The 57,549-nt window shown below is 44.2% G+C and overlaps 1 protein-coding gene across 2 annotated transcripts; it reads left to right on the forward strand.

Annotated features, from left to right (window-relative positions):
* Window positions 1-3,555: 3,555 nt before the first annotated feature.
* POU2AF1 (POU class 2 homeobox associating factor 1) lies at window positions 3,556-46,232 on the forward strand. Of its 2 annotated transcripts, none has more exons than XM_029573913.1 (5): window positions 3,556-3,683; window positions 40,533-40,660; window positions 41,553-41,595; window positions 41,704-41,975; window positions 44,306-46,232. In XM_029573913.1, exons 1-5 carry the CDS (start codon window positions 3,668-3,670, stop codon window positions 44,618-44,620), a joined length of 774 nt encoding a protein of 257 aa, XP_029429773.1. In that variant the 5' UTR covers window positions 3,556-3,667; the 3' UTR covers window positions 44,621-46,232. The 2 variants fall into 2 exon arrangements, with proteins under 2 accessions (XP_029429773.1, XP_029429774.1); XM_029573914.1 differs by having other exon boundaries at window positions 44,309-46,232.
* The last annotated feature ends 11,317 nt before the right edge of the window (window positions 46,233-57,549 follow it).

Here is a 57,549-nt window from a genome sequence, read left to right on the forward strand (position 1 = left end):
TGGCTTTTAGATCACTCTCCATTGCTCGGTAGGCATTCACGATTCTGTTTTAGTTAACCCTATATAATTTTCTTTGACTTTGCCAGGTCCCTTTTTATCCCCTCCTTTTTATTTTCTATGTTTTATGGTATGTCTTTTTACATTATTTTAAGTATGTATATTAACAGATGTAAACCATTTTGACCGACATTTGTTGTAAAAGCGGTATATAAACCCTTTTAAATAAATAAATATTTCTTGACTAGCTTTTGAAGGAAATGTATTGTTAGTCCAATAAAAAAGTATCACATATATTTATATATTTTTTTGTTTTGTTTTTATTTTCTATCCTTTTATTTCTATACATTCAAGTGGACTGACAAGGCAGCCAAACTACTTCATCTAAAAAATCTAAGTAATGGGTAATACCAATAAATAATGAATTCTAAAATCATTACTCTCAGGAATTTGCAATATTTTTTCCAGAAAATTCTGTACTCATGTTGCATCTCTAATTGCATGAGACGTTGGGTTAACATTCTGATTTCTAAAGGAAAGGTCCTGTGAGGTCTGGAAAGCTCATGTTGATGCAGTAAAGGCATATCCCCGTCTACATAGATTCCAGTTCACTCCAGGCTCAATGCAGCTAGTATGGACAGGGACCCTTCTGTTCAGTATAAAATAATGAACACTTTCTACCATGTCACCCACAACTGATTGAGATTTTTGTTACTTCCAGTAGTCACAATCAGACAATCCTGATACACAAAGAATGAAGCTGTTGAAGAGATGAGTAACAAAATGAATTGTCTACCTATTAGGATATCACTCTAGCAATGAGAATGAGGTGCAAGAGACAGCAATGTGTCAGCGTGATGTAGGTAGTATTAAAGGCTTTTTTTTTTAACCAGCTGAAGGCTAGAAGACCAAGTTTTAAAATTTTGGTTAGCATATTTCTTACAAATAATGTTTATATAGTATAATAAGTGTACATAGCACTGTACAAGATACATTTTATACTGCACCTGGCCAAAAAATGTCTTCTGAGTCAATTTGAGATTGAGCTAAGGATTGTTAAGTAACTAATTGAAGGACACAAGGAGTGGTGGAGATGAGACTGGAACCAGGATCCCAGTGGTGTTCAAAAGGGAAGCAAAATGGGGGAATCCTACTTGAAGGGCTGGTATGAGCAGATGTTAAGTTCATAAAATTTGTGCCTATGGACAGTTCTCAGTGGGAAAACCCGTGCCTACTTTCCCTTTGAAAATCAAGTACAAGATCCATGGGTGGACTCAGCATTTAGGAGAGCAGTTTGAAAATTGCCCATTGATATTTGTAAGCTATTCTAGGTCAAAGTACTATTGAGAATTACTCAGCAGTGCAAACTCAGTTAAATGGCCAGAAGAAGCAAAGTAGGACATGAAATGCAAGCTATTGCATAGGAAAGAGAGGAGCTTTGTGAATGTGGCAGATATGTAAGGAGACCAGGCAAATTCATGTCAGAAGAGACAGATTGAGCAGGTTCTTTGCCCCATTGAATCTATGGAGTCTTAGTCCCATTTAATTTTAATTTTAATTTTTACAGGAAAGCAGGAAACCAGAGGTCCACAGATATAATGGCGTAAAACCAGGATTGACACAGTCTACGCAGGGCTGGTGCATCCCATTAGGCGAACTAGGCAGTCACCTAGGGCGCCAACTATTAGGGGCCATGAGCAGAGCCTATCCCACTCATGGCTGAGAGGAGTAGAGACTCGGCAGGCTGTGAGTGGCACCCATCCTGCTCGTGGCCGAGAAAAGCAAACATTCGGAGGGCCACAAGCAGCGTCTCAGTGAATGAGGTCGGGACCAGAGGGAGGGGGCAGGTGCAAGGCAGAAGGTTTGCCTAGGGTGCCTAACACTCTTGCACCAGCTCTGGGTCTATGACCTAGTAACATAGTAAATGATGGCAAATAAAGAAGAAGATCAATTGGTCCATCCAGTCTGCCTAGTTCTTCTTGTCCCATATTGCTAAGGATAAATTCCAGTTACCAGCGATAGAAGCTTGATCATTTATAGGATACATTTCCTTATCAAATCAGTTGTCTAGTCACCTTATGGGTTTGGGTCTTTAAGCCTCACCCCATTCTCCCTAACCACTAGAGTAGAGAAGGCCAAGTTAGGTTCCCAAGAGCCCACAAGTTATGCATCAAGTTAGACCCAGTCGGGGAGGGGGAGGGGCAATGTTCAAACTGTCCACACTGGGGCAAAGCCTGAGGGTACTTTATACTCATGGACTTTGCATCAAGTTTCCAGGGGAGAGCGTGCACACATGTTGCCTTTGAAACTTGCCACGGGTACAAAATATCCTCAGACTTTGCACCTGTATTTTATTTTCATTTTAGAAGAAATATAACGCATCTTGACTTGAAAGTACAACCTAAGAATATTATTTTCCTTTCCCACCCAAAAAAAAAATGTGATCTTGGAAACGCCTCCCCCAGATGCAGCTAAAAGTGCGTGCATTGTAGAACATTGTGTGTACTTTTAGCTTCATTGAAAGAAGGTGATTTTCAGACTTTTGGTTGCTTTTAAAAATTTAAATACCACTTTTTTTGGGGGGTGGGGAGGGGTAGCCCATGCAATGCAGTGCTGAGTGCAACTATTGTAAAAAAAAAAAACAAACACCAGAATTTACAATCTCTTTTTTACCCACATAAAGGTGCCTCATGTGCATGCATTGCAGAAGTTCTGGAGACAAAGATTGTTTGTGGACCCTGGAAACCAGCATCCTTCAAACCTGATCTAGGACGCAAGCCATGGCCTACAACTGAATTCAATCTGATGGTAGTCCGTGTCTTGAACAGCGCATTTCAACCGGAACCAAACAGAAATTTGTCGAAAAAAGGATGTAGTCATTTAATGAAGAATGAAGTTCTCACAGGTGTTTCCTAAACTGTGCAGATGGAGTGACCCCCCCTAGAGAGTTATGGTTTCTTGTAAGGCATGAGCAAACATACAAAATTTGCTGTTCTGCTCCAAAGCTGTTGGATGGGACCACAAACAAAAGAGAAAAACATAATCTTAAGAAGTGTGTTTACAGTTTCTCTTAAGTATAAATTAAATCCCATACTCCTTGCAAACTTCTCACAATTAACATGAGAGCACACTTGACCCTCCTCCTACAAGGGCATTATGAGTTCATGTAAGCCCATGCCCTCATGGAATACCCCTGCAAGCCATCTGATGTTGACAATTTAAAAAATACATTAAAAATCTACCTTGAGGCATTCCCCTGCCGCTGTTTTTGGAGTATTTCAAAAGCCTTTTGGTTTCAGCCTTAGCTGCAAAGATTGGTAGGATGTGAGAATGCAGTAGGGCATTGTTTCCGAACACCTTCAGCCATGGATGAGACTTGTCTAACGTGAAGACGTGCAGCATGTGATTGAAGAGGGGGGTGGGGGGGAGAGAAAAAAAGCAAAACAGAGCTGCTTGTTGTGGTCAGAGGGCGTGATGACATGCAACTCTGCAGCGGGAACCTGGGCCTTTTAAAAGAGCTGAAGGCAACATCCTCTTAAATCAGTTGTCAGGGTCAGAACACATGCAAAGAAGCCGGCTCCTAGATATACCACAGAACTGACGCCGTGAAACACCCAAGCGCACCAAGCTGTCTGCTTCAAAGAGGAAAGACTGCGGCCTCTCCCAGAACATGCACTGGCAAAGATGTAAGTGACGTCTCCTCGTTTTCCAGCTTAGCACCAGGGATGCAGAAATATAGGGTGGCTTGTGACCACAGCTACAGGGTAGAGCTGGCAGTGAATTGTGCATCAGAATATCAGCAAATCCAAATAAAATCAAGATGAAGGCAATGCTAAAGTGCAACTATAACACATTTCTTCTAGCACTTGAGGAACACAGCTTAAATATGTTGGAACTCTCCACACATACTCTTAATTCTGTCTGCATTCACAATAAGCCTAAATGGTGGGCCAGTCTGGAATACTTGTTAACATACTCAGTAAAAGTCGCAGTACTAGCATTTCACGATTATTTTTTCAGAAGGTCTGGCTGTATTGTTGTATTTGACAATCCAGGGCAACTCTAAGCTATGGTTTTCTACAAAAGGATTCCGTTTGTTGCACTGGTCCCAGGAAAGATAGGGTACTTTGGAGGTTGTGACATCTTTTAAATGACCAACCAAAAAAGAAATTAGACAGAAATATTATTCTCTAATAACCATCGGGGGTCTCCCAGGATGGATACAGACACCCCGATGGGGCAACGGATATTTTAGCGATATAATAATAGTAGTGTGTTGCAGTGTTGACGCTAACCTACAGAGGCCAAGACGGTTCACGGGCAGACGGCGTTCTTAGTATTATTCACCAAAAAGTTAAGTATCAGTTAGTGAGTCACAAAGGAAAGTGACAGGACAGATGAACTACAAAGTGTTATGTATGGAGCGAAACCTACAAAGCTCTGAGTTCTGGAAGTAACGGTCGCTGCTCGAGTTGGTGGTTTTTATGTTCCTCTGCTTTTATCCTAATTCATGCAGTTATTTTGCACAATCTCACTGTGATCTAAGAACGTTTCGGCAGCCATATGTGCATTGGAATACTTGAACTTCACGATGTGCATTTGTCCTTCGGCCTGATCCTTCCTGGAGCTGAGCAGTTTTAGCCTGGCTGGAAATGGAGTGCCATTTAACTATCTGGCATTGATTTTCCTCACATGGAAATGAGATGAGTCTTATTTTCCACTCTGGCAAATGATCATAATTGGCTGTGATCAAAGCATTGCTATTGAGTAAAAGTGCACATTTTCTTCAGGTTACAGATTTATATTCTGTAATACATTTGGTACATTCATTTCTCCTTTTGAAAACATTTGCATTCTTTGGATTATTTAAGGACCTATACAATTAAGCTCAACATTCATGTTCATGTGTCCCTGGCAGTGAGGCCTTAACATGCACTTTAAGACAGTCCCCCATCGCGGTAATATGTAAGCGCTAATATTAGTGCTTAGCCTTATGTAAATGAGGGAGCATCATATGCAAATTAAGCTGTATCAGGCCCAGTGGCAAAAGTGTGGTAAGCTCTCCGCACACGATATTTTTCATGTAAAGCCGGAAAATTTAACTCCTGCCTAAGACCTGTTGTTACATTCTCATTGGGCCCAGAAAATCCTGAAATCCCCCTAACAAACCTGGCCGCTCTCTTCCCCCAAGACAAATTACCCAATAACCAGCCGGAGACCTACCTTTCTCCCACTCTGCCCCTTCTCCCACTAAAGAGACTCTTCTTCCTTCCATCACCCCCCACCAAAGAAGAAAAACCTGATGGCCCACTGGAGTCCGGGCCCTTCCACTTTGGTTGAGAGGGGGGGGGGGGAATGAAAGGGGGATGTCTTTCGGTAGGCCACCTGGCTCTCTCTCTTTGGTAGGGCCGGAATGGATGGGGAGAATTTGCCCAGGGAAAACGGGGGAGGGGGGAAGGGGAGGGGAATAAAATCCTCCCTGCCAGCTGAACTTTTCGCTTTAAGATAGTTTGAATGGCGATTTTGTGCTACGGTTAGCACTGACAATCTTTTTTTGGGTTAGCATCCATACCGTCGTGCTATTCATGGCAATTTTTACCTTGCCCTCAGTTCAGTTTTTCCATAGCATGTTAAGTCCTGCTTTAAAATGCACATAAACATTTTACTGAGTTGTATGGTAAACCCTTTTAGCACAGGTTTTATTCCCCGGGCCCCAAAATGCTATTTTTCAAAGCTGGCAAGCAAGGAAGAAGGTTTTATCTGAAGAGGCCCGGGATTCCATCTTGGAGATTCCTGCTCTTTGTATAATCACTTTTCATGCTGTGCACCATGATGACAAGAACCAAAAACTTGTTCCTTCTGGCTAATGCATTTGAAGCTCCAAACTCCTTTGTAAGAACTTGTAAAACTGGAGCCTAATTTATTGTCAGACTTTTGGAACACCAGTCTCTTTCAGGCTCTAAGTTTTATTTAAACCCATTAGGGATGCGCATTCAGATAATCCAAATTTGATACGGCCTCCAGAACTGAACACAGTATTCCAGGTGAGGCCTTGCCCCTTGCTGGTGACCCATATAGAGGCATTCTCACCTCCTTTTTTTTTTCTACTGATTTTGTCTCTCTTGATGCATCTCTCTGGCTCTAGCCACTGCCTCATCACATGGTTTCGCCAAGGTCTCTCTTCTGATCAGTGTACACCAGCAACTCCCCCTTGCAGTTGTACACAGCTCCTTTGGGTTTTTGCACCCCCAAATACACGAACCTGTATTTCTTTGCATTGAATTTAGCTACCAAGCCTTTGACCAGACTTTTTTAGGTCACTTTGCCTTCTGTCTACTCCCTCAGGTGTGTTCGCTGTATTGCCTATTGTGTCATCTGCAGAAAGACAAACAGATATTGAAGAGAACTGGCCACAAGACCAATCCCTGAGGCAGCCCACTAATGACCTCGCCCTCCCCTGAGAGGTAAATGGAATTTATCAGGGGAGGACGTGGTGATTACTTTCAGTTGATTTTTTTGTCAGTATTTTGTGAAACCGAAGTCTGATTTGGCTTGGATGTTCTTATCAGCCTCATAAGTTTTAGACAAAGTAATACAAGAATAAAAAGAAAATGATCCTACTTTATCTGAAATATGGAAGTCATTTCTAAATTGGGGGGGAGAGAGGCAGTGGGTGGGTGATGGCTGGGGAAACAAACATGGAAAGATGAGTGTGACTCCGGTCATGAGATTTCTGTCTGCATGAGTAGAATATTGTGATTTTGGAATTTTTTGTTTTGTGGGTTAGAAGCTTTTCATATATTTTTGGAATGTTTTCTTCTTATTTGAAAGAAAAATTTCTTCCCGATATTTTTGTGTTTGTGTGTGTTGGGGAGGGTGGGGGTGGGGGGGAAAGGGACAGTGTTTTGGTGTTAATCGGAAACTGTATTGAGCCACACAGTTATTTCAAACTTTTCCATTTGTGGACTTCATGTTCAAAACTATTTGTGTGCATAAAACCCAGTTTTGAATGGGAAGATTATTGAATTGAGATAGCCCTGGTTTTGCATGTACTTTTATGTAAACTGGCAAGAGGTGTTCCTGGGGGGTGAGGGGGATTTGGAGCAAGGCTCAGACTAATGTGCATACTTTTTGATTTTCAAAAGCATTTACAAATTTAAAAGTGGGTTTTACATGTGTAAATGCACTTTACCCATGTAAGTGGGCTTTTGAAAATTGCTACAATATATGCCATTGGATTGTCAATAGGTTTTACCCTCATTAATGCACTAAATGTGGGTAAGTGGCTTTTAACATTTAATACAATTGTATATTTCATTTACATACATAACCCTAAGTTACACCCATACAAGTTACACCCTCAGCAGAGAAAGGTCAGATGTATCTTTTTGTGCCGGTGCATGTCCCATGGTACTTACTTGCAAATTTTCAAAGTGAATGTATGTGCACAAGACAATTTCACTTAGAAAATTTGGGTAAACTCTGGGGTCAATATTCAGAATCTAGCCTGTTATCAAATGGATAGACATATCTGGCTAACTTACGGGCCGATACAGTACAGTGCGCTCCGTTGGAGCGCACTGTTAACCCTCTATTGGACGCACGTTTTCGACGCGCTAGCGTTACCCCTTATTCAGTAAGGGGCCGAAAACGCGCATCCAACCCCCCGAACCTAATAGCGCCCGCAACATGCAAATGCATGTTGATGGTCCTATTAGGTATTCCCGCGCGATTCAGAAAACAAAATGTGCAGCCAAGCCGCACATTTTGCTTTCAGAAATTAGCGCCTACCCAAAGGAAGGTGTTAATTTCTTCAGGCACTGGGAAAGTGCACAGAAAAGCAGTAAAAACTGCTTTTCTGTGTACCCTTCGACTTAATATCATGGCAATATTAAGTCGGAAGTCCCGAAAGTTTCCAAAAGTAAAAAAAAATAAATAAATTTGAAGTCAGCCCGCGGCTATAGGGTCGAAAACCGGACGCTCAGTTTTGCCGGCATCCGGTTTCCGAGCCCATGGCTGTCAGCGGGCTCGAGAACTGACGCTGGCAAAATTGAGCGTTGGCTGTCAAACCCGCTGACAGCCGCTGCTTCGGTCCAGAAGGAAGCGCTAGGGCCGCGCTAGTGTCCCTAGCGCCTCCTTTTGCCTGTTTTTACCGCCGGGCCTAATTTGAATAGTGAATCGTGCGCACAGGAGAGTGGCCTGTGCGCACGCCGGGAGATCGGGCATTCGCCCGCTCTCCTGCGGACTTTACTGTATCGACCCGAAAGTGCCTATGAATACCAAACTGTGATTTCTTTTTTAAAGTGATGTGGACATGTAAATAAGTTAATTGTAGATATGTTTCCAGATTTAGTCTGTATTATAGAAATGTGGTTCACTGATTCTGATGGGCTTTCATTGGCACAGTTGCTTCCTGATAGATGCAGCATTTGCTATCAGCCTCACAGGGTCATTCATCAAATTGTGATGGGCTGTTATCGCGTCGCAGTTTATACATTTAAATTAGAGAAAGGAGAGGAGTTTGGGTGGGGTTTAGGGAAATTAAGGGCCTGCAGCGCTGCGGGCAATAATGTATCACACGTTATCTCCCACAGTTGCATCAGAAAGAAATAGCTATGAGGGGGATCTATTTTTACAATCACAGTCAACACACAAATAATTGTTGTTCCAAGGAAAATCTTTAACTCAAGCATAAAAGTCAATGGGGATAATATGACAATAAGTACATTTTGCACATGTAGCATCCATACTTCCCACGGTTCACAATAAATCTTCAGAAACAGTAACTTCTGATACAGAGAGGAACGTACACATTCAAACAGGGGTGAACAGCGTCACTGGCTCTTCCTTTCTCCACCCTCTGCTGCTGACCTGGAGCAGCTGGGTGAATTTATTTGTCTCTATGGGAAAAATAAAAGCACTGAGATTGAGATTTAAAAGTACTTAAATGTAGGTGTCTTAAACCACAAGGCTCCTAAATTAAGATTCCTAAAAAGTGAGTGGGTACAGGGCAGGAAAATGAATTTAGGTGCTGAGCGCCTAAATAAGGTGCCTTAATTTAAGTCTTCCCAACACCTGTACTTATTGTAGGGCTCTCAAATGAAGGCTCCTTAATTAATCTCCTAATTAAGGCACTTTAAAATCAGTATAACATTCCTGCTAGGGCTCACCTTTGATATTCCATCCATAAAAGAAATGAGGAAAAAGACCTTCTCATATGTAGGTCCAAGCCTATGGAATAATGTCCCTAAAGAACTGAGATTCATGGGGAATTATTTGAGTTTGAGAAGGCATAGTAATTTAAAGCCGGGCTTTTTAGTATGGCTTTTAATTAATGATGTTTGAGTGTTCTGTTTGTTTTTACGATTCACACCAGGCCTCTGCTAGTTTAGGTTGGTTGTTGTATTTGAGTTATTAATGACTACATGCTGTTGTTTAGATACATTTATTATTTATAGGGTTATACTGTTTATTATTTTATGTTAATTGTTTTTTATTGCGTTTTTTATTGTCACTACTTAATTAATCGTCTTTTTATTATTTGTTTTTAAAGATTGCATTTCATTGTTGTTTGCTGTACTTCACTCTGAACCTGAATGAATGAATGAATGAATGACTGCAAGAGAAATCAAGCAAATAAATAACTAAATATACTTTCAGGTGCTCCACTGTCACGTACTATATGCTTTGCTTCATTTCCCATTGCACCCTGAGCAGCTAGTTCAAAAAATCTCAACGCCTAGAGATCCTCATTCCTATGCATCTTGGCCTGCAGGCCTACAGATAAGAATCTTCTCTTCCTTTTTCCTTCTACAGACATCCCTTGCTTTAATAGTCTTCAGGAGACCTCTGGAGACAAAAGCCTCCGGAACTCTCCAAAAACTAGGAGAGTTCCACTTCTTATGCTCCCGTTGGGGTAATATTCTCATGCCTTCTCTGCTCAGAGTAGTAAATGTTCTGTTTCCAGAAAGCTTACTAAATGTTCATTCCATTCATGCACCACTGGCAGGGGTGCATATTTCAGGGACTAAAATATCCTTGAGCTAAGGCCTGAAAATATAATGCTAAGTATCCAAGGGGACCCTACATGTATAAAACGATTCACCAGGAAAGAATGATAAATTCCTGTATAGTTTATAAGAACATAAGAATTGCAAGCTGGGTCAGACCAAGGTCCACTGAACTCAGCTTCCTGTCTCTGTCAGTGGCCAATCCAGGCGCAAGTACCTGGGAGATCCCATAAAGTAGATCTAATTCCTATTTCTCACTCCCAAGTATAGCAATGGCTTTCTGTGGTCTACCTGGGTAGTAATGATTTACGAGCTTTTCCTCCAGGAACTTGTCCTCTTTTAAACCTCGCTATGCTAGTCACCTTGATCATATCCTCACCTCACCAAATTTACCTATTACAGTTGTGTTTGTTCCTGGATAGTAAATTACACATTATTCTCTCTGTTAAGTCTCAGTAAATGATTTGAGGAGATATTTTGTTATATGTGCACTAGTATAAAGAAAGTGATGGAACAGATTGCAGTTATCTGTTGTAGTTCTGTTGTAGTTCTACCAATAGTTGCTAAGGGATTTAATTGAAAACAATTTTTTAAAGAAAAAAAAAAGCATCCTGCTAGTAGTAATACCCTTGAAATTAGTGGTGTATGCACTCCCTTTGCAGTAGTCTTAAAGCTATCTTGGGGATGTTGAGGGGTGAATTGCGAGAGGATAATGAGCAAAGGGATTTACAGATGGGAAGGGAAGCTCCAAGGGGTAAAGGGGTACAAAACAAGGGGGGAGAAAATGTAAGAGGAAGTGATGTAAAGTGTTTGTGAACAGCAGTTTACTTGTTCTATGTACCTGTTGCCACTGAGGTACCTTCAGTTGTGTTGTTATGGAACATATTGTATATGTCTCTTGCGTTCACTTCAATAACATTTTTTATAAAAGAAAGCTTTAAAAACATCCCTGTTTAGTTGATCTAGTTAACTTTTCCAGCATAATGCCTGTGGCTGCTCAGGATCTGTATATGTATATGCTACTTTTATATTCTGTTCGAGATTTTCTGTGAATGCTTTTATTGTACTCCCCCTGAACTATGGAAGGGCGGGGAACAAATATTTTTTTTTCAGTTCAGATATTTTTATTGAATACCAAACAATGTAAAGAGTAACAAAAAGAAAAGAAAATATAACTCTATCACGCAATAGGCAGCAGAATGCAAAACATTAGAAACGCAATGCATACGTCAGTGTAAAGACTGTGTCCAAGAGTACATTTATTTATTTATTTTTATTTATTTGTATTTTTCTATACCGGCATTCACGGAGTTCGTATCATGTCGGTTTACATAAAACAAGGGGTGAGAAATACATTATAACGTAAATAACTAATAACATAAGAGTATACATTAAAAAGTAAAACAAGTGCATGGAAGAAAAAAGTTACAATAAAACGGGGGTCATTCTAACTGGGATTAGAGTTAGAGGAAAGATAAACAGTTTAACGAGAAGTAAAACATTGTAATGATTGGTAGATAGAGACTGTTTCAGTTTAATAGGAAATGATCAGCAATGCTGCATTTGATGGTAGTGAATCTTTAAGGGTCCGGAAATGCTTTCATGAACAGCCATGTTTTCAGTCTTTTCCTGAAGGTTTGAAGACATGGTTCCTGTCTTAGTTCTAGGGGGATGGAGTTCCACAGTGGGGGACCTGCTGTGGAGAAGGCCCGATCTCTCAATGTTATATGTTGGGTGGTATTGTTGTGTGGTACCTGTAGATATTCTCTATATGCTTCTCTGATGGGTCTGTTGGAGGAGTGTTTTTTAAGAGCTATTTGTAGATGGAGTGGAGCCAGTCCATGAATATTCTTGTAGATTGTGGTGAGGGATTTATGAATTATTCTGTAGTGGATTGGTAACCAGTGTAGGTCTTTAAGGACTGGTGTAATGTGATCTCTTCTTCTTTTGTTTGTTAGAATTCTTGCTGCGGTGTTCTGTATCATTTGGAGCGGTTTAGTATGTGATGATGGGATGCCTAGTAGGATGGAGTTGCAGTAATCAATTTTCGCAAATATTATTGCTTGGAGCACTGTTCTATAATCATGGAAGTGAAATAGGGGTTTTATTCTTTTTAATACGTGCAGTTTGTGGAAGCAGTCTTTGGTTGTTTGGTTGATAAACGATTTCAAATTTAGCCTGTTGTCTATGGAGACTCCTAAATCTCTTACTTTTGAGGTTTGCAAGTTGGCTGGCGGATTTGTAGTGATTTTGCAGTTATCTGGAGAGATTAGAATGAATTCACTTTTTGATTGGTTTAGGATTAGATTTAAGCTGGATAAGAGCATTTACAGGCATTTACAGGCATTTAAAGAGCATTTACAGGCATAGAGCATTTACAGGCATAGAGTCCTTAAATATTGATCAAGTGGCCTACACACCACGGACCACTGGGCCAGTCTATGAAACTTAATAGCAATGGCCTTCTCATATTTATAGTACATGCAGACTGAGCTCCACCGGAAGTGATTGTGCCACTATTCTTCCTGTTTGAGGGAATCATTTTGATGGCTATTGCCAATAGGAAGTCAAGAAATTTCTTACTGGGGGATGGAAGTTAAGATGGGAAAAGCTGTTGCTTGCAATGTTACAATGTGATGTGTAATGGGGCAATCAGTCTCAAGAATATGTGATACTGCACAGCATACTGATTTCCTAAAGGGGCATAAGAATAACATATGAGACAACAATGCTTTGGGGGCAGCAGAAGACCAGCAGTGGTGATCCTTTAATAGACCAGCTGTAAACAAACAATGCATAAGAAAAAAATAAAGATTGAGTAATACTGGAAGGAAGTGAAATACGAACTGAAGAGTTCCAAAGATAAGGCAAATCGACATTAGTGTTATTACAGTCCAGTTCCGAGATCCAGGTGGTGTACAGTCCAATATAAACAGGAAATGTAATGACTTTTATTGTTTTATATAAATGATAAGCAAGATAACCAAGCGGGCCATAATCAAGATAAAAACAAGCTAGGTAAGGAAAACATGTTAAGGAGATAAGAGTAATAAATCTCATGTTATGTTTAAGTTGAAACCAGTGAAAGTGCTGGGATGGGGATAAAATAAACCATACAACCAAAGTATCAGATTATAACAGTTGAGCCTCATCGATGATCTGCTCCAGAAACCATAGACCACTCTTTTGCTATGTCTTCCAGTTTAAGCATTTATTGGAAAGCTTAATTTGGGGATGGTACCAAGGAGAAGAAAGTTTAGAAAATTTCCATTTAGGGAGGAAGGAGGCATTCAATCGATCACATTCCAAATATGCTTTATGAGTTGAATGAATTAAAAGATTATTAGCCAGAAAAGAAGGGCATATCATACCAGGTAAAGCTGCAAGTGTAAAGGGACTTGATAAATGACAGTCAATATTTAATCATCCATTGTACCTGAAGACTGGAGGGTGGCCAATGTAACCCCAATATTTAAAAAAGGCTCCAGGGGCAATCCGGGTAACTATAGACCAGTGAGCCTGACTTCAGTGCCGGGAAAAATAGTGGAAACTATTCTCAAGATCAAAATCGTAGAGCATATAGAAAGACATGGTTTAATGGAACACAGTCAACATGGATTTACCCAAGGGAAGTCTTGCCTAACAAATCTGCTTCATTTTTTTGAAGGGGTTAATAAACATGTGGATAAAGGTGAACTGGTAGATGTAGTGTATTTGGATTTTCAGAAGGCATTTGACAAATTCCCTCATGAGAGGCTTCTAAGAAAACTAAAAAGTCATGGGACAGGAGGCGATGTCCTTTCATGGGTTACAAACTGGTTAAAAGACAGGAAACAGAGAGTAGGATTATATGGTCAATTTTCTCAGTGGAAAAGGGTGAACAGTGGAGTGCCTCAGGGATCTGTACTTGGACCAGTGCTTTTCAATATATATATAAATGATCTGGAAAGGAATACGATGAGTAAGGTTATCAGATTTGCGGATGATACAAAATTATTCAGAGTAGTTAAATCACAAGTGGATTGTGATACATTACAGGAGGACCTTGCAAGACTGGAAGATTGGGCATCCAAATGGCAGATGAAATTTAATGTGGACAAGTGCAAGGTGTTGCATATAGGGAAAAATAACCCTTGCTGTAGTTACACGTTGTTAGGTTCCATATTAGGAGCTACCACCCAGGAAAAATATCTAGGCATCATAGTGGATAATACTTTAAAATCGTCGGCTCAGTGTGCTGCAGCAGTCAAAAAAGCAAACAATGTTAGGAATTATTAGGAAGAAAATGGATAATAAAACGGAAAATGTCATAATGCCTCTATATCACTCCATGGTGAGACTGCACCTGGAATACTGTGTACAATTCTGGTCCCCGCATCTCAAAAAAGATATAGTTGCGATGGAGAATGTAGAGAGAAGGGCAACCAAAATGATAAATGGGATGGAACAGCTCCCCTATGAGGAAAGGCTGAAGAGGTTAGGGCTGTTCAGCTTGGAAAAGAGACGGCTGAGGGGAGATATGATAGAGGTCTTTAAGATCATGAGAGGTCTTGAACGAGTAGATGTGAATCGGTTATTTACACTTTTGAATACTAGAAGGGCTAGGGGGCATTCCATGAAGTTAGCAAGTAGCACATTTAAGACTAATCGGAGGAAATTCTTTTTCACTCAATGCACAATAAAGCTCTGGCATTTGTTGCCAGAGGATGTGGATTGTGCAGTTAGTGTAGCTGGGTTCAAAAAAGGTTTGGATAAGTTCTTGGAGGAGAAGTCCATTAACGGCTATTAATCAATTTTACTTAGGGAATAGCCACTGCTATTAATTGCATAAGTAGCATGGGATCTTCTTAGTTTTTGGGTAATTGCCAGGTTCTTGTGGCCTGGCTTGGCATCTGTTGGAAACAGGATGCTGGGCTTGATGGACCCTTGGTCTGACCCAGCATGGCAATTTCTTGTGTTCTTAACCATTTATATTTAGGGTGGCATGCAACCAATGATAGCTTTGTTGTAAGATAAAGGAAAACAACAAGAGTGGTACACAAAAAACAAAAAGATAATAAATAGATAATAAATAATATAAAATAAATAAGTATTCAGAAACACATAGGGGTTGATTTTAAAACGAATGCGCGTACGCCCTTACATGAGCATATCGGCATTCAAGCGAGGATATGCTGTAATTTTTAATTGTGCACACACTTGCACGCGAATATTTTCGAATGCACCAACTGCACATAGGTGTGCTCCTTATTTTAAGAGGTTACTCGAGCACAGCTGGCACGCGTGTCTTCCATAAGATCTTGTCGGCTTTTACATGTGTATGTCAGCGAATTTTAAAACATGCTCATGTGAAACACATTCCCACTTTTGCAATTAGTCCACCAGTTTGTCCAGTTAATTGTCCAGTTAATTGTGAGGTCTTTCAGACCTCTCTGGTTCTTCATCCTACTCCCCCCCCCTCCCCACTCACCCAGTTGACCCAGACCCCTCATCCTGTCCTATAAGTCCTAAAGATCCTCAGACCTGCTCCTCATTAGGAGCAATAGTAAAATTATGCGAATATCTAACATATGCACACTGTGGGCTTCATGCTTAAAATTTGGAGTTATGTATGTAAGCCTTTGCCCTGCTCCTTTCCCACCCTCTTATTCTTTACACGTGCACGGGTACAAATACACATATATTATGCAGTTTTAAAAAAATCCTCGTTGCGCATACGTGGACATTTTTTGTGCGAGCAACACTTTTAAAATCCCATTTATCTGCATAGTTCACCCACCTCTCTTTTTGTCTTTCTGGGTTCAAGAAGGGAGTCAAGCAGATGGTGAAGTGGACCCAGCTAGAGGCAGTGGGGTAGGTTTCTTTGTCTTAGACTAGTCAGGGAGCTATACAATACTCTCTCCTCCATGAAGCCTGTCCCTCTTTAGCATATTAGATTCACAAAATTCACTCCATTCCAGGGCCAATCAAATACTCAACTTTATTTTCTGGAATGTTCAGCCAGAAACTATGTGCACATCTTATAGAGGGCAAGCAGAGCATACTGAATTACATCAGAGTTCATGGGATTTATTTATTTATAAAACCTTATATTCCACAACTTCCAAAAATGTTTCTGTCCACCACGGAATACAAAAATATACAACCATAATAAACCAAATAATAAACATAAAACAAACATACATATAAAAATAATAAAAGTCCATTAAAATCTTCACCTCCAATCATTTAAAAGCTTCAGTAAAATGTAAAGTTTTCACTTGCTTTTGAAGTGATTTAAGTTCCTTTTCCTCACAAATCTCTGCAGGAATTACATACCACAGAGTAGGCCCAATAAACGAATAAACGTATTCTCTTATAGATTACAACTTTAACTTATAGTTCTTGTAAGATGGAATAATAAGTAAGTTCATTCCAGAAGAGCATAAAGGCATAGTTGGGACATAATGCAGTAACTTGTTTGCCAAAGAACAGGTTGGTTCAGCATAAAGGAGTTTATGTATTAGTACCAGCATTTTAAATTGAGCTCTCCATCTCATCAGTAACCAATGGAGATTTTTCAGTACAGAAGTGATATGTTCAAACTGTAAGTTCTCTGCCCAGGTCCTTGGAAATAATTACTTTGTTTCTGTTAATAACCTAACCACAGAATTTTGTATCAGCTGTAAAACTTGAGTATAGTTTTTACACTTTAAATCTTTCTTCTTCCATGGTGGGGATAGTGCAGCAGATGATGCGAAGATTTCAGAAAACGTGTTTCTGAAAGCATCATATGATGATTCTGAGAGCTGAAACTAACATATGTTTGCCTTTCGTGAGTTTTGGTATTGATGAAATGCTCTCTGGGAAGAAGGAAGACAGCAATCATAAAAGGAAATTATTCTGAAACCCAGAGTCATGGTCATGATACATTACCAGTCACCACATCAGTCACCGTGAGGGACAACCAGCTTTCAAATTCTGCTTTCAAGAATGTTTTATATGTTAGTGGGACTGAAAGGTGTAAAAAAAAAACCAAAACAAAACAATGAAATACATCAAAGTGAATTTGTGCTTTTTGCGGGGCACAGCGTTAATCAAGAATGTGGACCTGCCTCTCCAGATGCAAAACATCAGCGTATCATATCACAGTGAGATTGGTCTATTGCAGGCGATTTGTATTATGGGGACCTGGTTAGTGCTGCGCAAAAAAAATTCAAGATTGAACTTGAACCAGGCGGCTACCAGAAAGTGTACCCGCCTGGTTTAAGATATAGGGAAAAAAATGTTTAAAAGCCCAAAAGACCACAAAGTGATCCATTGATTTGAGAAGTCTGAAGCAGATCCAAACAAATTTGCTTCAGAAGAACCAAGCCAGTTTTTCCAGGTTCAATGTAGGTACTTTGAAGATTTTCGCCTACTCTTGATATAGTCCTGCTAATATCAGGTCACCTTGCATCATTCTCCAAGTATTCAATGCCCTGCAGTCCTTTTCTGTCTTAAAGTTCCTGAAACTGAAGTCATATCACATAGGACAATTTCTCTACAAACACTGTATTCATAAGAACACAAGATTTGCCATACTGGGTCAAACAAAGGCCTATCAAGCCCAGTATCCTGTTTTTAACAGTGGCCAATCCAGGTCACAAATACCTAGCAGGATCTCAAAAGGTCAATAGATTCCATGCTGCTTATCCCAGGGGTAAGCAGTAGAGTTCCCCAAGTCCACCTTAATAATGATTTATGGACCTTTCCTCCAGAAAATTGTCCAAAACACTTAGAAACCCAGCTATACTAACAACTTTCACCACATCCTCTAGCAATGAACTATGCATTGAGTAAAAATTATTTTCTCCTATTTATTTTAAATGTATCATCTTGTAACTTCATTGAATGTTCCCTAGTCTTTGTACTTTTTGAAAGAGTAAGCAATCGATTTGCAGGGCCCCATATGGTAACCTAAATACAACTATTAGCCAATCAGTTGGCTATATGTCATACAATTTTATCCTTTCCTCTTTTTCATTTTATTTCTTGAAGAGGGGCCTACCTCTGCTTCTCTACATTGTGAAGTGATGTCACTGCAGCGACAAACATCAGGAAGTATCAGACAGAGCTATGGTTACCTCCAAGCCAAAAGCATTCACCTTCCTTCCAGTGCATTATCCTGTGGTATTCTACTAAAGCAAACTTTTGAGAGTAAAATTCAGCCGCAATGCAGCTTGGAAAGTTAGCCAGAGGAGCCACTGAATCTACCCAGCTATTCTAAAGTTAGCCAAGTACGTTTATCTGGCTAATGATAGGACAACCCTGTAGCTCAACCAGACTTAGGGGGGTCATTCATCAAAATGCGATAAGGCGTTTTTGCATGTGTAAAGCCCCGTTAACACATGCGATCGCACCATATTGTATGGTGCAATGCAAATTCAGAAAATAGGAGGAGTTAGGGGCAGAGAGTGGGCTGGGTTAGCCTGTCTGTGAAGAGCTATTGCACAGCTGATTTTAACTACACCTCTTTGAATTGTGTTAGGCTGTGTGATAGCTGCTGTGACTGTGCAGTAAGGTTTCATTGCCCTTTGTGATGTCTCCTGTAAGGCCTATTTCAGGTGAATTGAAGGGATGAGAGAGAGAGAGAGAGAGAGAGAGAGAGAGAGAGAGAGAGAGAGAGAGAGAGAGAGAGAGAGAGAGAGAGAGACTGGCTGTAATGTCATGGCCCATAGGTAGGTATTTGTATCCCTATGGTAGGCCCACCTAGTAACTCGAGGTGGGGATTAGGTAAGAGTGTAGTGGGTTAGGGGCCACTTTGACATTGTACATGACACCTACGAAAAGAACAGTGGTCTCATGAAGATTTGATGACCTTTGGTGTGAGGAACTCACTCCAAGATGAGATTTGGGCAAGGTTCTCTCAACCTAGCTTGATGGACTCTTTCCTGGGTAACATCAAGCTAGGTTGAGAGAACCTTGCCCAAATCTCATCTTGGAGTGAGTTTCCTCACTCCAAAGGCCATCAAATCTTCAAGAGACCACTGTTCTGTTCGTAGGTGTCACGTAGAATGTCAAAGTGGCCCCTAACCCCCTACACTCTTACCTAATCCCCACCTCGAGTTACTAGGTGGGCCTACCATAGGGATTCAAATACCTACCTATGGGCCATGACATTATGGCCAGTCTCTCTCTCTCTCCCTCTCCCCCTCTCTCTCTCTCTCTCTCTCTCTCTCTCTCTCTCTCTCTCATATGTCTGGGACCATTAACAATGGTCCCCCAGTGGTTGAATGCAGGAAATACAACAGGTCAGCACTTATTGCAGAATCTGAAAAGGGTATTGCAATTTGCACTAACTTAGCTCTTCACACAGGTAATTAGCATAAAACACACCCCTTTTGCTATCGCATGCAGTACTTACCACATTTTGATAAATCCAGGCCTTAGCCAGATAAGTTATACGGCTAATTCTGAGATTCTGTCTTGGCCAGATAACCCATTCGGCTAAGTTGGCTCCTCCCCAGAATGCTCTGGCCCCACCCACCGCTCAGCCTGCTAACTATTGAGCCAGATAGCTAGTTACCCGGATACGTGGCAGCTGCTCAGCAGGGCTGGCTGTTCAGTTGCCACCACTTAGCCTGAGGGATATTTTCCCTTTGAGATCTGATGCAAGTTACCCGTGGATTTTGCACCCAGGTGGATGAGTTTGAATGTTACCCCCCTCAAGGCAGCCGAACTGCTCTCTCTCCTCTCGGTTCCCTCACGCACATCCCTTGGAGTTACAAACCCAGCAGGTGGCTGATGCCGTGGTTTCGGTTTCTCAGAAACCTGCTGGTACCTCAGCTTCTCGCTTCCTCTGCTATCGTGGCAGAATTTGTACTCAGAATGAAAACAAGCAGGCACTGAGAGCTTCCTGAGAGATGCAGCTTAGTTTCAAAAAAAGATTAAAAAAAAAAAAAAAGCTTAATGTTCTCTGATTACTGGGGTTTGTTTTTCACCTGCGGGTGACTTTTTCACACTTTTTTTTTATACAGGGTGTGGTTTAGTTCTTCAGTTACAAGCCTCAGGTGTGCAGTGGCCCAGGTAAGTGTCCAAAACCTAGGTGGCTTTGTCCAGGGGATGCTTTGCACTGGATCAACATAAGAATAATCCAAAGATGGTGATTTCAAGAGCCAGAGCCCCCTGTGCTCTCGAAAGCACTTATAGGAGGCACCGCTCTCTTTGTGTTGGCTATATCTGAAAAAAAACAAGGGCAGCCACAATCTCCAAAATCATGATGAATTCAAAAGGAGGGGAGCGATAAATGCAAGGGCAAGAAATCTACCCTGCTTCCAAAGAAAGTTCTGTCTGGTGAGGGTGGAAACCCCCACTGTGGGCAGCGGGTGGCGGACACTCGGGGCTCAGCTGTATTGGGGATCCTGCTGTGCCCATTGGCATCCGTCACCTAAACCATCCAACCAACCCCCCATTATGACGATGTGCACTATTTTTAAGGGTTTATAAAAAGAAAACTAATGCAGTGTATAAAACGTGTACAGTGTGGTGGGCTGTTGCACCACGTTTTTTTGTTTTGTACACTGCATATTAAAAACAAAACACTCACAAAAGCAGTGCACATCGCTATATATGGGGTTAAATGAGTGGAATCCCCTCCCTCCTATACACACACCAGAACCCCTCCTCCCCACAGGCACCCGCAAGCCACCTACACACACAGGCACACCCGGTTTATATTTATATGATTGCTTTACTTATTTATTTGCCTCGCTTGGAGGCCTATGGGGTAATTTTTAAAAAGGATGTACATGCAGACACCAGGTTTAGGCACGTAAATTGCTTCTGAAAATCAACCGGGGGGGGGGGGGAGGGGGCAGAGCTTGTAAGAGTACGCTCATGACACGATTATGCACTCACAAGAGGCATTACACACTTTCAATTTTCGGAGGTATAGGAATAAGTCTACAGCAGGGCTCCCCAAACTTATCATGTGTAACCCCCCCACCCTCCAGACTGGGCACTTAAAAATGTTGTGAGGGTCCAACACCTGTGTAGGCCGAGTGCCAGTCTGTTGGCTTCAAGGTTCAGCAATGTGAGTGAAGCAGACGGTGTACTTCAGGGGCGCTCAAACCGGTCCTCGGCCCCCACCCCACCCCCCACTCCCACTCCCAGCCAGTTGAGTTTTCAGGATATCCCTAATGAATATGCATAATTAACATTTGCATACATAGGAGGTAGTGCATGCAAATAAATCTCATACCACACCCTCACCCAACACACCAATGCAACCTCCACACTTATACCCCATACTCCATGCATCACCACGCTCACTTTCTCTACACAAACTCCCCATAGCACACACATCTCACACACACACATCTCACACACACACACACACCCTTCTTTATACACACTCTTACAACCAGAACCCCCACATCTCTTACACACATTGACTACTGTTATATCCTCCATACCCACATGCACATATCCCCTTACACACAGACACCACATCCTCCACACAATCCCTTATTGCAATCATTTTTTCATACCTGTAAAATCGTGCTTGCTAAAAAAAATGTAAAGTCACATTCGTAATGCAGAGGCATTGACAATAATGAACAGCTAGACATAGAGATTCCATGCTACAGTTAAGATATAAGATTTTCTCCTTCCCGGTGCAATCTCTGGCAATATTCAAATGTTTCTTTTAAAGAAAGGCCACTAGAATCAACCAGGAAAATTAAATTTTAGAAAAGCAGGGAAAACATGCAGAGGCTTGGCTTTGGAAATGTTTTTCAAGTTAAGCCGTGCTTCACTGTAGTATTACGTTTTGTGAGAGAAGGAGAGGGCTTTTAAGAGGACCATATCCCTTGTTCAGCAGAGACGGGGGTTAGGAAACTGGGAGAAATTGCAATTCCTGTGCTGGGTCAGTAGGGTTTGAGGTATGAAGGAGGAAAGGGTTGTCCTGAGCAGGCCCTTCTACAAACCTATGCCGGAAAGCCCCGTCTCTGCATGCTTTCCCTACTCGTAATGCTTCCCAGCATAAGGAATGTTGGAAAGGATTATGGAAAAAGGATCCATGTCTGTCTGTTCTATCTGTCTGCCTGTCTGTAGGCAGTAACACAGAACCTCCAAAAAAGGGACAAAGTCACAACATTTAGCATGCAGGAAGAAGTTTGAAAACTGAAAACATCAGGTCAATATTTCTGGAGAATCAAGTATCCCCTAAAGTTTCATTCACTCTCTATGGGAAACCGTTACAGACTGCAGAATATTGACCAGTGCGTCAATTTTAAAACCTTCCCCCACATATGCCCCCTTCAGCAGCGAGGCACAGGGCAACACAGGCAGGTAGGCATGGAACATGGTGAAAAATGCTACTGAAAGGTGCCTTCCAAGTCACCTCCTCCCACACTTTCAAGTCAATCCCTCCACACCTCCCACACATGCATCCCTCCACACACATTCACCTTCATACCCAGCCATCTATGTACCTCACAACCTCTCCCCTCCCCCACACATAGTGACTCACCTTCCACCTACACACATGCACATATCCCCCCACATACCCAACCACAAACCCCACTCACCTGTCACATACCCCACATGTATCCCCCACATACACAACCACATACCCCCACTCACCTGTCACCCACATAAATACCTAAACACTCCTCCACCCCACACAGTGACTCACCTTCCGCCTACACACATACACATATCCCCCCACATACCCAACCACAAACCCCACTCACCTGTCACATACCCCACATGTATCCTCCACATACCCAACCACATACCCCCACTCACCTGTCACCCACATAAATACCTAAACACTCCTCCACCCCACACAGTGACTCACCTTCCGCCTACACACATACACATACCTACACACTCCCCCATACATGTAAACACACTCCACACACTCCTCTGCCTGAAGATATCCACACACTCCCGCAGCCACACCCACATACCCCCTCAGAGAATTCATCCCTCCCTCCAACACAATGGAGAGCTTAGGGGCTAAATGTTCAAGAAACGTTAATACGGTCTTAAATAAAATGTTTTCTTCTGAACCAGTCTTGTTTTCTATTTTCCAACAGATTTTTCTTTTCTTTGTAATCAAGACACTAAGCATTAAACATGTTACAACAACTAGAAAAACCATAATGAGGCATAAAATGTACTCAAAATCTAATGCAAGAAACCCAACGCTCCCTTCTACAAATCTAAGTTGGAAAGCGTTTTGAAGCCAGGCCATTCAACGCTTTCCTTACTTGCTTTTTCTTCCAAAAATAACACCTCTTGTTATTTTTACTTACAGTACAGAGCATCTTATTAAAAAATAATACCAGTTTTGGGAAACGATAATACACGTTTCATAAAACCCAGTGCCAAAAAAAAAAAAAAATGCTCATTTCATTTTGAAAAAAATGGGAATTTCATGAACGTGGCAGGGCCCAATTTTGTTGTATGCTTCATGGGAATTATTTGCAAAACCCCACATGTAGTCATCTTCTCAATTATGAACCAGGCCTTCCGCACCTGCTCAGTGCCAAGTGTACAGATGTTAGCTCTGCCCAAAAGGATAGAAGTCCAGCTGACTCTTGCTATCTGTTCCTTCAGAAAACACGGATCTGCTGCAGCCTGTAGAGTTTTCATAGTACTGATTAGAAAGCAGATTAGATTAAGTAAGTAACGGCAATTGCCACCTTGGGACAGAGAAGCAAGGTGCTGCCTGACCTGGGTGGTGGGAGGGAGGAGAGAAGACAGGAAGAAACAGTGTTTATTCACTGATAATATTTGCTTGCTGCACTATCAACCTTTCTAGGTGGCTTATAATTTGACATCCATAAATATAATAATAAAATTCATATATAGTAAAAATACAATACAAAAATGTACAAAATGAGTACAATCCTTACCTTTTGGACTCAGTTGTATGCACAAGGGATAAAGAGACATGAAGAAGTCTGAGAAATCAGAGGATGAAGAAGGGGGTATGAGGATTTCATAAAGTAACAAGGCTGGAAACAAAAATATGGCATCTGAGTGATACCTAGATAGATTGATGCATCACCCCAAAATCATTTATTTGTTTTATGCCCATACTCAGTACATGAAATTCTTGACTTTACTTCTGAAATGAAAATAAGCAGGAAAGGAAGGGAACTGATACATAGGTCATGCTCTTCCATGCCTGAAGGTCTGTGGCCCAGTGGCGCAACTGCAGAATTCACCTATAAATGAAATCCCCACACATAGATCACCAGCCCGGCCTGGCCCTTTGCGGGGTGAGTTAAAGTCCCTGTGCTGTGCCACACCCCGAGGAGGAGGAGGGAACTTTTTAATCCCTGACTTTTCCATATTACAGCTGAGTGTGCTGAATGCTACTGGGCATTTCTAGCAAAGACTAGTCCAAATGATCCTTTAAATGGAGGGCCATCTTTCCTGAGAGTCAGAAAGGTTGCACTAACCCTTGCCTACAATCCTCAGGGGATTCACTCCCTCAGGATTTGGGATGCTGCCTTTTTTTTCTTTTTTCATGTATTCGGGGTTGTTGCTTCTTCTTTTTTTTTTTTTTATGCGGAACAGGTAGACAGTTTAAGACATTGCTGCTCTCCTGTGGGGTGGGTTGGTACAGAGAAGCGAAGCATGAGCATAACTCTCGGGTCAGCTACACTGGTATTATTTTGGAAACAGAGGATGTCTGAAGGTTAATTCTCAGGGGAACTGAAATACCAACTGCAGGCTTTCTTACAAAAAAGAAATAAATTCGTGTTTTAGGATACTCTATAAGAGGAAACCCTTCACAGGTTCATTTAACTTCCAGTTTTACAGTAAGCGCACAGGAAGGCACGCTCTTCTTTTCAAAGGCGAATGCACTGAGTGGAATAGAAAATTATTCGACAAGTAGCAGACGTGCCTCAGATGTGGACTGTGTATGAATTTAGCTTCTATGTGAACGGAAAGCTTGGTGAGGAGAGTTCTTTACTGGGAAGCCTATGACGGTGGTGCGCAGTCACTAACAGATGACTGGGGCTCCTCAAGGAATTGGTGCCCTGGACTCTAGGAATACATGCGGCGAGATCCCAAAAGATCAGAAAATTGAAAATATGCAGAGAGCGACAGCTGCGGTGTGCACTAAGAAAAAGCCATGCACTAAATCGAAATAGTGTAACAGAAATCCGATAGTGTGCGCTAAATGAAATTTAGCACATACTAAAATGAAACATTTTTTTGGCTGCAAGACCTAGTTAATATTACAGGGGGGGCTGCTTCCCTAGTATATAGACCCTAGGTCTTCAGGGTCTACAAAGTCACTAGCAGGAATACAAAGACTGCTGTGCAAAACTTTGCTGTCTTCATATGGAGTCTTAACACCAACCCCAACCAAGGGACTGAGTATGCCCTTGACTTTGTATAATGAAGGGAGAAGTTGCTGGGAGTCCGGAACCAGAATGTAGACTTGGAATAAGCTAATTGAAACAGGGATTATAACCCAGCTGGTTGGAGGATCCTAATTCTGGCTGTGGGACTGCTGGGTCTGGTTTTTGTTTGAAAGATTTACTAAGAAGTTTAAGGGAAGAAGTCTGCAGCTGCTGAAGTTTGTGTAATTTAAATCTATCTGCATTTTGATGTCTGTGGAAAGGACTGTAGGAATTTATTTTTCTTCTTTAAATGAACAGACTTCGTTGGAAGCACACTACTCATTGCATCAGTTCTCAGTTTGTGGGGGTATGACTCGGGCGGCCATGACCAGTGTAGAGAACATCCCAGGAAATCCACTACAACAGCTGCTTGACCGGAGACTATTTAGAATCCAGTAACCCAAGAAGGGTGTAGAACCCATCCTCCCAAAATAGGGCTTCATAGTGTAATAGCACAGTGTGGCAGTGTGGCAGGAAAGCATTAATAGAGAAGGAACCCCCTTAGTAAACCAATCCCATCTTCTCCATTGACTTTGGAAGCCCCGCTGAGTGCTGGAGGCTTCCTGGAATATCTCTCGGCCGCTGAGTTTTCTTGAACGTCTCTCATTTCAGCCTCTGCATGTTTCATTTGTAAGGGAAAGCCGGGGAGGATATGATAAAGAAAATTCCAGCAGAAGGGTGGACACTTTGGAGTAACAGGAGGCTCCATCCTCCAGAGGGTGGGCCGGTAGATGGCGGTTCAAATAATGTTGGCTCCAGGAGTCAATTAGGGAGTTGTTGGCGTTTGCTGTAAAATTCCAGACAGGCTTTTTCCAAGAAGCCAGTGAGTGGCAGCCAAGGAGCTGTGACTCGCTCGCTCACTGGGCTTGTGGAGGAGAGAGGGCTGGTTGACTTTTTGTTTTTTTTCCCCAATATCACAAGCAAAGAGGGATTCGATGGCAGTTCCAGGGTGCTCAGATCCAAGCTGGATTCCTGATAGGGATGTACATTTGTTTCCTCCAAATCGGAGGTACGTGTGTACCTCGCTGACTTTATAGCACATGCGGGAAAACGGAGAGTACTTGTGCAGTTTTAATAAGGAGATACACATATACTCTCCGTTTTCCCGCATGTACTATAAAGTCAGCGAGGTACATGCATACCGCCGAATCGGAGGAAATGGAGGACCATCTCTAGTTCCTGATACCAGAAAAGAAGGTCTGGCAAAAGACTTGACAGCCATTCGGGGGTAACTTTGGGAACAAGAATTTTCTACATTTCTTTTGGCGCTGACGAGCCACAGGCCTTTTGAATAAGAGATTCCAGTGTTGCTGAATAATATTTAAGCTGCATAAGGAATTGCATCTGCCTTTAGGTGCATTGAGAATCAAAGAACTGTTTCCTGTTTTTGAGGATATCTGCAATCTGGATCGTGTCTACTTTTGTGCCCCCGGTGAACTTTTCACTTGATCAGTTAAGCTCTGGGGTTCATTTTCACTGTGCGGCTCGGCTAGTCAGCCGGATAAGTTTTATCTGGCTAACTAGCAGGGTATATCCAGTTGGATGATCATACTGCAGTGCTGAATATACCTGGCTATCTTAAAGATAGCCAGATACGTTTAGCCAGCAATCTTTAGGGCAGATCTGTGGCCCAATCAGAATTAGCTGGATAAATTATCCGTCTAAATGGATTTTGAATATCGGCCTCTTGGGTTTTTTTTTGTTTGGAACACAACTCTTTGAGTGTAGATGGTTTATTTGTAAGAGCGATCCCCTATATAGAGCTCTACAGGGTTATCCTGTCCCCATCACAGAATCCAAGTCTCCCAACCCTACAACCAGTGACTCTTCCCCCTTCCCAAGAGGGGGCTTAAAAATTTGGTTGCAGGCTCCAATCTCTTCAACTCCAAAAAGTCAGACTAATTGGATTCTGAGTTTCTATCAACATCAGCAGATTTACAACAAAACTCCATGGAGGTTCTCAGCTCTGAAGGTGGTTGGAGTTTGGCCATTGCCTGTTACTTTGTCGGGCAGAATCAAATCAGATCTGAAAAGTTTTGATGTGATGCCTCTCATCCCTCTCCCAGGGGAAGGGGAGTTTGGTTAATGCAGCTCGTCACTATTTTTCAGTGCAAACCTTAAAAGCAGACTGTACTGCGCTGTCCGGGCTCCCAGGCTGCTTCAAATTTACACGGGCAATCTGCAGATCCTCTGGACATTAGCAGGCAGAGGTAGGAAAGCATTGCTTTTCATGGAAGCGTCCACAGATTCTCTCGCCAGTCTGCAGCACCCTGGGGTTACGCCATTAGATGGCTCCATCGCCTGGCCTGGAAGTTACCTGCAAATTCACAGGGTGATGGGTTTCCCACAGGTGGCTCTGTGCCTTACCTGAAGCTGATCTCAGATTCACACGGGGATCCTGCCTAGCATGGGGGCTGCCAGGGTCACTGCTTTACTTCACATCACGGCACGGAGCACGGATTCCCTCAGCAGTTTTTCACTCATCTGCTCAAAAGAATGAGAAGCTTGAAGACAAGACATACCCACACACACAAAAAAAGCAGGAAACCTGTTGGCTGTTTGCCATGTGCGATTTGAGATGTTATGAAATGGAGTTTTGATGTTCTTATATGTATGGGGCTGCAAAGTGAAGGAAACACAGCAACAATGAGCAGGCACTAGAATAATCTTATCAGAAATAGTGTGCTGGAAATGATTAAACTGCCCTTGCACCACACCTAGGTCGATACTAGGAGAGATGTGTGTTTCAACAATTAGCAGGCGTTTAGTTCAGCAGTCCCTGATCCGTTACCATGGCATTGCCTTAAAGAACAAAAGAAGTGCCAAGCTGAGTCACAGCAAAGGTCCATCAAGACCAGCATCCTGTCTCCGACCGTGGCCAGTCCCTAAAAGTACATTAAATTTCCTGCTGTTCACTCCCTATGTCAAGAGCTGGGTTTCCCTGAGTCACCTGGTTAATAACTATTTATGGACTTTTCTTCCATGAACATGTACAAGCCCTTTTTAAACCCAGCTAGTTTAGTTGCCTTGACCACATCCTCGGGCAATGAATTCCACAGCTTGATTGTGCATTGAGTGAAAAAATATGTTCTCCAGTTTTGTTATAAATCTGGTACCTGATAGCTTAAGGGAGTATCCCCTAGTTCTAGTGTTATTTGAATAGGGTAGAAATGTCCTCTTAGAATAGGATGCAACAGTGGTGTCATCTTGTGGTCACTGTGTAGATTTCAACAGTATATTTCCTACAAATTTACATATTCCTTAGAATTTTCATGTAAAGCCTGATTTGCTATGTGTTTTTTTTTCTCATAGACTGAATGGGAAACGGGCCCTTAGAGAGTCAGCATTTCCAAGTCAGTACCTCATTATTATCCTACCCTAGATCTGCAGAGTACTTTAACTTATCGCTCCACACTTATCTCACTATTTAAGTATTGCTCAGTCAGAGTCGCAGTTATGCCTAGAGATGCCAGTCCTGGTGAGACACTGCTGGCAGTGGAGCAGCACTGCGGTGCCACACTCATCATGGCTGTCTGCCTGGGGCAGCTGCATTTAACTGTATTCATAGTAAAACTGGATCCACTTTTTTTTCAGCCTGATGTCAGACACCCATGTTGAAACCAGGACTAATCTGGACTATAGGGCACTGCTCTGTCCTTCTATTCTCAGGTTTAAAGCTGCAGAGCTCATCAGGTGTTTGAGAAGCGCTTTGTGTTTTGCAAAGTTCCCTGTGCAAAAGTCAGAACTAGGGCTGCAAGCTGTCCTGTACGTTGAGTATTGCAGATCCCGCCTTGCCTTCTCCTTATGCATGGATGTCTGTTTCATGCCTCCTTTTAATCCATCATTAATAATAGAAAGGGGGGAAGGAGTCTACAGAATGTTAAAATACACTTAGAACACTTTTAATAGGAGAAGCTGCCTATGGCAGGGTTACTGGTAACTCTGGAGACATAATAGGGGTCATTTTAAAGCAAAGAGAGAACACACAGACTTCAGCCCAGATTTTCAAAGCAGACTTTACACCTACAAGTTGTCAGCTGTAGATCTAGGCCCCTATTTTCAAAAATCAAAAGCATGAATGTAAATGGTTTCCCCGCCCCCCACCCCCATCTCCAGCAATTTTCAAGATCCCAGGTTTTATGTGTGCAAATCCTTTCAAAAATTCACTCCATTATTTCATTTATCCTTATTTATATTTAATAAAAAAGAAAGTGGAGCACTGATAGAATCAGCCACCTTTATCAGCTGGTATATTTATAAAGCAAAGTTAGTTCAATAAAGGCTAGGTAGCCAAGGAAGAGATAACGGAGGTCAACATACTAGAACGTAGCACTTCCTGAACTTTGATTTGCCAGGTTGGGCTAGCCAGCTTCTCTTCTGGAGTTATCTGTCTCTAGAACTCCTGTGCGATAAGTCCTATCCTAATAGTGCCACCTGTGACTTCCATGGAACAAGCCTATCTGCACACGGGCTGCTTTTCTGCTTCCTGTGGATTCTGTTGCCAAAATAAGAGGTTTCATCTGATTTAATGCTGCTTGCGGGCCACCTGTGCCACTGCATCTGGGCGAACCTGTCCTGCGCTCCATTGCCAGCAGTGGTTTCAGAAAAGAATGAGCTCCCTTGGAGGAAACATTTCTTATATTCTAAACTTTTTTTTTTTTAACAAAAATTTCACTGAAGCCCGACTCCTTTCTTTTTTTTTTTTTTTGTTGTCTTGTCCCTTTTCTTCCCATCTCTACTGAGATCTGTGCCATGGCAGCGGGGTCCTAAACTTTCCTATTCAGAACCCACGTTTGAGTGAAATTGAGGGAGTGACAGTGGAAAGGCTCAGAATGGTAAAAGTGTGGTGTGCTGGTTGACAAGGACAAGGGTCCTTCTACACAAGAAGGCATGCCTGAGTTAAGACTTTAGAAGTGTCTAAACAAATCAGTCATGAAGGCAGCCTGCACTCGATTACCGTCCAAGTACCCCCCAATAAATACACAACTACCTGTTGGCTTTAAAATAGGCCGCAGTTTAATAAGAAACTAACCCACGCCCTTACATCAACTTTAACTATAACAAACCCCCTCCGCCACACACCCTCCTCCCCCACCTTTTCCTTGTCCTCCACCACCTTAAGCCCCAATGGTGGAGCTCCCCTCTCCCCTTTCCACTTGCTCCGCCTAGTACCAGCGAGAGCAAGCTCTACCGGGAACCTTAGCCCCACGGTTCTCCGGTCCTCCCGTGTAGCAGCCCCCCCCCCAACTACACGAGGCACTCCCCCCCCTCCACCAAGCAAATCCCCCTTCACAACATTACAACATAACATGGGCTCGGGTATACCGCCACTAACAAGCCGACTACTGGCTTGTTCCCCCCACTGCGGCCCATTTACCATTTGCTAATTTCTTTTTCTAAACCCTCTTGTAGCGCATTGTTAAACAAGTCCATTCCCACCTCTGAGAGATGAACCCTGTCCCCGCAAAATAATCCCACCTCTACTTCCCAAGACCATGAGTGTCTTACCCAGAATCCCCATTCCCATCCCATCCTCTTCCCCATTTGTCGGTTTAATTTTTTAACCCCCGAATTCCACAGTACCTCATCCTTATTCTTCAAACAGACTATAATGTCCGACCACCCTCTCCGTACCTGAGGCCACGTAATCATGACTTGAGCCAAATCCTTCTTAATACATGTCAGCAAAGCTCGACACGTTTTAGAGCCAACGTCATTCCCTCCCAGATGTATTAACAAAATATTCGGGATGCCCCACATGTCGATCCTCTCCTGTAAAAATAACAACAGATCATCCCAATGCATGCCTCTTCGACTGAACCACGCCAGCTGCCAACCCAGTCGCTCCAATTCCAGATATTCCCCATAAGGGCATTTTAAAGCTCTTCACTGGGCTCTGTGCATGAACAAATGGCCCACAATCCAGGCGCATCCGGTCCCACGCTTCTGCCCCAAAAGTTCTGAAACAAAAGACATAGCGTTAGTTTTGTGAATCCTCTCTACCCCCCCGTCCCCCCACCCTACGCCCCCTTTTTTTTTTACTCTTTAATTATCCTTTCCCATCCGAATGTACTCCCTAAAAGCCTCGGACCTCCATCTCCCTATGCTTTGAATGCCGTCGGCAGGGAGACCAGCCTCTACTGCTGAAGTCACCGCCCCTATACGAAAGGAATGCGAGCTATACCTTAGGGTATCTCTGCCGTCCGCCCTGACCACCCTACTCAAGACCTGCACAAACTGGTATCTTGTCAATGCTGCACCATCTGCATGCACTAAGAAAGAGCCTTCCACTGCAGGTCGTATCCGCGAGTAATGTATTGCGGTCCGTACTGGACATGCCACCTCGCTGTCAGCTGGTAACAGTGTGATGAATGTGCCTTTCCCTGATTGATCCATCTTAGATTTTGGGAGGAACAAAGTTATTGACTCTGCTGTAATTTGAACTCCTTGTGTCGTAATTCCCTTGTCCTTCGCGCTCCAGCGGAACTGGGCTATTAACTCACTGATTCTCATGGCATCAAAGAAGGCCCACGAGAACGCCAACCGAAATAACACTACCTCAAACCCTGATCAACATGCCTGTACTAACAGTACTGAAAATCTGATCAAGTCATAGTATCTAATAGTCATAGTATCTAATGGTAAGAGCAGTGGGCTACGAACGAGGAGACCAGGGTTCGAGTCCCACAGTTGCTCCTTGTGAAGTTGGGCAAGTCACTTTACCCTCCATTGCCTCAGGTACAAAACTTAGATTGTAAGCCCTCTGGGGATAGGGAAATACCTACAGTACCTGAATGTAAACCGATGTGATATCTCAGATCAAATGTTGGTATATAAAAATAATAAATAATAGGCAACCTTTTATCCCTGGGTCTTCCCACCCTTTTTTGCCAACCCCCAAGTACTTTACGTAGCCGAAAACTTTGCATTGGATTTCCCCAACCCTTCAACTTTTGAAAAAATGAGAAACCTGCCAAGTGCGCTCAAACTGTGGCTACTGAATAACCTGCTTGTTTGGCCCATAGGACAAAACTAACCAACAAACCGTCAGGCACCTTTCCCTCGACCCAGCCCCAATAGTGCAAATAATTCGCCAGTGCTGCGCTTCCTTTTAAATACGTCGTCTGCATACTAGGGGCTACTGAACCCTGAATTAAAGCCCATTCGTCTTCGTCCTATGTCTCCCATAAGTATCCTCCGTCATTCTTGTACAGGAAGCCTATGCGACCTTCATGGAAAAAGAAATTGTCAACCACCGGATTACATGCCATACCTCATCTTCCCAGCCTGTTTCCCTTTTTAAGCTTGCCTTAAAACTCTTTATCCCTGAGTTGATTTTTTTTTTTTTTTTTAGGGAGCCACTAAACTCTCTGCCTTTACTCGGAACTGAACCCACCCTCACCACCCTGTCAGTCTGTGCCCCATCCTTTGCTGCCCCATCCTCTGTTTGTCCCACCCTCTTTTATGTGCTCCTCTTCGTCCCACCTACTTATCTTCCTCCTCAGCCCCCTATTTCTATCCCCCTCCCTATTCCTGTTTTATTATTTATTTATTTATTTATTTTTGGGATATATCCCTCCCCTTTTAGGGTTTTGTACCCTTCATGGGTACTTTAGCGTTGCCGGTAGTACCCTTAGTACTAGGATGGGCTCTGTTGCACGTCGAGCACGCGTGCCTAAACTTACACTCCGGAAATAGGCAAGTGGCCCTGTTAAATCTCCAACAAACATCACTGCTGGCCCCTCCCACTGTTGGCTCTCTACTTGTCTTGCTGCCACCTCCTGCTCCCTTGTCCCCCAACGCCGTGCCTCTGGAAATTCCCACTCCTCCCGTCGACCCCCCCACTGTCACTTCACCGACCTTTCCTGACCTTTCACTCTTATTGGTCATCTGGGTAAGCCATAAATTGATGTTCTGAGTGCCGCAGGACATGAATTTGTTTCCTGCCATCTTTTCTTGAAATTTTTCATTATAGTTGAGCCAGGCCCAACCTTCGTAATCCTTAAAAGCCCCCGGGATACTGTCACAATACGCTAACAATGCCGCATGTTGTTCCAGCTTGTAATGTCCCACTACGCTAGCTAAGCGAAGGAAACCCCTCATCCAATTTAGTATATTCTTCAGCACTTTGGTTCCTGTCTCCCCTTCACTCCGCTTTTTGCCACCCTTTCTCCTTTGTCTCTTACCTCCCCTCCTGCCATCCAGTAGCTGGAAAATGTTAACCTATCTTCTACGTCTAATTCTCCTACGCAATTTGCTGGGTAACCCTTCCTACAATTCCATTAAGGATGCCAGCACTGGGTGGCCCATGTCCTGACTCGGCCCTGCTCCACTTGACCTGGCTACTCTCTCTTTGTCACTGGAATCCGTAGAAGACTCTGTCGAGGAACCTCTATCTGTGGAGCTTGAGGAAGTACTCCTTCTACGTTTTCCCCTGCTTTTCTTCCCTTTCTTGCGATCACCATCCCTCTCATTACTTTCTTCCGCGCCAGGCAGCCTGCTCCTTGCTTCTGTCCTGCCTTCTCTGTCCTGCCGACCCACCTGCTGCATTGCTCGGCCTGCATATCCTGGCTGCGTCTCCCTCCACTCTACGCTCCTTGAAGTGCTGGGATAAGCCTGGTCCTCCGAACCTGTAAGCACAAAAAGACTGGCCGCAGTACCTGGTCTTGAAACCCTCTGCTGTTCTTTACATGCTTGTCCTGCACCCTGCCACCTAACTCCTTCAAGCTCACCGAACACATCCCATGCAGCCCTACTTCCCGACGCTTGTGGTCTCTGCCTCTCTGCCCTAGGGATCCCCTTTTTGTTCCATTGACCATGCGGACCAACCCCCGAAACCCCTTACTCCTATCTCCTGCCTTGAAGGGAACCCCCGGACATCTTGCTGTAGGCCCCATGCTTCCCTCTCCCTCTGACTCCTACCACACTCATCGCACACATGTGCCATCTCTTCTCCCGCAGGAGCTCCGCCAAAGCTCCGCATACGATCATGTGGGCCTCCGCTCCGTCCGCGTCCTGCAGCTCTTAGCTCCATGCCTACATCTCCACCCGTCTGCTGCTCTCTCCGCCCCCTGGTGGTGCTGGGCCCTCGCCGTGGTGCAGGCCTTGTCCCAAGCCGCTCGGTTTCCTTCCTCCTTGTGCCTCCTCCCTTGACGTCTGGCACTGTCGCGACCATCTGGGCACCACCCGGCTGCGCTGCTGGGCCTGGATCCTCAGCCACCACCAAACTCGATTTTCCCTCTGCCGTTCTGCACCTGTGCCCCCTCCTGCTCATGTTGTATCAATGTTTCAATTTCAGACTCGGAGACGTGCAGGGACAGATCCAGAGGACGGTCCTCCCCCTCTCTGGTGGCCTGCTCCACTTCCCAACTGTCTCCAGCGCTTGCTTCAGGGCCGCTTTCGCCAGAGCTGGCCGCATAAGGCCTAACTGACGGCGCTCCGGGTGTGGGGGGAGGGGTGCTACCTCGTTCGAAAGCTGACCACATGAATTGCGCCGCGACGGCCCTTCTTTTTAATGGCTTGCCCGTTCGTCCCCGACCTGCCTCCTCGCTCTCCGCTCCTCCTCATGTTCGGCAAAGTCACTTCAAAAGGCCCCTAATGGAAGCTTTTTCTGAGGAGCAAAATTCAAGCGCTCCTCTCTCGTTGCTTGCCACCCGATTCTGCTGCCTGCCTCCTGACGTCATCAGCTGCTGCGCAATCAGTGCCTCCTATTCAAAACTTTCGCCCCAACTGCCTGTCTCCCTTCCCCCCTCCCTTACCCTTCCTTGCTCATTCTTCCCGCCTTTCCCAATGTTACCTTCCCCTCCCCCTTTAACTCCTTCCCGTCCCTCTCGCACGCTTCCCCCATGTTATACTCGCTGCGTTGTCTTTTATTTTCTCTTGTCACACTCCCATTGTTTGGGGAGCAGATGAGTTGCAGCGGTTTCTTCCTGCTCCTTCTGTGCTTCCAGTTCAGTCAGAACCAGCCTCTGTTGGGCTACAGCAGCACGAGTCTTATAAAACCCGGGGATTTGTCCCCTCTTGTATATCTGTCTGCCTCCCCCCAACCCCCTCCAATTCATTTAGCCCAGTTATCCCCCTGGCAGTCCTTGGCCCGGATCCAGGCACCATGAAGTCATGGGTTACTAGGTGTCAACATTGAGTGATCACTGGGACTCCACCTACCAACCCCGACCCTATCGAGTGTGAGGGCTGCCTCCGCAGCCTCCCCAGTCCCTGCCAATCTGAGGAGCAGAAGATCTGCTTCTCCACAAAAAAAAAAAGATTAAACATTTCTCATTGGGAGACTACTCACAATGAAATATTATTGTAATTGAGGTTAAAAGAAAAACAAAAATAAAAAAGTATCCCTTCATCACTATTATATGCTAAAACCCCCCTTTGATTTCTAATTATTATTGTAATTGAGATAAAAAAAAAAGACAAAAATAAAAAAGCATCCCTAAATCACTATTATAGTCTAAAAAAAATACCTTGATTTCTAATTATTACTGTAATTGAGGTAAAAAAAAAAAGGCAAAAATAAAAAATAAAAAAGCATCCCTTCATCACTATTATATTCTTTAAAAAAACCCAACCACCTTGATTTCTAATTATTTCAATGATACATACCCACTGGAACTGAGATGTTTCAAAGTTATTCCAGCTTTGCACCTGTGCAACATTTCCTTCAGTACCGCCCTGCTGACTTTTCTTGTTGGAAGAAATGGGGATATTTTCATGGAGAATTCTGAAACATTTCTGTTTTCATGAAAGAGGGAAAAGGGACTGTTGAGAGAGTGAAATCTTTTCTAAGACCACTAGATGGCACTGTTCTGTTTTATGGGATCAATGCCTTTTGTTGCTTCCCCTTCGTACTGTGTGTTAGTTGTTTTCTGTTTAGTTACTGATCTTGATTTTTTTAGAGGGGGATTGTACTCGCTCCCTGTCTCAGGCTCTGATAAGATGAAAAGCTCTGAATGCTAAAGAAAGTCCTGTTTCAGATCCTTGCTCCATCTTGCTCTTGAGTGAGTTAGAAGAAGCTCACTCTCAGCTCGATCCAGTATCGTCCGCTCGAGGATTGCCCGTCTGTAACGTGCTCGTAGCGCACAATTCGGGCACGCAAGGCAGTTCGGCGATACAGTCTCCAGTTTCACGCGTCCGTATCGCTTCTGAAAACAGACGCATAACCCTTTCCGCACCCGGCATGTAAATGAACGAAAAAGCTGTATAATGAAGGAATTATCTATTCCCCTGCGATACTGTAACGGGCGCTGATATTATCTCCTCCCTAACCCGCTGTTCTGCCGCGGCCTTAACCTGCTACTTTACCGCCTCCCCCTAGTAGGAGTTAGTGTAGTGTAGTGTAGGGTAAAAACATTGCTTACCCGCCCTGGTCCCGTCCGGTCTCCTGCAGCCCCGTCCGGACCGGACGGGGCTGCAGGAGACCGGACGGGACCAGGCAAAAAAAAACAAACGAAAAAGTAGCAAGGCTCGGGCCTGCTAAAAAAAGTTTAAAAAGTGTAAAAAACAAAAATACCTGTGTGTTATATAAAAAAATAAAACAATTTTAAATACCTGTCGGAGGGCCATGGGTCCAGGCGGCCGGTGGGCGGCGGGCAGCCATCAGCGGCATCCGGTAGTCCCTTCTCCCTTCCTCCCTGGATGAGCGCCAAAATCGCACGGGCGGGTCGGCAGCGGGGGGGGGGGGGGGGCGGCAGCAGGATCCGGGAGCGGCGGGTAGGCAGCAGCGGGTCCGGGGGGGCAGCGGCAGGATCCGGGAGCGGCGGGTAGGCAGCAGCGGGGTCCGGGGGTGGCAGCGAGATCCGGGGAGCCAGCAGCGGCAGCATGATCGATCGCGCAGGCAGGTAGGTGGCAAAGTAAAGATGGCCGCCTGCACGGGAAAATCGTGCAATTGGCCGCTGAAGACGTGACGTCACGACGTTTGGCGTCACGGGGTGTGACGTCACGTCTTCAGCGGCCAATTGCACGATTTTCCCGTGCAGGCGGCCATCTTTACTTTGCCACCTACCTGCCTGCGCGATCGATCATGCTGCCGCTGCTGGCTCCCCGGATCTCGCTGCCACCCCCGGACCCCGCTGCTGCCTACCCTACCCAATTGCACGACTGTATCGCTGAACGCTGAACAGGCGCGCATTCATTCATTCACTGCCGGTGGGGGCTGCCGGAGAGGCAACCCCCACCGGCAGTGAATGAATTCATTCATCCAGGCGGAGGAGCCGGCTGCTTTCGCCACCAGCTCCTCCGCCTGGATGAATGAATGCGCGCCTGTGCGACCCCTGCGTTTCGGCGCTCAAGGCTCGCCGAAACGCAGGGGTCGCACAGGCGCGCATTCATTCATCCAGGCGGAGGAGCCGGTGGCGAAAGCAGCCGGCTCCTCCGCCTGGATGAATGAATTCATTCACTGCCGGTGGGGGTTGCCTCTCCGGCAGCCCCCACCGGCAGTGAATGAATGAATGCGCGCCTGTGCAGACCCGGCCTAGATTTAACACGCGACCACCCGCCGCCCGCCGGCCGTCTCGAACTAACGCGTGTCCCCCCGCCGCCGCTGCCGCCGCGCCCACCCGCCCGCGGCCTAGATTTAACACGCGACCACCGGCCCCCCGGATCCCGCCGGCCGCCTGGACCCACGCGGCCCTCCGACAGGTATTTACAAATTTTGATTTTTACACTTCCTGGTACCTGTCATTTCAAATGTCATTTGAAATGACAGGTACCAGCGCACCCAGGTTACTGTATAGGCGCTGTATTAAGCGCCTATACAGTAAAATGGGTTACGCGGCCATAACCCTTCCCTACCGCTTTAAAGCCGCGGCATGCATTTGCATGCGATTAGAGGAGAGTATCGGGGAGTTAGTTAAGAGAACTGTGCGTGCGGGGAGGAAGGGTGCGCCTGACACTGCCGCACTGTTTTTACCGCGGCCTTACTGGATCGAGCCGTCTGTTACAAGGGCCACTATGATGATGTTCATGGTACATGGAGGAAATGTGTACCTCTGTAGGCAGAGATGACCAACAGGGACATCCCGAACTGACCTTCAAATACAATTCCTTCTGCACAATGAACCCCAGTCTCCCTCATGGCAGCGTGCATACAGCATTTGCTTTTTCACTGTGTGAAAGATTTAGCACTAAATGCTATAGCAAAAAATGTTTGTAAAAAGCTCTGATGCAGGGCTTAATCTGAGGGGGTACGACGAGGAACGTCGTCCCCGGCACTTCCTTACAGGCTTAAAGAGGCAGAGCAGCAGGGGTGTTCTGCTCCAGCCCTTCCTTTCCTGGCAGCCTGCAGGGAAGAGGAGAGGGGGTGAACCTGGAGCACACAAAGCAGCCACTCTGCTCCCTAATCCAGCCCCTCCTCTCGTGTTCCCCTTCCCCCACCTCTCCTGTATTGCAGGGAACAGAAGGGGAAGGGGGTGAAACTGAAGCATTGGAGAGCAAAGAACAGATGCAAACAGAGTTTGAATTAGCACAAGTTTGAAACTTGTGAGCAGGAATACCAATTGCCAAGGCTTTAACCCCTTTTTATGTCCATTACCTACAGAGGGCTTAGTCTCTGGCAGAACAACTCGGCACAGGGTTCTGCCACATTTTCTCTGGGACCCAAGAAAGTGGAGCAGGCCCGGCAGTGCATGTCAGTTCTGGCTCCCCTGAGGAAACAGAACAGAGCCAGTGGTTGCATGGATCATTTATGGCCCCCAGGCCCTTGGAGGAAGCAGAGCAGAACAGAGAGCGTTGGGGCTGCTCACCCTGAGATGAGGGCAGCCACATGGCTTTGGTTTTTGTGCAATTTCTCAGCACGATTTAGGAGTCCATGAGGGACAGCAGCCAAGTTAAAAATAAGACACAGGGTGAATCCTGTCAGCCCCACTGCTTCTGCCACTCCTGGGTGTGTTGGCTTCCTGCTTATCACATCGTCATCCCAGGTCCTGCCGCCTCTGCTGCTGGTGAGCACACTGGTGAGGGTGAAAGGGCCAAGAGAGTCAATGAGGGGATTTGGGGGAAGGAGGGATGGAGGGAGGGAGAGAGTGAAGGGATTGGAGTGAGAGGAAGGAGACTGAGTGATGGGATGTGGGAGGGAAAAAGAGTGAGTGAAGGGATCGGTGAAGCTGTGGGTTATGTTGGGGAGAGGGGGAATGAGTGAGTCAGGGGATCAAAGGTGCTAAGGGGCGTGAGTGAGGGGATCGGAGGAACTATGAGGTGTAAGTAAGATGATCAGACTGGGGGACAGTCTGAGTAGATGGAGACAGAGTGAAGGAGAGGAGGAGATGGAGAAGAGAGTGAGTGAGTGAGCAGAGCCTTTGGCGTTGCTCCCTTCCATCCACGCCAGGGAGGCAAAAAGCAGGCCATGATTTTGAATTCCAGGTCCCACATCCCTGACCAAGGAGACTGAGGACAGTGAACAGTGCAGAGCAGTCTCCCCCCGCCCGAGCAGAGGTGAGCCAGCTGATTCCGGCTTGAAGAGGAGGCTTGTATTTTGCTGGCCAAGGAGGGAGAGGAGAAAAGTTGCTGGAGAGAACGACTTTCCAGGGGGAGGAGGGGCTGGAGGATCACCAGGGATACTGGGTTAGGCATAGGGGCTTTAGCAACTCTGGGAAATTTAAGAGGAGGTTGGGGATGGACAATCAGGATCACTAGAGGAGGAGGAGGAGGGGGGGTTAGAAAGAAAGAGCGCCATTCTCTCTATCCGTCTTCCTCCTTACCCCAGTGATCCTGCATCCCCAGTCCTCTCTGTCCTTTGCCTGCCAGTGCTCATCAAGCAGGTTAAGGAAGAGAAGATTGTGTTCGGGTGTGTGAGTGTGTGAGAAAGAGTCCTGATCCCGCCCCTTTGCATAGGTCACACCTGACTCCACCCATCTCACCCACTTCCTTTTTGTCTACAAATTAAGCCCCGCTCTGATGTATTCCTGAAATGAAAAATGAACTTGTCCTGCATCTTTACTCTTAATGGGTTTATTCAGATGGTACAGGCTTTGTGGTCAAGTTCCGATAGGAAATATCCCATTTCCCTGATGAAAGAGACCAGGATTCTTGTGCGATCTACATCTGTAACAGTTATTTTATTAAGAATGCTTGCCAGGATTGAAGCTGGAAGGTTTAATAGTAAAGATTATGTTGGGTTTTTTTTCCCCAGCTGCCATATCAGATCAGCAGCAGCAGCCCCGGCCATACCAGGGAGTCCGTGTCAAGGAACCCGTGAAGGAGTTACTGAAGAGAAAGCGGGGATCCATTAACAACACTAATGCAACGTCAGCAGCAACGGTGAGAGATGAGGACTGTTCTGCTCCCAGTTGCAGCCAAGTACAGCCCTGCTCTGGCAGTCATCACCTTCCCAGAGGCCTCACCATGTGCTGCCATGGGTAGAAAGAGCCTTGTGTGCCAACAATAACTGAAGGGGGCCTGTCATCCTGAATGTGCCCCTTTTGACAAAATATTATTATTTGTGGGTTGTTACTGGGCAGCCAATTGCTGCCCAGCAATAGCCTACAACATCAACTAAAATCGGATTGTTAAGAGAGCATACAGACTATAAAACTCAGTGGGGCCCAAATGACTGTCTGTCCTAGCCACAGCTAGTATCAGCTTACTCTTTTAGCATAAAGGAATTATTTTGAGTCTCCAGCTTCGGCAGCAATCAGACTTCCACAGTGGAGACGGAGGTTACTTGCTGAGATTACACACAATGTGCAGTAAAGTGATTTTACTCAGAAATATTAGTTATAGCAATGGGATTTCCACACTTGTGTTGTACCATAACAAGGAATTCATGCCTTCGCCACATTGTCTGCCTTTAACACATCAATTAATAAAACCTAAACTGATGTCCAAAAGGACAAAAGGAGCCAATGAAAGGAATGAACGGGACAGACTGGCATTCTATATCTGTGCCTGTTCTTCTGTACAATAGCGCTCTGTACGCTCAATGTGGGACTGCCTGCAAGCCCCTGGGGGAATGTACGCCCAGAGAGCAGCACATGCTCCCCCTCCTTCCAGTATTCAGCACAAACTGATAAAACTATAGAGAGACTCAAAGATTTGAATCACCAAATCTTTATTAATACGTTAACAAACTATTCAGAATGCAGATAACTATCAAGAATACTTTGCTATTCGGAAACCTCCAACAGCAAACATTTATTTTTCTCTTCTGCAGGTTTTTCTACCTCATCAGACACTCTCAACATACTCAACTATCGGTAACACTACCAAAATATTTTCATTGAATTTCCATTTCCTTGCCAGAGTAGCTGTAAGAGTCTTTTGGCATTCAGGATCATAATTGTTTCCTTCTCTGGTTTCTCCAGATCAGTCCTGTATTGACATGGACATTGCAGCAACTTCGTTGCCGATTGCCGACGAGGGATCTTTATATGCCGGTTGGATTTCACAGCCTTCCCCCGCCACGCTACAGCCCTTATCCCAGTGGGCAACCTGCCCAGAGTACATGCCCCATGAAGCAGCCACGTATCCTTACACAGCGGACATGTACATACAGCCGGTGTGTCCCAGCTACGCAGTGGTGGGTCCCTCATCAGTGCTGACCTACACTTCACAGCCACTTCTCACCAACTTCACGGTAAGTGAAAGACCGAGGGCCCAATCTGTTGAATGCCTTTCCTGCAAGCACGAGGAAGGGAGAGCGCCAACTTTTCAGATCAGGCCTTCTGTCCATTCCCAACTTTAGGGCAGAACCAGGGCAAGAGTATTTGGCACCTTAGGTGAACTTCCAGTCAAGCACTCTCCTTCCCCAACTTACCTACTGGCGGCAGCTCCAGCACAGCGCTCCCTCCTATTGACGGCAGCAGCTCCGGCACAGCGCTCCCACCTATTGACGGCAACGGCTCCAGCACAGCGCTCCCTCCTATTGACGGCAGCGGCTCCAGCACAGCGCTCCCGCCTATTGACGGCAGTGACTCCAGCACAGCGCTCCCTCCTATTGACGGCAGCGGCTCCATCACAGCGCTCCCGCCTATTGATGGTAGTGGCTTCGGCACAGCGCTCCCTGCTATTGACAGCAGCGGCTCCGGCACAGTGCTCCCTCCTATTGACAGCAGCGGCTCCGGCACAGCGCTCTCGCCTATTGACGGCAGCAGCTCCGGCACAGCGCTCCCACCTATTGACGGCAGCGGCTCCAGCACAGCGCTCCCTTTTTTTGATGTTATTGGCACTGGCACAACACCCCTCTGCGCCTCATGCTGGAAGAATTTTTCTGCCCCCAAACTTTTGGCACGCTAGGCGACTGCAGAGTTTGCCTAATGGAAACACTGGCCCTGCTTCAGGGAACAGAACAATGTTCTGAAATCTGTGGCATCTTTACATTCGTGGTTTCTTTTTTCCTATCGAATCACAGGAGGGTTATTTCCTAAAGCTGCAATAATGCATTAACACGTGGTAAACAGTGGTTGCTGCCTGCTAAAATGAGTTATTTCCAGCTCTCTAAATCAGGCACAAGGTGGGTAATGGTGATGAGGCACGGAGCAGCTTCTTTCCATGCAATCTTCAAACACTGCGCTACCCCTGAAAAGTTAGCTACACCTCATGAAAACATTATCACATATCTTGGGGTTCCTGAGGTCTTCAATTAAAGAGGCTAACTGGCCCCAGAACCTCCAACCCAGTCCAGAATAAAATTCCCGGGAATCTAGAAGGACCCTCTCTCCCCATCCTTCTCCCCCACCCTTGAATGGTGAAAACTTAACAAGAAAATACAGGTCCACCGTCCCTCCCCTCCCCAATGAGCAAGCTCCACCCCTTTGCCCATAAAATGAAACCCCAGGGACCTCTTCACCCACCTCTAGCGGTGACAGGAGCCGGCTGACCCCAGGCACACCTCTGTCCCACCCCGTAATGGGCCGATGGTGTGCCGGGGATTGATCAATGCCATTTTGAAAATGGAGCCAGAAGGGCTGAAGCGTGTAGAAGCCTTTCCTGCCACTACCACACAACCAGGGAGTTAAAGTATGTTTTAGGGGGAGGTCCGGAGCTGTGGAGCTATTTTCATGGGCGAGAGGGTGGGGGCTTGCTTAGTGGGGGGGGGGGGGGGGCGGAGCTGGGCGATTGCATTTTCATTTCAACTTTATGCTGCTCAAGGGTATGAGGGGGGGGGGGGGGTTGGGAGATTTATTGTTTCTTTTCATTTCAGAAACCAAAGAAAACTCTTGAGTGCTGCAGACAAAAAAAAAAGTGAACTCCCCCTCCACCTTGGGTCTGTCCCTATCCCCTCCCCCTCCCCAGAATCCTCGTGCCCCATCTGTAGCATCTCCTGAGGCAAAATGGGGTGGGAGTGATCCTCAGTCATTCCTGCCCCCTCCAGGTCCCATCTTCAAAATGGTGTCGGCCAGACCCGAGGCCAGAGCCAGTTTGAAGATGGGACTTGGCAGGGCAGGAGCGATTAGAGATCACTTCTGCCCCATTGCGCCTTGGGAGATGTCTCGCATGGGATAAAAGGAATTCAGGGACGATAAGAGGAATGGGGAAGGCCGGTGGCAAGGGAGCCTGAGGTTCAATTTTCTTAAAGTCCATGGCGCTAGGGGTTTTCGGCAGGGAGAGGGCCCTTCATTTCCTATTTGTTTTGCGATTTTTTTCTACTTGATATCTTTTCATTTGGACGTTTATTTTGTTTTATTAAACGAAACAAACCAAAATGAATATCAAACAAAATTAAAAAAAAATAAAATAAAAAAGTAAAAAAAAAACCAAAAGCTTTTCCATGCACTCACCTAGCGTCTGTGGAAATGGATGGCCCCTGTGGTGTGCGGGCATGCGTCCGCAGGAAACATAGATGCAGCACTGGGATCTGTAGTCAAGCTTTTCTGACAAACAGAAAAGGTCAGGACTAGACGGAAGGAGGTAACTATTTAGTTTATCCCAGGGGAATTGCTAAACATTTTCACTGCCTTCTTTCAGCAGCCGAGGAACAGCCCTGCTGCAGCCATGCCGCCGCTGGAGCTCACAGAGCAGCAAGCACCGCTCACTTACTTCCCATGGGCTCAGCCAGTCTCTGCGCTGCCCACGGCCACCCTGCAGTATCCATCGCCTGCAAACACACTGGCGGGACCCCAGTTTGTGCCGCTCCCCATTTCCATACCCGAGCCAGCAGCGCACGACCTGGAGGAGGCGAGACGGGTCATCGGTTGTGTACCCATTGAGAAGTTGCTCCAGGAAGACGAAGACAATGATACGTATGTTTTAAATAACGCTCTCTCTATTGAGGGGTTTTGAAAATGAATTTTGTGTTATCTTATTTTAGCAAGGATGGCCAAGCCCGTTCAGGATTTTTTTTATGGACTATTTCTCTTCCGAGTACTGGGCTGGAGAAAGAAGTGGTGGGAGGGTCAGTTTGACTCGTATGAGTCAAGTCCTCTCCAGTTTTGGTCTACATTTATTTGGAACCTTCCTACAGCTCCATTCCACCCCCCACTCAAAAATAAATTTCCCTCAACTCCACCTTTTCTCCATTCTCTCGCCTTTCCCATTTCTTTTGCCCTTCTCTGCCCCTCCATCTAGGGCATTATTGCTAATGCAAGCTAATATTAGTGAAAGGAAACCCATGAACTAGTTGGGTAGGAATGATATGAAACCTTTATTGGGCTAATGGATGTTTCAATAGATGGCTGCGCAGGAATTCAAAGGTTCCCCTTCCGCAAGCCAACCACAACCACTTTCTGGGTTCTTTTGTAATCCATCGTATTTCGGCAGACTACCACAGTATTTCCTTTCCCTTGTTGTACAAAGGGACGTGATAAATACATGTCTCAAGGCTTTGCATTGTATTTTGAATTTTAAAGATTGAAAACAAAAAAAAAAGAAAATGAATCAGCAAAAAGGTGGGAGATTCTTAAACCATCCTCCCATGCAACACACCACTTATACCTCTGTCCTAGTCGATGGCAGCTCAACCAGTCAGCCGACTGGGCAAGCACAGCTCAGCCAATCAGGGAGTTGCTGATGCAGTTGAGGGTTCAGGAATGATACCAGTTGGTTGTTTTAGAGGTGCTGTCAGATGTCAAAGCTTAACTGGAACATGGAGTAAAATCATTTTAAGATTGCTTAACTTCTGTTGTCTTAAATAACAAATAATAGCCCATGACAAAGTATTATTTTTTTCTGGGTTTTTCTGTTTTTCAAAGCACGGGACTTGCTTCAGATCATAGCATTCTGATTTGTGTGAAATGAGGCTATTACATAATGCAGGAGAAAAGATGACTTAAGGAAAATGATGTTACACTTCACAAGACAACAAATGTAGACGTTAATCAGCTGATTCACAAGAATGATAGGATCTGCATCAGTCAAGTGATCTTTAATTTATAGATTTAGGCAGTACAGGCCTCATTCAGCACTCTCACAAAACATTTGTTTTCAGCTCCGTTTCAAATGCATTTCATGATGGTCAGCGACCATTTCTTTCAAAGTTCTAAACTGGTTGGAAACTAATTGCAAAATGCATTGAGTAGCCAAAGTTAAAAAAGGAGGGTACTGTCCTTATATTAGTGGCTTACAAGGGCAGAAAAACCCAGCAAAGAAATTACATACATTTTTTTTTTATCTAAATGCATTTGTAAGCTACATGCTGACAATCACCATGTTGATAGAGGCTATATCGTGCCATGGTAACACCATCAGCCCAGGGAAAATGGCTGTGGTACATCCTCCAAGTTGGTGCATCCCGCTACTGGCACACAAGGCTTGGCGATTATCAGTAGTGTATTTCATGTCATCCTCTGTAAGATCTCACAGCAGTGATCTGTAATTTTAATACCGGTGTTTTGCATGTGAATTTCTTTCTGGGTTGTTCTGTTTCTTTTTCCAATAAAGGGTTTTGCTTGCAGAAGCTTAAGAGTGTTTTCTTTTGGAACAAATTAATTTATCATTCCATTGGTTAGACGTCCTCACGGTTCTTGAGCAACTGTTCCTCAGGTTTCTATGCCAATTTCAGGTGCGTAAGATGGGAAGGGGAAACCCAGTTTAATAATTAATGTTAATGTGTTGACTGGCAACTCATAAAGGCACATACCTTATTTTCACCTGGATCCCAGAGGAACAGGAAAAGAACAGTGCTTGTTCAGAGTCACATAGGGAGTCAGAGGAAGAAAAGTGTCCCAGGTTACTTCTAAAACATAGTCCAATATTCTTATCAGAAGGCAACTTTCTGTATCCGTATCCCGTCCCTGAACTGGAGGGCTGAGCTAAAATCCAATTCCTTCCACTCCACACTCAGCTATCCAAGTGCTGGATTTATAAACCGTAGTAATCATTACTGCATAAAGAGTTGATGACATTCTGACTTTTGACATTGCAATTAGTTAAATCTCCAGAGTTTTCCCAATCTTTCATGACATTTTCAGCGGGCAAAGTCACATAAGGTCAAAAGCAATTGCTACAGCCGGGGAAGAACCACAAGGCAGTTGCTTGTCCAAGCTGCCCAATGGCACTGAAGCTTCCAAAATACTGTATATATGAGAATAGTCTACTGAGCCAATTTCCAGAACTTTCAGTTCTAGTTAAGCAATATAATGCTATGCGTAAAAAAATGAAATGGTAAGCTAAAGTAATTGGCATGTGGAAAGTCATTAAAAATGATTTTGAAAACACCGACATTCATTGTTTTGTTTTTGTATCTGACATGACAGAAATTAAAAACAAATTTCTGTTTGGTTTTAGTTATGCACTTTAGTGTATGCTGAAATGATTTTGGTATGCACCAAAATGCAAAACAAGAAATAACAACAACAACAAAAAAATTGTCCACAAAATAAATGCAAAACAAAAGATTTTCCCATCCATGCCTGCAGTATGGAATTGACTGACTGCAGTTCAGGAAATGATGCTACAAACTTATTGAATCATCTTACACAACTTGTAATCTAAATTAGCTTTTATTGTATTTATTTAAAGCATTTTCTATACCGCTTTCTGATTAACAACAAAAAAAAAAAATTCAATGTAGTTAACAAGAAGGGCAGACCCATCTATTGGTAAAACTATATACTTGAGTGCTCTTTCCAAATTTCTTTTCTTTGTCACATTTTGCCACCCTTGGCTTTACAGTTATGATGAGCAGAAGGCACAGATAGAGCCTGCCCGTTAGCTCATCAGCACAACGATATTAGCCGCATGCTCACCCTGGGAGGTTGAATCAAGAAAATGCATGGTATTCTTCTTACTGGAATACATCTGAGAGGTAGTACTGGTGACAGAAGATGAGCCAGTCTGATTAGAAACAAATTTATGGTCTCCAAAATCATATTTCTATCCTATGACTGACATTCATCAAAAGAGCCCTGTGCGAGATGTCTTCAACAGAATAAAAAAATTGTCCAATGACTGTAATGCTCTCTCAGGGAAACGCCGATACTGGTAACAACCACTTTCCACTGAGACCAGCATATACCATCAGCAAGCGATGAATGAAAGCTTACTACAGTGTTCTTCACCGTGTTCAGTGGCATATCACGTGTCACCCAAATAAATAATCATTATTGTCTTCTGTAGAAAATAGTGGGCTTTGTCTGCAATAGCTATGCAACTCTGTCAAAAATAGTGCCATGACAAGTCTCAAATGCAGACATCTAGCAATCAAATTATTCCTGGAGAAAACTGAACTGACATACGATTTATCCAACGACCATGCTGTGTATGAACTTTACAAACCAAAGACGATCACCCTCCCAGGATCATCCAGTTCCTAAATAAAGAAACCAGACTGCGTGAACTAACTTTGCTGTACCTGAAATGCCACAACTTTTAAAGCAAAACATGTGCCCATTCACCTGGTATAATATAATATACAACAGTGGTTCCCACCCGGGGGTCCACGAGTCCATCCCAGGGGGTCTGCAAGAAGGGATGCAAGACATTTAAGCTGGGCTGCTGCTACCTGTGATTAGCTGAGCTGCCAGGAGTGGGGGGCCTACCGCTGCCCTGGAAACTTCACCCACATTGCTGCAGGTCAGGAGGAGATGTGACAGAGAGAGGCCATTTTTACCCAGTAGGAGCCTCAAACCACACTGTGCATTGGGATTGTCTAGAGGTGGTAGGGAAGAGAGGGACCGATTGCAAGCCTTGAGAGTCATAAACCGCACCGTGAGGATGTGGGGAAGAGGGGGGAGGGGGTGATTGTAGCTCCCAGAACCTTCAGCAGCCATTGATGTACAATGAGGAAAGCAAGAGACAGCGGGGTGATCACAGCGGGGTGAAGCATTTCCTGCTGCTGCTATCTGCTCTGTCACTGACCTGATAGAGGAGAGGAGAGGAGAGCTGCACTAAAGCAGTGAGTAGAATGACTGAGAGGAGGAAATGGAACTGACAGCACGAGAGGAAAGACAGAAGGGAGAAGGAATGAAGTAGGAATGAAGGAAGAAAAGGAGGATAAAGAAGGAGACAGGATACCACAACTGACTTGGTTAAAGGGAGTAAGAGTACATGGCTGCCTATCAGGGGAGGGAGGACCATCAGAGACTGGGGAGAGAAGGAGAGGACCCCCCAGGGATCATACTGATCAAGAGGGAGGGAGAGAGGACCACCATGGTCCAGGAGGGAAGAAGGGAGAGACGACCACCAGAGATCGAGGAGGGAGGAAGAGACAAGAGCCAGGGGTGGAGATAACAACATTAAACGCACAAAAGTTACTCAAGGGGAGACACAGACAGATATGGAGATCTGCTATGTCTTCTCGTTGAAAAGCAGGCTATCGGTTTGCTTTTTCTAAAATATACATTTTGTGACTCTTATGTTCTCTATGTGTTTGTAAGAATTACAAAAGAAAAGCAGTAAAGGGTGGTCAGTTTTCAGGGAGAGTCATTTTCAGAACTTTTTATGTGGGGTAAATACTTCTTTACCCTCATGAAAAAGCCCTTCTAAAAATTGCTACTCCCCGCCACCGAGGGCAAAATTACCTGCACTGTGAACAGCAGCAGACTTACCTGCGGAGAAAAAAGGAGCCCAGCTGGTTAGGGGAGAGGAGCTGCATGCAGGGATTTAATTTTGAAATCCTTGTGCATTCTTTCATGCATGTGCTTCAAAACAGATGCACAGAACACAGCTACAAAAGCACTGGCTCTCCCCTGCCGGCCCGAGTTTTTAAAGGAAATTCCAAGGCTAGTTTCTCTGTGAAAATTACATTGCAGGTCTGCAGGGACTGGTGCTGATTTTCTGACCAGGTCACCCTGAGCTGCCAACCTGGAACCTTTTGGAACTGGCTTCCTGTTCCCAGCTGGTACAGGCCACTGTCGCCTTCAGTTATGAGGGCAAGTTTTAAAGAGCTTTGGAAATTGCCCTCCCTATGTATTCAGTTCAGGTCAGTAAGCATTACTTAATATTAAATTAATATTCATAATTAATATAAATTTATACTTTATGAATTATTCAGCAGTTTATAATTTTTGTTATGTCTTGAAAAAATTAGAGACGTGCGTGGGGGGCCAAAAAGGGGTCCACGTTCCCTGAAAGGTTGAGAACCCTTGTTGTACAAGATGTGCCTGCACCCTATAGGGTCCTGGTGCTTAAGAAACAGGATATAATCCCATAAGAATATAAGAAATGTCATCCTGGGTCAGTGCAATGGTCCATCAAGCTGAGCACCCTACCCCTGAGAGTGGTCAGTCTGGCTCACTTGGAAGTAGCCAGCGGATCCAAAAAGGAAAGTCCTTTCTGTAATACTCTCCATCCCAGAAGCAAGTGCTGGAGACACAGTGACCCAAGTCCATCTAGCTAATAATTCTGTATGGACCTGACCTCAAACCTTCTTAGAACTCAGCTATATTATTAGTTGCCTTGACCACATTCTCTGGCAACAAATTAATTATACAGTTCAATTCAGGGCCAGAGTTAGGTAGAGATAACACAGGCACCTGCCTAGGGCACCCAAAGAACCCGGACTCCCTTCTGCTGTTCTCTGAATTCCGGGGATAAAATCTCCCATCCTTGGTCCTCTGCCTATGGTCTGCCTAATCTTAGATCCAGCCCTGGATTAATCGTGGGTTTACTGAAAAAGCACTCTCTTAAATTTGTTTTAAATCTGCTACCTGCTGGTTTCATGAAGAGCTCCAAAGCCTTAGACTAGTTGCTAAATAATCATTCCCTGTTCATTTGGTCCACCCCACACATAATTTTCTAAATTCTATCCTATCCCCAATGCTCCCTACCCACAATGTAGAAAGCATCTCTTCCCAACAGTGCCAACATTTTTACTGACTAAGGCGCAGATTCATTTCTTTATTACAGCAAATCCAACATCGATCATGTACAGGCACCCTAAGTGCCCCTGTTTCCAATGCACTTTATGATAGCCATCTTTCCTTCAGATTGTGCTTCTCTAAAAGTCAACTACGTTTGTACCTGGGAAGCAAAACCTGTCACCTATATGCTGACTGAACATGGTAGACAAACTGACCAATCACTTATATGCTGACTGAACATGGTAGACAAACTGACCAATAACAGACCTCATGCACCTTTCTGTTGGACCCACTGTGAATTGTTAGCTCTTCTCCTTCTATTGGTGCATTTGAATGGTCTTCCTGCAAGAGTAAGAAGCCTAAACTTTTCACAAAAACTGCAAAGAATCACCACAAAATTGAAAACATTCACCTAGATCACAAAAAACAGAGTGCAACCCATTTCTCCATGTTAGAGCAGCAGCTGCACATGTCTACAACATGTAAACCTATCTTAAAAACATGAGATATTGCCATACTGGATCAGACCAAGGGTTCATCAAGCCCAGCATCCTGTTTCCAACAGTGGCCAATCCAAGCTACAAGTACCTGGCAAGTACCCAAACACTAAGGGCCAGATTTTCGAACCTACGCGTGGGCGTAGATTTGTGCACGCAACCTGGCGTGCACAAATCTCCGCCCGATTTTATAACATGCAGGCGCAGCTGCGCGCATATTATAAAATCCGGAGTTGGTGCGCACAAAAGGGTGCACACTATTTTTCCTTGCACTGAAGTCAGGCTCACTGGTCTATAGTTTCCTGGATTGCCCCTGGAGCCCTTTTTAAATATTGAAGTTACATTGGCTACCCTCCAGTCTTCAGGTACAATGGATGATTTTAATGATAGGTTACAAATTTTAACTAATAGATCTGAAATTTCATTTTTGAGATCCTTCAGAACCCTGGGATGCATACCATCTGGTCCAGGTGATTTGTTACTCTTTAGTTTGTCAATCTGGCCTACTACATCTTCCAGGTTTACAGTGATTTGGTTCAGGTCATCTAACTCATCACCCTTGAAAATCATCTCTGGAGCTGGTATCTCCACAACATCCTCATTAGTAAATACAGAAGCAAAGAATTAATTTAGTCTTTCTGCAATGGCCTTATCTTCCCTAAGAGCCCCTTTAACCCCTCGGTCATGTAATGGTCCTACCTACTCCTTCACAGCTTTCTTGCTTTGGATATATTTTTTAAAGTTTTTATTATGAGTTTTGCCTCTACCGCCAACTTCATTTCAAATTCTCTCTTAGCCTGCCTTATCAATGTTTTATACTTAACTTGAAAATGCTTATGCTTTTTCCTATTTTCTTCAGATGGATCATTCTTCAAATTCTGAAAGGATTTTTTTTTGGCTGAAATAGCCTCTTTCACCTCACCTTTTAAACATGCCGGAAATTGTTTTGCCTTCCTTCCACCTTTCTTAATGCGTGGAATACATCTGGACCACGCTTCCAAGATTGTATTTTTAAACAATGTCCATGTCTATTGTATACTTTTAACCTTTGCACCTGCACCTTTCAGTTTTTTTCTATTTTCCTCAATTTATCAAAGTTTCCCTTTTGAAAGTTTAGTGTTAGAGATGCAGATTTACTTATTGTCCCCCTTCCAGTTGTTAGTTTAAATTTGATCATGTTATGATCACTGATGCTAAGTGGCCTCACCACCGTTACCTCTCTCACCAATTCCGGCATTCCACTGAGAATTAAATCTAAAATAGCTCCCTCTCTCTTTGGTTCCTGAACCAATTGCTCCATGAAGCAGTCATTTATTACATCCAGGAACTTTGTGTCTCTAGCATGTCCTTTTGTTACATTTACCCAGTCAATACTGGAGTAATTGAATTCTCCCATTATTACTACACTGCCAAATTGGTTAGCCTCCCTGATTTCTCTTAGCATTTCATCATCTGTCTATTTTAGCCAGGTGGATGGTAGTATACTCCTAATGGAAATGTATCAAAATTGCCTCCATGTGAAGGAACTGTAACTCAATCCAACATGTCTTCATAGCAATGATTTTTCTCTACTAACAAGAAGTTAGTTCACCCATTCTGGTTTCTTTATATAGTAGTTTGTGTGGCTACTATGGTTTTTTTATTGTAGCTGTCTGTATCATGACATCCAGCTTCCACCACTTCAATTTATCTGGATTCCTTCTGGTGCTCTCTGATTTTCTTCCCTAGGTTCTGCTTGCTATCCAGCCTGCAAGGCAGTGTGTCACCCAACACAAACCAATCCCAGTAGCAGTTTGATACACAATGTGGCATACCACTCATGAAGTTACAGCATATGTGCTGTTCACCATTTTAAGTCAAGAACAGAATGGCTCGGCACTTCTTTCTCCTTGACTTGAATGACTCCCATGCTACCTGTTCATAAGTCTATCACATGGAACCCTGAGGGACCCTCTCAAGATATGTCGCACACACATGAAGCCACAAAGATAGTGCTGTTCTAGATGCATGTATCCTGGTGTTCACAATGGGCAGACCATGACTAAAATCTTTTGCTGTCTTAGAATGCTCCATATATATGCAGCTAAAGGTATGAGAGAATTATCGCTGGCAGCTGCAGAGCGCATGGCAGACCTGAGGAGACTTGATGTGAAGGAACACAAAGGAAAGGTAATGTGAACCCGGCATGCCTCCAAAGAGACAAGAGAGCAGCATCCAATGAAATTAGTGTTATTATGGAAAAATATTGACTGTACAACAGCATCAGCGTACTTAGCACCATGAAAGATAAGGCTCATGGTAATAATGCTTTCTCCTCAAGGAGATTCTAACGTTAATATATCATAGGAAAAAAACGCCACATTGTTGGATGAGGTACTTCACCTGGTATAGCATAGACCAGTGCTACCCTCACTGTAGCTAACTTATCGGGTGTCAGTCTTGCCCACAAGAGAATTTCTGAAACCTTACAGACTAAAGTGGAGCTTTTGCTTCAGTTCTGAAGTTCAGAAAATTTAAATGTGAGCAGGTGGTGCATCATCCTCTAGGTGTACAAAGTTTCTTGTATAACAATGCATTATGAAGGGGGAAAAAAGCATGAAAGGCAGATAGTTTGTCCTATACTGGGGAAGGTGAGTTGAAACAGACTTGAAGAGGGGAGTCAAAGACACAAGTGGGTCCCAAAGGAAAAGACGCATTAACAAAATCACATAACCCTTCCGATCTCAAATTTACTATTGCTGGGTTTAATATCAGCATTAAAATATAGCCAGCAGAGTTACAACATACTCCTACTTTATAGATCATATCTCAATATATCTTTCCAATGGAAAAAAAAAAGGCAGAAAATATTATCAAAGAAATAAGGTCATGCGCAGAGAGCTTCTTTTATGCCACCGGCCACCTCTCCTTATTTCAGACTGAAGTGCTCAGCAACAAGCCTGGACTTTAACAAAAATGCCCTTACATGTATAATTGTGCTCCTAGAAATTGTGTGACTGACTAGTGCAGTGTGTGCTGCACAGTTAAGCAGTTTGGATCATGTTATCCAGAATGGTTAAGGCCAGGCTTGTTCCAGATAATGGAAGATCTGAATAATGGGAGTTTCCTGACAAAAGAGATTTCAGATCATGGGACTTTTCCCCAGGAAACAGAACGTACAGCACCAACTAATTTTTAGGGAATAGAAGTTTTTCCAGGTCTAAGCCCATGATTTCTTTTTCCAGACAATGGCAATTTTCAGATAAGGGGGGGTCTACTCGTATTGCTGAACATCAGGTGTGGTTACCGAATTCTTCCCTACCAACCCATAGTCAGTCCTGGGGTTTCAGATTAAATTCCTAAAAAAAAAAAAAAAAGCAATTCTTAGTAATAGATATCAGAAACACTGTGGGCTCTAAGTATGTATTGCATTATATGTTAGGCTTTTATGTTTGTTTGTTTTTTCATGTAACCCGCCTACAGCCTTTGTACTAGCAGGATATAAATAAAGAAATAAGTAAATGTAATAGTAATGGCGGTCCAAAATGAACCTGTCTGCTCCTACTGACCTCTGGACATTTGGTAGGTAGCCCTGCAGTTGCAGCCCATGGTAAACCTGCCAAAAATAAAAGCCTAGCCACGCAAATATCATGCTACCCACATCACGGGATCTCACATTCTTATGGTCAGCAATGTAATTCCCAGCAGCTCTTAAGAGTGTGCATGCTGTGTGCACAATTTTTTATTTTATTTCATTTTGGAAGGGGAGGGGTTTGTTTATTTTTCTGTTAGTAGTGTGAGCTATTTTTAAAATCTCATGCTCTAAAATGTTTTAGGGCATGCTATTGGCAATGTGACCCAAAAACTGGCCAGAAGTCCAACCTCTTCCCCCCCCCCCCCCAACTAAACACAACACATAACCTTTTTTTTTAAAGCCCCTTTAGGTCCCCAGACCCACCCAGCATCTTTCCCCAACCCCAGGGGACAGGAACGATCCCCAGTCACTCCTGGCCTGCCAGTGCTGTACTCCAAACTGGTGCTGGCTGACCTGGGAGAGGGGGAGATTTTGGCACACGTTAGAGTTGGTGGGAGGGGAATTGTAAATTAAATGAAACAAAAAATGAATGAAGTTTCATTCTTTTGTTTTGTTTACAAAATGAAACAAAAAAAGATAAGCACATTCCTAGCAGCTATTCATTCTCTTTGAATATTCCTGAATGATCAGGGTCAGAATTATGTTCTTGGCAAAAGTAATATTTAAAAAGAGTGCAAAGAGCCCAAAAGCCTCTTAGGTTTGGCAGGTTTTTTGGCAAAAGGTTTCACAGTGTTTCCTGGCCCAAGAAATAACACTGCTGCCGAGGTGCAATTGCTGGTTCAGATTAGTCTTCCTCGGGGAATCGGCCTTGCCAACAGGTTCCCTGATTACTGGCCTGGTGCTCTCGGCTCACCTGCCTGAAATGTCAGTGTCCCGCACCGAGATAACTACCGAATGGCAGGAAAAGCTTGCTCCTCCACAAGGCCCAGAGGTAGGGCCATCATTGCACGATGCTAATGTTGTGCCTGTTTATTGCTGTCATGCTGTTTTCAGACCCCTCTCTTGGTCGCTGTTACTGCCAGGCAGCCAGCCATAGTGCGTGACCTGATCCTCGCTGGAGCTGATATTCATGCTGTAGACAACAGAGGGCGGTCTGCTTTACACCTTGCCGCGACCTACGGCTACTCCGAAGTCATCCAGGTACAGAAGAGCTGTTGTTTAATCCAAACACAAAATATTTGAAAACAGCAGCTCCTGTTCCCACAAGATTTTCTTTTAAGTGCGATAAAAGTGAAAGAACTTGAGTTGAAGCCTTCATCTAAAATACGTAAGCCTGCTCCAGTATGGAGTGGTTTATGAGGTCGGCCTTCTTCACAAGGGAGTACATTTTCAAAGGGGTTCTGCATCTAAAAATAGCATCCACATGCGTAATATCATATCCTCGCAGATATGCTATATTATAAATATCGAGAATACGCATGCATTGTCCATTTCGCATAAACAGTGGGGGGAAAAAAGGGATGAGCTAGAGGAATTCTAGGGCAGGATTCAGAAATACGAGCAGTAGTTGCTATTTTGTAAGAGAAATGTGTGTGTATATTACTGAACTTATTCATACTCTTTTATGCCTACTAACTTACTGGCCCAAGTGAAATTAGACTTATCTGTTGGCTGCAGTTTTTGGGTGGGAGACCTGGGCAAACCAGAGATGGATTTGCAAAATGGTATGTGCGCTTATGTTATAAAATGCACTTCCACTTCCGCACGCAAGCTTGAAAGTTAGACTCAAATGTTCTGGAGGTATTAGTACAATGAGACTGCAATACCGCGTCTCCATTAAGGGTAGAACTATCCACAACCCTGCCATGGATCCAGCTTGGATTAGGTGGCTTGGTTTTGGATTTGCTCCAGCTCTTTTTTGAGACAAAACTAAGCCTGCTTATATTGTAGCTTCATTCTGGATGCGTTATTAAGCAGTTTGGGGTTTCAGAACAATGAGATTAGATGATGCCTCTAATTTATTTTATCCAGAAATCCTGGAGTCTGTAGATGGAATGGGAGCAAAACCAGCCTGAAGCTTTTCACATGGAGCAATATGATCATCCTCCAAAACACACACACATACTACTCACCATACTGAAGAACGTGTATAGCACGTTAGGTTGCGTAGTACAGAACCTAGGGACAATATTTTATTACTTAGTAGAAGACAACAGGTGAACTGATAAGCTTTAAAACAATGTTTGCGGCTGTGCATTGACCAGTTAAGGAGTAGTGGGGCTGCGAGGCAGGCATGACTGGTGAGACTGTCAAGCCATTTGATGACAAATTCCACCCCGAGCCACCTATACCTTCATGGGAAGCCTCCAGATGCCAGTCATTCCTTAACAGAGCTACTGGTACTGCTGTATCTGGAAGGAGAAGGAAGGTGCTGATGAATGTGAAATTGCCTTTGGTTGGGAACGTTTATTATTTCGTTGAACAAGCAGAAACCACTTGAAGTCATATTTTACTGCAACCATTTCAGCAAAACAAGGAAGGGCCAAAAAAAAAAGCAGCACTTGAGTTTGCATAAGGCCCATCCTGTAAAAGTTATGACTTCCAGTGCTACAAGGGTGTCTTTCATGAAATGTTTTGGAGACAAATACAAAAATGATACAGAACTTTTAAGGGAAAAGTTTTCAGATTCCTGTTACAAGGGTAAAAACAGACTTACACTGCCTAACTCAGCCAGACTTTGGTGAGTGGATTTTCATCCTTTCATAACGAGTTCATCCTTTCATAACGAGTGCATCCTTTCATAACGAGTGCAAACTCAGTCACAACAAAAGGCATTCCGGGGATGTTTTGGAAGTGTGTATTAGATGTTTATTAAAGTATGTGAATATATGGTATGCGGCAATCGCGCCGAACTTTGCGCCCACATTTTATATTCCCTAAACAATTCTCAAATACAAGGTG

The sequence above is a fragment of the Rhinatrema bivittatum genome, chromosome 12 (assembly GCF_901001135.1).
Source record: "Rhinatrema bivittatum chromosome 12, aRhiBiv1.1, whole genome shotgun sequence".
Taxonomy (NCBI): domain Eukaryota; kingdom Metazoa; phylum Chordata; class Amphibia; order Gymnophiona; family Rhinatrematidae; genus Rhinatrema; species Rhinatrema bivittatum.

Bases quoted from the DNA above. Each gene is read 5' to 3' on its own strand.
- POU2AF1 (XM_029573913.1), top strand. The intron at 40,661-41,552 runs GTGAGAGATGAG...TCTCTTCTGCAG, and splicing joins ATGCAACGTCAGCAGCAACG to GTTTTTCTACCTCATCAGAC. The intron at 41,976-44,305 runs GTAAGTGAAAGA...GCCTTCTTTCAG, and splicing joins CACTTCTCACCAACTTCACG to CAGCCGAGGAACAGCCCTGC.